The sequence below is a fragment of the Pleurodeles waltl genome, chromosome 2_2 (genome assembly GCF_031143425.1).
Source record: "Pleurodeles waltl isolate 20211129_DDA chromosome 2_2, aPleWal1.hap1.20221129, whole genome shotgun sequence".
Lineage (NCBI taxonomy): Eukaryota > Metazoa > Chordata > Amphibia > Caudata > Salamandridae > Pleurodeles > Pleurodeles waltl.
Genome location: NC_090439.1, coordinates 87,510,944 through 87,583,032, shown reverse-complemented (window position 1 = coordinate 87,583,032; position 72,089 = coordinate 87,510,944).

The window sequence follows — 72,089 nt, the reverse complement described above, 5'->3', positions numbered from 1 at the left end:
ACAGAGGTAGTGGATGTAAATCTTCACTGGTTCTGGAGGGGGCTTTGTGCCCAGAATGCTTCATCCTGCTCGTGGCGGACACAGTAGCGTCAGTGCCCTTGGCGCTCATGGGTCAGCGGTGCTTGTGGCGGCGGTGTCGTGTTCAGCTGTGTTTGTTGCGGCCGGTTCCTTGGCAGCGACTCAGCTGCTGGCGGTCCTGTCTGGCCCAGCGGGGCTGGTGCTGGCAGTCCTTTCTGGCCCAGTGGGGCTGGTGCTGGCGGTCCTTTCTGGCCCAGCAGGGCTGGTGCTGGAGTTCCTTTCTGGCCCAGAGGGGCTGGAGGCGGTCCTTTCTGGCCCAGCGGGGCTGATGGCGGTGGCCTCCTGGGCAGCGGGGATGATTGCGGTGGCCTCCTGGGCAGCGGGGATGATGGCAGTGGCCTCCTTGGCAGCGGGGATGATGGCGGTGTGATGGCGGTGGCCTCCTGGGCAGCGGGGATGATGGCGGTGGCCTCCTGGGCAGCGGGGCTGATGGCGGTTTTCTCTGCCGTGCTGCTCTTCCCAGACTTGCTGAGTTTCTTGTTCCCTTTCCCCAACTTGGAAGGTGTCGCAGCTGACTCCACACTCCCACCTGTACCCCTGGGAGCGGCTTTTGGTGGCTGGAGTCTTCCCCCTCTCCCGCCGGGCACTGGCCAACTTTTGATGCTTGACAAGTGGGGGATTGTCCGTGCTGTGGCTCCTTGCCACACTGGCTGCCCTGCTGCCTGGTGCACTCCAGAATCCGGTGACTACTGGCACCATTGGTCCCGGAGATGTTGCGGCTGAGGTGCTAGGTTGGAACCTGGAGAGTCTGGCCCTAGGAGACTGACGGGGTGGGGGAGGTGAGGGACAGAGGTCAAGGGTGGACAGGAAAAGTTTCTTGGGAACACTGGGATTGGTAGCTGGAGGAGGCTTGGGAGTGGAGGAAGAGGTTGTGGTTGTAGGAGGTGCTCGTTTGGTGACTTTGGGTGAAGGTGCATGCGCTGGAGGCTGTCGTGAGGTGGATGGCTGATGGGTGGGTGTGTGCCTGCGTTTGTGTATCTTGGGAGGTGGCGTCACAGACACACTGGGAGAGGACACAGGGGACGTGTGAATGGTAGTGGGGGTGGTGACTGCACGTGAGCGGGGTGTGGTGGTGTGTGTGCTGGTGATGGAAGTGGTGGCTGTAGATGTAGTGCATGCAGGTGTGAGTGTAGACGAGACTGGGAGGGAGGAGGGAGACGAGGAGGAGGGGGACACAGTAGAGGCAGTGGATGTTGATGTGTCTGCATGTGTGTGATGCTTGCGTGAGTGCCTGCGGGATGGGTGGTGCTTATGTTTGCCAGAGCTTCCCTGGTGTGTTGATGTGTGTGCATGCTGGTCTGATGGTGTGCTTGGGGTAGGCCCTGAGGTACAGGGGTGTGGGTCCGGGTGGAGGAAGTTGGAGGGGGGAGGCTAGAGACAGGGACAATTGCTGCCATCAGTGCTGAGGCCAGAGTCTGAAAAGCTCGCTGAAGGGCTGCCTGACCACAATGAATGCCCTCCAGGAATGCATTTGTTTGTTGCAACTGCCTCTCTACACCCTGGACGGCATTCAAAATGGTAGACTGCCCAACAGTGAGGGACCTGAGGAGGTCAATGGCCTCCTCACTGAGGGCAGCAGGGGTGACTGGGGCAGGGCCTGAGGTGCCTGGGTTGAAGGTGATGCCCACCCTCCTGGGTGAGTGGGCACGGGGCAAAGGCTGAGGGGCTGCTGGGAGGGCAGTGCTGGTAGGGGGGGTGGCGGCTGTACCTGTAGATGCGGGGGATACAGATGTGGCCGCCACCACAAGGGAGCTCCCATCAGAGGACGAGTCCGTATCACTGGTCTCAGCTCCTGTTCCTGCTGTGGAGCTCCCCTCGACCTCCGTATCACTGGTGAATTCGGAGTCCGTAGTCTCGACCTCCAGGGCCATGTGGGATGCAGATCTCTCCTGCTCCGGTGCTACTGCTCCTCCGTCTGATGATGCTAATGGACACAAGAACAGGGAGACCACAAAAAGGGGATGACAAAAGAAAGACATGTTGAGTGCATGCATTACCGCTACCGTTGGTGGACACGACAGACACAGAAGCCCCCTGCACTACGCTGCGCACTTGGGTGCCACTGTCAATCCCTGGGACATGGCCTACATGACTATGGCTGACATCTGCACACATGGATGTCACAGGAGCCTGACTAGGTGCACTGTACACAGATGGGGTGGGGTGGCACAGGGTCTGCCAGAAGAAGGGGACCTAACTAGCACACTCGCCCTGGCCTAGGGAAACCCTCAGCCCACCTCCCCCACCCAGACACCTCCACTGCGCACTGAATCAGCTGAATGAGAGTGTACCTACCCCCTTGTGGCTGGTGCGACGCCCTCAAGTGCCCATCCAACTCCGGGTACGCCACTGCCAGGATCCTGAACATCAGGAGGGTCATGGTGCGACGGGCACCCCTCCCACGTTGGGAGGCCACCCCCAGCTGGGCCTCCGCCGTCTTCTTGCTCCAGCGGCGAATGTCCTCCCATCTCTTACGGCAGTGGGTGCTCCGTCTGTGATAGACCCCCAGGGTCCGGACGTCCTTGGCGATGGCATGCCAAACATCCTTCTTCTGGTGGGGCAGGAATTGTACAGGGGAAAAAGAAAAGTTATTACCAACTGCTCCGTTACAGTCATTGTCCCCCATCCCTACCCTTGCCATGTGGTACATGCACATACCGTCGTTTCATGCATGCCTCAATCTCCTCCCCCCCATCTTTCATCCACCACACTCCACACAGGTATAGCCCATACAGCATGCTCCCAGTGTACTTACCTGTTTGTCTGGAGGACCGTAGAGTGGCGTGTACTGGGGGAGGACCCCATCCACGTGTTTCTCCAACTCCTCTGATGTGAAGGCAGGGGCCCTTTCCCCAGACGCACGAGCCATTGTCTCTTCCAGTCTGAGGTCACAGCAGCACTTGCAGTGTAGGTCCTCTCCTGTCAAAGATCAGGTATAGAGTGATTGAACAGATAGAAAATGGCAGTCACGTCCGCGGCGGTGCGTACCGTCACCGCCTGCGTACATCGTCATTGGCTCCTGGGACCCATAGGGTCCAATGTTAACCAATGCGGAATTGCGCCGCGGTCTTCGACCGCCCACCACGACGGTGTACAACGCTAGCACAGTTACCTCACATCCCACTGTCCCACTTTAAAGGTCAGGTAGCCACCATTTCAGGGGCCCACATGGCTTAATTTTTAATTGCGTCACACATACCTAGGCCTTGCCTCAACACTCATACATACAAATTTCGGATTATGAATCGTGTTCTGTGTAAGCTGTGGGTACGTACCTCTGAGTTGGTTGACTCTGTGCTCGCTGTTGTCCTTCATGGGCACTGTCCGCTGGGACATGTGAGGAGATGGCGGCATCCTCCGGTGTACAGACTGCTGGTGGACCTGTAGACAATGGAGGAAAGACATGTGATCATCACCTACAGGCTTGATCGTGCCTCAATCCTGAACTGTGTGCCTAGTTGGAGCCAGACCTGATGTCAGCTATCTGCCATCCCACAGAAATCCCCCCTCTAGTGCAGGTGCTGTCAGTACTCCATTTCCTTGCAAGTGAGTCATTTCAAACAACAGTGGCCATAGCATCAGGGATGTCCCAGCCTATGTTTTCCAACGTGTTGTCCAGAGTGTTGTCTGCCCTGCTGAAACACATGCGGTGCTACATCGTTTTCCCTCAGGTGGAGGATTTGCCTACAGTGAAAGGTGATTTCTATGCCCTGGGACATATCCCCAACATCACAGGTGCCATTGATGGGACACATGTGGCTTTGGTACCCCCCCGCAGGAGTGAACAGGTGTACAGAAACCGGAATAGTTATAATTCGATGAATGTGCAGATGGTGTGTTTGGCCGACCAGTACATCTCCCATGTTAATGCCAAATTCTCTGGCTCAGTGCATGACGCTTACATCCTGTGGAATAGCAGCATCCCTTATGTGATGGGGCAACTCCAGAGGCACCGTGTGTGGCTATTAGGTGAGCACCTGGAAGCAAGTAAGTGGGAATGGTTGTCTGGGTCTGGGGATATCCCTACAGGTTAGTGTGTGTCCCTCACCATTTGCAGGTGACTCTGGTTACCCCAACCTGTCATGGCTACTGACCCCAGTGAGGAATCCCAGGACAAGGGCAGAGGAACGCTACAATGAGGTCCATGGGCGAACTCGGAGGATTATAGAGCGGACCTTCGGCCTCCTGAAGGCCAGGTTCAGGTGCCTCCATATGACAGGTGGATCCCTATTCTACTCACCAAAGAAGGTGTGCCAGATCATCGTGGCCTGCTGTATGCTTCACAACTTAGCTTTGCGACGACAGGTGCCTTTTCTGCAGGAGGATGGTCCAGATGTCGGTGTTGTGGCAGCTGTGGAGCCTGTGGACAGTGAAGACAAGGAAGCAGAAGAAGAGGACATCGACAACAGGAACTGGGTGATCCTGCAATACTTCCAGTGAGACACAGGTAAGAATACAAACCTGCCTACTACATGTACTTTAAGACTACTAGCTCTCTACTGTCTGTCGTTTTTACCCAGCGTATGGTCACTGAGTTGTCACTTTCCCTTACGATTTCACAGATGTGGGTCCCACTGTGTGACATATGCTTTGTTTCCTCATGGACTAAAGCTGTGTGACATAGGTATGTTGACATTACAATTGAAAGAGCATTTTGACACTGTTATTGCTAATACACTATTTCGAAATCACAGACAGACTCCAGATTGTTTTGTGCTTTAATGGTGTTTATTTAAGTGCTAAATATTGGAGGGTGCTGTAAAAGGGTGAGGGGTGATGGTGGAGGAATGTCCATGGCAGAGTCCTGTCTATAAGTCTCATAGGTGCATTGCCCAAATGGGCATAGGAAGTGGAGCTGGGGCAGTTTGAGGATGGACAGGGTGACAAGGTGGGACAAAAGGATGACAATCAGGGTGGTCTCATTTCTTGGCAGGGGTCTTGGTATCGTTCTCTGTCTTTGTCCTGGATCTCAGGGACCGTTTGCAGGGTGGTTCTCCCTCTGCAGGGGGTGGGGTGCTGGTGTGGTGGTCCTGTGGCGGTGCCTCCTGTCCACTGGCGCCGGCGGAGGTGGTGGGCAGTTCATCGTCCAGGCTAGTGTCAGAGGCCCCTTGTTGTGCCACAGTGTCCCTCCTGGTGTTGAGGACTTCCTTTAGCACCCCTACGATGCTGCAGCAGCTGGGTCTCCTGAAACTTGGTCAGTACCTTTGCCATTGTCTCCTGGGAATGGTGGTAGGCTCCCATGATGTTGGAGAGGGCCTCGTGGGGAGTGGGTTCCCTGGGCCTTTCCTCCCCTCTGTCCCCTGGACTGTGTGCCCACTGCCACTGCCCCCAGGTCCCTGTTGTTGTTGGGGTGGTGGGTTAGCCTGGGTTCCCTGTAGTGGTGGACACACTGCTGATTGACGTGTCCTTGGGACAGAGGTATGGGCCTGCTGGGTGGGTGCTGTGCTGGTGTTCCAGAGTGGGGAAGCTCTGTGGTGGCCTCTGCCAGTGTGAGGGGAACCGACTGTCCCGAGGTCCCAGATGGGCTGGGCTGGTCATCTAGATCCAGTTGGATAGAGCTGCTGTCATCACTGTGGGCCTCTTCTGTTGGTGGTGTGGACATGCGTGGACCCTCCTGTCTGGTGATGTTGGGTAGGGGTCCTGCAGGGGTATAAAAGGATGTTTATTGCATCTGTGTGTGCCATGGTGTGCAATGGATGGATGACCGTGTAACCCAGTGCTTGCATTCCTGTGTGGGACCTTGTGTGATGGTGGTTTAAGGGGGTGTATGGGTATGTGCAGTGGCCATGCTTTGGTGATGGGTGTCCATGCTTTGATGTTACATGCAGGGCTTGGTGTTGGGATGTGTGGTTTGTGATATTGGGACATTTGTGAGGAGTTGGAGTGATGGGGGTGAGGGCGAGGGTGGGGGTAAGTGATGGCATGCAGGTAGGGTGGGGTATATAGTAGTAACGCATTGCCTTACCAGAGTCTATTCCTCCATCTACTCCTGCGAGGCCCTCTGGATGCAGAATCGCCAAGACTTGCTCCTCCCATGATGTTAGTTGTGGGGGAGGAGGTGGGGGTCCGCCGCCAGTCCGCTGAACCGCAAGGTGGTGTCTTGAGACCACGGAACGCACCTTCCCCCGTAGGTCGTTCCACCTCTTCCTGATGTCGTCCCTATTTCTTGGGTGTTGTCCCACTGCGTTGACCATGTCTAAGATTCTGCGCCATAGCTCCATCTTCCTTTCTATGGTGGTGTGCTGCACCTGTGATCCGAATAGCTGTGGCTCTACCCGGACGATTTTCTCCACCATGACCATGAGCTCCTTCTCAGAGAACCTGGGGTGTCTTTGCCATGCCATGGGGTGGTGTAGGTGATGTGTGGGGTGGTGTGTGTAGTGATAAGTGGGGTAATATTTAGTGGTGTGTTGTGTGAGGTGCGTGGAAGTTATGTGGGTGATGGTATTGTGTGCCTGTGGATGCTTGGTAGTAGTTTGTAGTGTCTCTCTCTGGCCTTCTTTCGGTATTTTGGTTGTAGGGGCTTGTGGGTGATGTGGGTGTGAGATTTATATTGTAATGGGTGTGTGGGAGTGCTGTGTGTATGTGTATCAGGTGTGTGTATTTTGAATTGTCCAATGTGGCAGTGTTTTGCCAATGTGTGTGTATTTTGAGTGCAGCGGTGTGTATCGCCAATGGACTACCTTGGTTGAAAGACCGCCGCGTGGATTCGTGGGTCGTGATAGTGTGGGTGTATTTCTGTTGGCGTGACGGTAGAGGTTTTGTTTTCGCCAGTTTATCACTGACCTTTGGTGTGGCGGACTTGTGTGGGTGTCTCAATTTTGGCGGATTCCGAGCAGTGGGTCGTAATAGCTGTGGCGGAATTCCGCGGCGGTGTGTTGGCGGTCTTCTGCATGACGGTAAGCGGCTTTTACCGCCAATGTTGTAATGAGGGCCTTAGTGTCTTCACATTTCATATTCAATAGTTAATGAGAAGATCATCTCTTTATTTATCCCTTTCTGCCATTTTCGTTGATTTTGACATTCCATGCCTGATAGCACAGGGCTGTGACTGCTCCGTTATAGCAGGGAATGCCAGTTCCCTCTAGCTACTTTCTAACTTACTACGTGCTGAGGGTGCAGCTGATGGTCAAGTATTAGCAAGTTCTAAAGGCCAGTGGGGTTTCTGGTTGTACCCCGTGGCTTCCCAGGTACAAGAGGAGGGTAAATGGGGTGGCTAGGGTTTTGGTTCGGCTAACGGTGATCCAGAGCTCAATGCATGCATATGGTTGGTTTTGCTGAGGCTACTGAGTCCCAGGGTATAATGCCTGATGGTTCAGTGATGGTTGAGCGTCTCACCACGTACTTAGGAGTCGGCCTCCACTTCAGTGTTTAACTGCATACTGAGGGTATGAAATACTATGTGTTGATGATTCTTTTTGGTACCGCTTATTATCTTTGGCACTGATATAGTTTGCATTATCACATATGTTGTAGTGTGTCACATTATCCTTCAGCGCCCACTGTTGTAATAAGTTTTTTTGTTTTTTCTTGTATTGTTACAAAGGTTCATTTCCACGCTGTCATTGATTATGTCTTCCCACACCTCAGATATCAAATACATTTTAGCATTTTGAGTATCGTCACATGGTACATAGGGACATATTTATGAAAAGTGGTGCTGCACATAGTGCAGCACCCTTTTTCTTGTGCCCCTTAGCCCCCCCCAAAGAATGCCACCATGGCAGTAGTTAGTGTGACTTGTGTCATAATTTGTGAAGCTAATCTGAAGCTTTGCAGGATTACTGTCACAAATTATAACACTAATTCTGCAAAGAACCCAGAGGCCCACTGTAATCAACCCAAGCCTCTTTTTAACACCTGCACAAAAAAATGCTAATAAAAATGGCGTAAAGGAATCTCATAGATTCCTTTGCACCATTTCTGCGCCCCCTTAGTGCCAGAACGCCCCTCCTTGCATACATTATGCCTGGCATAGGCATAATGTGGCATAAGGGGTTACAAAGTGGTGCAATGCAAGCATTGCGCTACTTTGTAAATATGGTGCCACATTTTGGTCGTAATGAATGCTGCATATGTGGCACAAGGTACGCTCGGGTCTCATAAGTATGCCACATAGTGTTTATTTATTTTCTGGTGCTTGTGTATTGCCCTCTTGGTAGGCTGTGACTGTGCCCCTTCCCCATTACTTCCCGGAACAGCCCACTTGGGATGCTCCAGTGTGTGGGTAGGACATCCCTATGCTGGTCGGGTCACTCCCTGCTTCCTTGTGTATGAATGCACATATGAATAAAAGGGGGTTCACCACTGTCTACAAGTATTTTGTATGCCTATCCAATGGTGGATTCCAAAGGTGAAGGTTTTCCACACAGACTCAGTCGCACCTGTTGGGCTCCATCTGAGAGCACCATCAGAAATTAAGAGAGTTTGTGCACAAATGTTTCCTGTCCCTTTTACCTCAGTGGCAAGGACATTAAGGAACAGGCACCTATAGCACCTTTTGCCTCTCAAGGCACTTCCAGCTTTGTGTCGAGTGTGCATGCTTTATGGTTAACAAGTAACGTATGATTTCTTCCCTGCAGTGCTGGTTCAGTTGCGCACGCCTCTCTTTCTTACTAATAGTGCCACACAAGGGCAGAGTTCAGAAAGATCTGGTGTATGTGCCGATGTGATTTCACCTTGTCCTTCATGAATATGAAGTCAGGGAACTAGTCCCAGGGACACCCTACTGTATCTTTGTTTGGTGTGAGTGGAAGTACCCCTTTTGCATTAAGGACAGTCAATATCTGAGACAATGGGCCAGCCAATGAGTAAAAGGGAGTTGAATAACAGAAAACCTGCCTCACCTAAAACATCTCCTGCTTATCAAGTGGCTATACGCTATGGTCTTACTATATGTTTGCTTTTGGAAAGGTTGCACAAGTTGACTGGTAGGAATAAGGATTTGCAGTTTCCTTTGGATGGCACATTTGACATGCAGAAGCTGGGATACTTGAGACAAGTATTATTATTGGAGGGAAACAAAATATGTCCGACTGAGTGGGACTCATTCTGGATGTGGGTCTTAAGTGATTTTAGAATGACTGGCGATGTCAAGGCAAAGGTTCATAAGGAACTGTTGGCACTATGGAAGAATCCATAGATGTCAGCCTGAAATAAAAAAACTGGTGTGAATTTCACCTTGATGTTAATGGAGTGTATCCCTGTCTTTCCCAGCCTAGCATGCTGGTAGAGGGGAGGACACATATTCTCTCCTGGAAGACATTATTACAGGGTGAAAGTGAAACCCCCCTCCCTATGCACCAGTTACAGAGGTCCCCAAAGGGGAGAGTAGTGCTACAGGTGACAAACACACTGAGCTGTCCCAGGCAGACAGGGTTGGGGCCAACGAGCAGCTGCACCTCTTGCTAAAAGAGGAAGTTAGCAAGGTCGATCTTGACATCTCAGACCTCCCATTTCTCTTTATTCTAAAGCAGGAATCTGTGCTTGTGGCAAGGCACATGGGGAAAGAAAATGACCAGCTGTCTAAGAAGTGTAAAAATAGAACACTAGCAGCGCCAAAAGTTATTGACTGTGCTTGGCATGCAGAATTTCGATGATGAATCCCTTGATCATGCTACGTTTGCGGCTGATGTACAGGCCTTAATATGGGATGTTGCACTTATATAAGAAACACCCTGTATGATATCAGGCTATTAAAGGCAGTATGCAAAGGGCCTGCTTAGGTACAGTTACTGGGAGACAGTGGTGCACTGGCACCCCCGCCACCCAATATCCCGGTGACACACTTGTTAATATTGGGAAAGTCGATGTCGATGTGCACCATGACATGATCACGTATACCAACAAAGGCACATCACTATTAGCTAACCCACTCCAACATGAATTCTCCTTCAACCCCATCTGAGACTTAGGCTGGACATTACTGACTGAGAGGTCACAGGTGGGGCAGCACATAGCCAACAAATAAATGCACAAACAGGAAACTCATATCACAGATAGGGAGCAGCACCACAATGGTCCCAGAAGATTGGCCCCATAGAAAACACATGGCCAGAGGGGTGCGTGCATCCCCAAAACACCATAAAGTCAAATGCCACATGAAGTTAGGAACACACAGGCAGTCAGAACACAGAGCACACAGTAGCACACAACAATCATGTGCCCCTCAGACTGGACATCTGGACACGTTAGCAGCTGGCCCACTTTGTGTTCATGCAAGGTCGAGACCCACCTTTATTTGTTAACAGGACTTTATTTATTACTCCATGACACCTGTTCATGTTCTTCACATCAAAAGGAATGTTATAAGCATTTATTGTACCCAAAGAAATGTATAAAACACGACGCAGAAGCCATGTACTTTGAGACAGTCCCCCATCTCCGGTTCTGTAACTGTTCTCCCGGCCGTAATGTTTAATTAAACAAATTGTTCCTGTTTTGCCAGACACCTCTTGTCTTTTGTTTTTTCAAGGAAAATTCACATTTGAGCAACAGACTGCCATCCCTGCTTGGCAGACATTTATTCAGTAACTACACCGTTGTAAGGTACTTTAAAACAGGCATAATTCCTTAAGGAAGATGCCACAAAATGCACCACACTGTTGGCTGATTTGGTGGGAGGGAAGTTGCAGATTTCCCAGGTGCCGGAGGATTATAACCAACCATACCATGAAACAGTGCTGAGGTTAGCAAAGGGAAGCTTGCTTGAGGCAATCCCAAAGATTTGATCCACTTATGTACAGCCTGCAAAGGACACTGACACTGCTTCTTTCCCGTCCCTTCTCTCACAGAATGAATGGTAAGTGGGCAAATTTAGTTTTCAGGATGCTGATTTGCCCCCCTGGATGGATGCCCAAATAATAGACACTATTCAGTATGCGTTTGACAAGCTGCGCCAGTTGGTGGACTTGTCATCCTTCTTCTCAACTATAGGTGTTAAGCTGCAGCCGGCTGCCACTTCCCCATTGGTGGCCCACCCCAACCTCATGATGCTTCTGTGGAAGGTGCCCTCAGAAACCACGAGTGGCAAGCCGAGACCACCGATCCACATACACATCCCATGGTCCAAATATGATCTTATACACTTCACCAAGGATTTCCCCAAGTTATCCGAGCAGCCCCACAAACAGTACACAGAACTAAATCACCTGGGAGCAATGGGGTCTTCTGTGGAAGGAGTTAGATATATCCTTTAATATCATTGTACCCAAAGACCTGTGGAAACAATAGAATCCAAGTGTGCAGGGATTTGGCCAGTGACAAAACCCGTGCGAAAGGAGGGTGGTGAACCTAATGATCTGGTAGTGGATAAGCTTGAGGACATGATAAAAGACCCCAAAGACAAACATTCAAGACAATAGAACAGATTGGTTGAAGATAGTGAACACCACACAATAGAAGGATGAGACAGTAAGGGCCAGATGTATAAAAATATTTTGCACTCACAAACGGTGAAATCGGCCGTTTGCGAGTGCAAAATCGTGGTCTGCAATGCATCAAAGGCATTCGCAGACCATAAAATGAAAATTGCAAAAATTGCGATTTTCTGCGTTGCGACCAGGATTTTGCGAATCGCAATTTGCGATTCGCAAAATCCAGGTCGCAAGGCAATTCTGCAAAAAATCGCAAATTGAGATTTTTCGCAGAATGGTATTTTGCACATGCAAAATACCCTTGTCTGCAACCAGGTGGTAACCTGGTGCAAAATTTAAAAATGCAGTAAAACTGCATTTTTAAATTTAATTTGTAAAGCACACATGCCCTTTTGGCATGTGTGTGCTTTACATGGTAAAAAAAAAAAAATTGGGGTGCAGGATAGCACCCTGGCCTTTTGCATTTCCCAAATTGCGATTTCTGGTTCAGAAATCACAATTTAGGAAATGCAAAAAATTTGCAGATATGGGCCAACAGGCCCATAGCTGCGAATGGGGCCAGTATCGCAATTTGCGATTCGGTAATTGCATTTGTGATTTTTAAGAAATCGCAATTACTGAATCGCAAATGTGATACATGGCCCTTTGCGAGTCGGTAATTGCGATTTCTTAACAATCGCAATTACCGAATCGCAATGGGCCAGATTCATACATCTGGCCCTAAATGCCTATTATGACCGTCTAATAAAAAATTTATCAGCAAAACAGAAGCAGGTGCAATCCTTTGGGGGAAGGTCTTACAGCTTTTGTGACAACTTTGTGCAGGGCCTGCATCCGCCAATATGGACACACCTATAAACATCCTTCATCTGCTGGCAGCAAGAGCCTGTGGAGAAGGTGCTGGCAGCAGCAACACAGTGCACAGATTACCAAACACATATGCAAGCAATGAACGAAGTGAAGGCAAAGAACGATAAGGTGAGGTAAATGGTTGCATTGTATCAATATCAACAGAAAAATTGTCAACGAGGCAGAGGATGGGGAAGGAGCAGAAGTAGAGATAGACTAAGGGGAGACAGGGCAGCATTGCAGAACCCTGCAAAGATCAATTGCTTTCACTGTAACCAGCCCAGCCATTGGCGGGCCAACTGCCCCTTACTGAATACTTCAGGGTCTGGAAGTGGAGAGCCAGTCACTTAGAATACTAGGAATGCCCAAGCAGCCCCAGACCCCAAATATCTTTGAAACCCCATATACTAAGCTACCTCAAAGCACATAAATGGTGATCCCATATCAGCACACAATTGCACCTGTCCCTACTGCTCCAGCCACACCTACCAGCAATAACTCACAGTGGACATCAGGTATGGATATGGACAGTCCTGGCTGACACTGGAGCTTCTAGATCTATGCTGGGGACCTCGCAGGTGCCTGACACACCCCTTTCAGGAACACAAATACCAGCAGCTGGTCTAACAGGGACACTGATTAAACGATTAAAGCTTGTCATAGGCTTCTACCATGCACTAGTAGTTTATTTTCAGCAGGTCTTGCCCTGTAAATTTGTTCGGGGGGATTTTGCTCTGTAAACTACAGTGCACCATCCGTTGCAGCACTGACAGTATCTTCTTGGATATTAAGGACTATGGGTTACTGCTTCAAGCTTTCATGACAAGCTGATCCTGTAATTCCACCCAAACTGAAGGATATAGTCCTGCATCATGGATAGGCGCACCATCAGAATGACGTCGGGCATTTTTTAGACTATCCACCAGTACATATCAGAGTTGACCAGAAGCACTATTATCACCCATTCCCCAGTGGAAGAGATCCAAGGAAGGTGAAGAGTGCATTGCACCAATATTTTATGATCTCTTATAGCAGGGCATAATAAGATAAACAGAATATAGTACTTGTAACACCCCTATTCTCCCCATGAAAAAGGCTTCCAGGGGCCCAGAATGTAAATATAAGAATATAAATATAAAGCTTCACTCAGGGCCTCTGTGCATTGAAAAAAATAGTGATCCCTTCATTTCCTGTGGTACTTAATCCAGCAACGATACTATCTAATATCACTCCAACTGTCAAATACTTCAGCGTTAGACCTCAGCTCTGCATTCTTCACCATACCTCTGCATCCCAATAGTTAGTACCTGTTCTTCTTTACATTCAGCAAAAGAGCCTGGGGAACCCCTGCCAAAGGGTATACAGAATCACCATCCATCTTCAGCCAGGCACCTTACACTTTCGGGAGGTTCCTCCCTCATCCAGTGCATAGATGATCTCCTGAGCTTCGCCATCATAGGCAGCATACAACACTTGAGTCATGAGCTATCAGAAGGAACATGGAAATTGCTGCCTGATAGGATCTCCATGATCACATACTTTCATAGACCCTGCACACAGAAGGAGATAATGGTCATTTTAGGTATGGCAGGGTACTCCAGTCACTGGATACCAAATTTCTCTTTGATTGCTCGTCTCCTTCAAGTTCTAATGCACAAAAGCGTGTCTGACCCAGTGCCGTGGTCCCATGAATGCCAAATTGCTTTCCTCACTTTGAAGCATGATCTATGTGTTGCCCTGGTACTGGGCCTTCGAGATTACACCAAAGGCTTTCATCTTTTCTGTCGTGAAAAAGGGGCAATCCCCTGGCAATGCTCACACAAAAGCATGGAACAATCTATCACCCAGTAGCTTACTATTCTGCCACACTAGACCTTGTAGCTGCAGCCCTCCTGACATCCTATCAGTAGAGCAATCTGAGAACATTATGTTAGCACAAACCTTGATTTTACAAGTTCCACATGCTAATGACACACTGTTGACAACAACTAAGATGCAGCACCTCACCAATGCACGACTTGCCAGGTACAAATTGACACTATTGGAACCACAAATTGCAATCAAGAGGCGCACCACTCAAAATCCTGCCTGTCTCTTGCCAACTAATTATGATGAACATGAATTGACCACTGATGAGTGTTTCCATGATTCTATGCTTGCTGTGAATAGACACACCAAGGTGCAACCAGACTGCGAGACATTCCTCTTTTCGATGCTGATGGAGATCTCTTTGTGAATGGTTCATATCTGAGGGATGATAAGTGAGTTCTGGAAGCATCCTATGCTGTCGCCACCACCTGCAACTTGGTGGCAGGAGCTGGTTGCCTGCGGCAAGAAGCGCAGAAAGTATGCTTTTGGGATTACCCATGATTTTGGCCAGCTATGGGAATTCCTCACTTCAGCAGGGAACCAGGTCCAGCATTCACAAGTGATAGGCCAACTCTTGTAGGAACTAACAGGGATATTGCGTTGTCTTCACCGTGAGGTTCTGCAGGCCCTTCCTGACTCCATGGCACCTGCTAGACACAATAGGAAATTGGGTCAAGGCCCACACTAGACATTATTCCCTACAGCCTTGGTGGAAAGGGCCATTTCAGGTGCTGCTGACTACGGACATAGCTGTCAAGTGTGAGGGGTTGATTTCTTGGACACACAGCTCCCAAGAAGATGCATTCCACGGGGACAGGAGTTTTGAAGTAATACAAGGATTCATTTTGAAATTCTTCATGTTGCAATGCATGACACCTCTCAGATAACAGAGAAACTTTGGCCCAGGGTGCTAATTGTGGTTTGTACCTCTTTCCTGCCAATATTAATAGTTACACTGGTAATAGTATTTGCGAACAATACTGCCATACCCTTCATGGAAGGGCAGATACCAACTTCTAATGCAACTTAGACTTTACATTCAATGTCCGATGTTGACCATGTAATAAGGAGAACCAATGCAATAGAAAATGACAGTGAAAGTGATGAAGGAAAGGAGATGGGGAAGGAATATGAGGGAAACAAATATGTTGAAATGATCAAAATGTATTTGAAAATAATGAAAGTTTCAGGCTGTTATTCCTGCACACACCTGCCTACAGATGCTGAAGACAAAATGAAATATGATGCATTACCAATATCAAAGTATGTGGGTTGCATTATGGTAAAGGAAATGTTGTTCCTCAAGCATAAAATAACAGTGAGTGTAGGGTGCCCCCTGCCTGGTAGGAATGTATCTTCTAGAAGAGCTACCTCTTATCCTTACAGCACTAAAGTCTACATGTCTATCTGGCCCACTCCACGGAACGGTCACTATTAGCACATTTTGACAATATCCTACAAGAGGGAATTGAGGGACAGCATGGCTCTGACACATGGCACTCCCTGGGGTTTAAGGGTGCAGGTAAAAAAGGGGTACTGCAGCTAAGAATACCGCAGAGAATGATGGCACCCTTCTGTCTTAGAAGTGCCCGTGATGATGGCCAGAGGAATAGAAACATTCATGTTGGTGACAGCAAGTGCACACACTACGACAATGTCATTAAACCAGAAGGTGGGGCTATACAATTATCCCCACATCTAGTTGGATATAAAGGCTTGTTCTTTGTGGAAAATTAGCCTATTTTTACCTATCTGTCAGGTGTAATTGACGTTGCTACCTATCGTTTGTGCTAGCAAATATGGCTCAAGTCACCACCTATCATAAGTACCAAGATCAGTAAGGTAGGGAAACAGCAGCAAAAAGAGGCTGGTAAAATGGGTGGACAACATATTTGCAGGCGTCGGTGTGATGGCACCACCAATAGGGACTGTTCATAACACTTATCGAATAAATGAGTTAGCTAGGATGATCCAAGTTATGGCTTATTCAAATGCTGCTGCCCTGGGGAATATCACTGAATAACTATGTTAACAGCAAATGTTATACAAAATCACATTGCCCTGGACATCATCCTGGCCAGGGAGGGAGGAGTGTGCCAGGTCATACACCAGTGGTATTATTTCTATATCCCACACAGTAGCAATAACATAAAGGAGGCAATAGGAAATATACAGGAGGTAGAGCAAAAGGCACATGACATATAGGGGAAGACATATGGGTTTTTGTGTTATCCTGGTTGAGGGGTGTGGCTGGTGGAAGCTTTGCTAGTTGGTGTGCCGATATTGGTAACATTACCTGTCCTCGTCCAGGAGGTGCCATTATTTCTCTCCTCTGTTGCAAGGGGCTATTTTCCAGGGGTGGGTAAGGCCTCAGCAGTGCAGCAATATGTAGAAATAAGGGAGATATACCAGAAACCACGTCCACTAAAGCCAAACATATTGGCCCAGGAAAGGGCGGTAATCATACAGGACCAGGTGCGGATAGGAGTCATCATTGATTGTCAGAGTAGAGGATGTGGAAGTCATTTTATCTTTCCTAGGATCAGTTTGGTCCCTTGCTCTGTCCTGTGATAGTCAATGATGACAAGGCCTGCAAGATGTGTCCAAGGTCAAATGATCTCAGATAAACTAATCTACTCTGCTAAACAGCTTGTAAGGCAAGGCTTAAATAGCATGGTATGCATTGCCTCCCTTTCCCAGAAATAGCAATAGTTAGACATATCTATGACCATAGATAGCCAAAGACCTAGGGACCTGCCTCTTGATTTGGTAGGAATTGTGCAGGATCATCGAAATTACGCATGTACCAGGCCCCCCTTTGGGGCATGTAAGCAATTTCTGTATCACACTTTTATCACAAGTTACCATCTCATTTTGATGTGCTGGATAATTTGATGAATTTGTAATTTCTATACTTTTAGATCAGCGTCATGCTATGTATTCGGTTATAATGCTGAAGTAATCTTTATTTCTGTTTGATGGTTGGCTGTGCATTTTCACACCTTTGTGGTTTTCATGAATAAAACATCAAGTGGAAGCTCCGTAAATTGGGTATGCAGCTGTCAAGCATTTGTGCCCATGAATTCATGTATAAATCTTTGGCTATGAAACTTGACAGTTGTGTGTGTTTCTTTTTTTGAGATGCTACAGTCAGAAGAAAGCAGGGTAGGAAAGGTCTAATACGATTACTAGCAGTAGGTGGCAACAAAGAAACAGCTTTGCCTACTGTACCTCAAAGGCAATCTGAGTTTCTGATTGAAAAAGAACTATTATGACATAGTTATATATTAACAAGATACAGCAACCGCATGAAAAAGGAATTTTAGTGTGTATGGCAAAGGAAAGGCTACGTGACTAATAGTGTTTATTTTATATTTGAAATGGTCATGAGGGCCAAACATGAAAATTAACTGCATGGACTACAGCGAAACAGGGTTAAACAGGTAAGTGGGTTGTGGATGCAAAGGCATGTTTTGTAGAATGGTAGCTAGGATCCTAATTTGGTAGTTGCTTAAATGGGGTGATCAACTACTTTTAGTTTGTTGGGGGAGCTGGAAAAGCCATGGATTCCCCTCCCCTTTTATAGAGGAGGCAGGTTGGTAGGGATGCTAGTGGATTGTAATAGGAGACATTGTGGTATGAGACTTAGGCATAGACCAGGTAATAAGTGAGACAGAAATTATTGGAGTTAGCAGGGGAGAGGAGCCTTACAACTGGAATGGGTTTAGGGCCACAAGATAAATGGCATTTGAGGACAAGCAGGCTTCATGGCTAGATGCTAGGGACGATGACCTAGGATCAGAGGAATGATTTGAAGGGACTTTAAGTTAGGGAGCCCAGAAAAGATCGAGGTAGTAATAGGAAATGTCTCTGAAAAAGGACAGAGGATACGGTGTTAGAGGCAAACGGGGTGAGTTGATTTATTTGGTGGTTCGGTGGTTGCACTTACCTCAATGTATTACTTTACTTTAAGGGACATAACTAGTTTGTACGGTTAAATGACATAATATGTAGAATATAAGGTTTATCCTGCCTCTTTAATAAAGTGATCATTTATACAAACTCCAATTGAGACTGTGTGGTGTGTCCCTCTTTAAGAGTTGTAATTAGGAATATGATAAAGGTTTTAAATAGGTAGACATTTGGAGAAGTTTCACAAAGCAGAAAGAGAAGGCATATTCTACTCAAACAAATATAGAGAGTCTTTCAAAGTACAGTATGCATGGCTTGAGGTATATTTACTAGTAGAATTTACTCAAAATCCTTCCTGATGATACAGCTATTTAGAACAAGACATAGTAACAGCATGTTAGGGCAGATTAATATCCCAATAGACATTACATATAGCATTCCTTCTTCAGGAGTGAAACATCCAGAGACCTGAAAGGAAAGATCGAAAGCTAATAAGATACACAATCATTAAAGTAATTTGGGATACTTGAAATTAGATTGGACAAGATTTATTATTCACATCTGTAGGAGGAGTGAAAAGGAAAAAAGAGATTGGTAATAACTAAATCTACATTACAATTTGAGAAAATGTTTCTCAGAAACAAAGTATTTGAACAGTTCAACAAGACACGAAATCAAAAGAACCCAAAAAAATGCTCAGATTACCTATAAGTATGATTCATTAATATCACCAAATAGCTAGTCAAATCTGTGGGAAAATATGGGGCAGTTTTGAAATTGCAAGCTAAGCAAAATAGGTCCAGAAATAATAGTGACGGCATGGATTATTCAAAGTTGAAAAGAACTTAGGCCCTCATTATGAACTCGGTGGGAAAATCCGCAGAGTTCGGCGCTAACGGTCGACAGAAGAATGCAGAACCTCCCGCTGGCCACATAAAGAACATTCAGCTGAGCTGGCGGGTGAAAGCAGTGTTTCCACCAGGCGGCTCAGCTGAATGCAGGGCCTGAACACGGCAATGTAGTAATGCGGCGGGTGCAGAAGCACCTGTTGCGCATTTCATTGCCTGTAAATTGGGCAATGAAATGAGCGACGGAGCTGTACATGGGGGCCCCTGCACTGCACCTGCCAAATGCATGGACAGTGCAGGGGTCCCCAGGAGGGCCCGAGTTACCCATTCTGCCAGCCTTGTCCTGGCGGTATAAACCACCAGGGAAAGGCTGGTGGAACCTGACTCATTATCCGGCGGGCAGCGCTGCCCTATCGGATATGAAACTCCACCACCGCCAGACTGGCTGGTAGCAGAAGCCTGGCGGTGGGGGAGTTTCAAAAGTGGTGTTTCTGCCACGTTTATTACATGGCGGTCTGGACCGCCATGCCTGTGGTGGTAATTACCGCCACCGCCGGCGTGGCGGCCCAGACTGCTATGTTGAGAATGAGGGCCGTACTGTAAATGAAATGCATTGAACAATATTTTTTTCACAGTTATGGAAGGCAGTCACACAACTGTTAAGTGGATCATGTAGATGATTATTGTAATATTTTTGTTGATAGGCTCAAATGATTACAGAAGAAACTTGAACCAAAAGAGCTTTTGGAGAATACCATATACATTGGGGACATTTAGGCCCATATTTCTACTTTTTGACGCAAAAATATTACCACCAGCTAATGCCATTTCTTTGCGCCGTGCGGGCATCAATTTTATACTTTGACGCACGGCAGCCCAAACCACAGGTGTGAGTCATTTTTTTTTTTACTCAAACCACTGCGTCACGTTGTAAAGGAAAACGACGTTAACGCAGCGAAAATGACTGTGAGCCGGTTTACGACAACGCAAACCGGATACGCGCCATTTTTGATGCAATTGCGGCAAAAAGCACTGCAAACACTGCAAAATGTGCAAAGGAGAGCCAAATTGGATCCCAGATGCTTGCAAAGACCCCAGGAAGATGACAACATACCAGGAACCAGCCAGGAGGACCCACATAAGACCCAGGACAGGGAGAAAAAGAAAAGAAAGTGTCGCTTCAGTGCAGAGGAGCAGGAAATTCTGGTTAAAGAGGTGACAGAACACCAGCACCAACTGTTTGTCACCTCAAAGTTGCCAATCAGTAGGAGAGAGGCAATATGACAAAAAATTGTTGACAAGATCAACAGTGTGGCAAAAGTACGGAGAACAGTCATCGAGTGCAAGAAACGCTGGCATGACTGCAAGCGCAGGACCAAGGGAAAGATGGCCAGGAACAGGAAGGCAGCACTGCAGACTGGAGGTGGGAGTCCAGCACAGCAGGAGGGCCTAGACCACATGGAGGAGATGGTGGCAGCCGTCATCCTTGAGGAGATCATCACAGGGATTCAAGGTCAGGACAGCGCAGACTACCAGGAGACAACACACATGCAGGGTAAGTCGCATGGGTAATTAAAATGCACAAATGTTAACTGTAAACAGGGGGGTTGGACATACCTACTACACACTGCATGTAAGTCATGATATTCATGGAGTGGAATGGGTAAAGGGGCACAGCACGGGGGCATGGCCCATTCTGAGGAAACCTGGGGCACACTACTACACAACACCAACCATGCCAAGAATGTTGCAAAGGTAAAGCCAGGCCAGGAGGGCACGGTACAACGTAAAACTGGCAGCCCGTCACACGTCAGCCAGTATTCTACCTACAGTAACTCGGGCCCAATTAACAACCTCTGGCCATACCTGCAAGTGTAATATTGACAACAGTTGCCACTACCACCTCTGCTGTGTGCAGGTCAAGTTGCTAATGGTAGTAACGTCCCCATGGCTCAAACACACCCAAATTAGAGGGTTCAGGATGACAACGTTATCAATCCCCTGAAATCAAGACAAATGTTCCAATCCAGTCAAATGTGATTGTCCAAAGTTGCTACAAACATCAGCCATTGTCATTAACATTAGGAGGTACACAGCACTAATGTCATACTCATACTGCATATGTCAGGGTCCACCCTGTGCCTGGGTCACAATAGCTCCAAAGACACCATGCAACATCCTAAATGTCATTCTGCTCAGACAACAGCACTGAGGGGGAGGACACATGTAACTGGTTACAGAAATACACCTGCACAGTCAGAGGTGGAAATAGAACACCTGCTTTGACTATCAGTGCAATCCAATGTACCACACATTCCCCAACATCAGCAGTACACATTACCAATGCTGACATCCCTATTGTGCCATAACAAAGCTAGACATAGTATATGCTACATCTCAACTACATATAGGTGGATGTGAAAGATCAGAGACTGGGGCAGGTCCAGATTGTTAAGTGTGGTGCTAGTGCCATCAGAGCACCCACAGCCAGTGAAAGGCCTCACCATGAGAATGAAAGTAGACAGAAGGTTGAGTAGGACAAGAAGGTGGCAATTCACAATTTGGCCTGAACCAACACCTAGAGGATGTGATGCTGACAAGTCCACAAACTGACCACAATGCATGTGACATACAAGTGGGGCATAGGCCTGGGAGAATGCTAATATGAAAGACAGGAACAATGAACAGGAACCAAGATCACAATGTTAAAATAATCGGAAGGCAGGCATGTCACATTACAAAGCCCACAACTAAAACATACTAATTGTACCGTATCTCATTGCAGAGGACGATGGCTCTCCTACGGATATGCCTGTCCTGGACTTCCCTGCTGACATGGATGACGAGCTGACAAACATCAGCCAGCAGACCCTCCAAGATGTCCTTGGAACCCTCCAGGACCCCACCTTCAGTCACAAGGAGGAGCACAGATACAGCAGCCATCACAGAGGGGCCCACCCACCACCCCAATTGTACTACCTGCCAGCTCCAATACAGCTGAGGACTCTGATGACCCTGGCACTAGCTTTGAGCGAACTGTAGTTGGAGTACAGCGGGAGCTGGCCAAGGAGATGCGGGTAGGGATGCACACTATGGCAGCCAGCCTAGAGGGGGTGCGTTAGTGCATGATGTCAACTGAAGAACAGGCAGCAGCTATGCAAGGGCGAACAACAATCTTGCATGAAGTTGAAAAAAGGTTGAAGGAAATCAGCACAGCTGTAATAGAGTTGACCCAACACCTACAACAACAATCCTGTTAACGTGTGCACAAATGCAATATTGAACCCCTCAGGGCCGACCTGGCTGCCTACCACCGTGATGTGGCTGCTGTTCTTAAGAACCAGCAGCTCCTCCTTGCTGCAGTACTGCCCTTAAGACCCCCACAGATAGCAGCTACCGGGATGTCTGACTCCATGTCTTCAAACACTGAGGTGCGTGTTGCCCCTTCACAACCACCACCACCAAGGGCAGAGGAGACTACACACACATCAGAAGATGAAGACGTGGAGCAGATCACCTTCACCCGTAAGAGTACCCAGTAGCACTAGTCCCTGCCACATGGCCACCTATTACCAAGGTCCTGTGTTTTGTGACATGCCAGTCTTGCAACAACTGTATGTACTCAAGCACTGTTATTCAGCCCACTGTTTATCTTGTCAGCCGGCCCTGTGATTGTCTCTCACTAACTGATTGGCAAACCCTGCCCTCTGCACTGTCTGACACTTCACCCCAGCATGTCCAATGACATGTCCTTTTGCACTTGTGTAGGATCACAATGGAAGATGTCACACTAATGGACTCACAATCATGGACAATGTACATATAGCACTACAGCACTTTTAAATAAATAGTACTTACCCAACAACTTTGTCTCTGTGTAGTGTGACACATCAACCGTGATGGCCATCAGTGATGTTAACCTCAGGTCAAGGATCATTGATTGTCTATATACCTGACCTGAACGAATCTTGGCTGATAACTATGCACAGTGGCCTGGATTGTACCATCATCTGCCCTCCCTTTGGGTTATTTCTGAGGAAAATATAAACTATACACCAAAATGCTGTGTTGTACAGAATAACACCTCCTCAAGGGATGTCTAAGCCAGAAAATAGTGCCTTCGATTGTTACTGAAAGTCAAAACTTACGTATGTGATATTTTCGCCAATTTTTACCTAACACACACCAAACAGCATGAAGAGATGTGTATGAGTTTCCATAATAATAATTAACTGTGCTGAACATTTTAACAAATGATATCTGTGAGTTATGTATACCATACTACATGAGAGCATACTACCACTCACCTTATAAGGATTTGCTTGGACATCAGGCTGCAGGCTGCAGGCAGACTTAACACAGTGTCCCCAATACCAAATCTGGTAGCAAAGTATGTGACATTGAAAACGTACAGCACAAAATAACCACACTTTGGGATCCATAGTAACCATGAGTGGTGGGTGCAATGGATGGCCGAATCTTAGCTAAGTAGCTTTGGTGTAGCTGCCAATGTAACAGCTCAGTTGGGATATGGTTGCAGCATGGGACACAAAAGCTAATACAAAAGAGACACTGTTCACTCATGGCAAGGCCCTGATCTACTAGCATTTGACACATACTGTAAAGGGTTACCTAGATATTTATTAAACTGTAAAAACAGAAGATAAAACCAGGGGAAACACCTAACCTAATCTACTCTAACTACACATTACCCACAACTGTCCCTAACTAACCTAAGCTAAACTTAATTATCACATTTAACGAAATGATCTAAACATCAGCCTCCTACCCCCCTTATAAGATGGGACACATGGAGGAGAACAGATACTAACCTAAACACATAATATCTATTACTAAAACAATATATATTTTTTGTAATTTTTTTATTTTTTATTATTTATTTTATTCATTTTTTCATTTTTTAAAACACCAAAACCCCAACATTGCCCCCAACCCACCCACCCTCACACATAATAAAAAACTGTTGAAAAAAGAATGAAACCCCCACCCCTCACCCATCCCCCACCCACTACTACTAACTAAACTAACAGCCTATACTAACCTAACACTGAGCCGCCTAAACCCACTAAGTTAAAGAACCAGGAAAGTGGAGGGAGGGGAGGGAATCATCTCTGAAAATAAGCCTACAAGTTGACCCTCCTCAGGGTTTTTTTGATGGCACGCACCCTCCGGTTAACTTTTGCCACCTCCTGCTGCAGTCTGGTCTTTTTCCGTAGGACACGGTCCAAGTTCCTTTGCATCTGGACAAAAGCTGCAGGGTCTATGGCTGCAGCAGGGGTGGTCTGGGTGCCAGGGATGAAGTATGGGCCCTTGTTGGTGCCATGTCTGTAGGCTGAGGTGCAGGTGGTGCTGTGATTGGTCCTGTCGATGGCCAGCAAAGGTCCCAGCTACTGTTGGTGCCACCTGGGTGGTAGTGGTGGTGCTGGCTGTGGTGGACTTGGTCAAATGCCCTCCAAATGGCTCAAGAAGACAATACATCTAATGTACCTGTAGCAGCCCATATCATCATACAGATCACTGATAGTCCCGGAGTAAGTACATGGCAAGCCAGCCTACACATGTCCTATCATCAAATAGCACATCCAAACCCTACAAGATGGGTAACAACTGGAATGACTTTGGCATCATTGTTCTGGCACTTGTCAGGTAAAAATCATGCTGCATATCCTCCACCACTGACAGGCCAACAAATTTCTATGTTCTGGATGGCAATCTAGGGCCACAAGATCTGTGAGTTGTAAATGGAATTGCCAGTATAGAATGCATGTGCTAATCATGAGTGGGTATCCTAGGTTTGGACAAGTGATTTACTGATTTACATGTCTGTGTACCAAACTTGGATCATCAGTCATAGGTACACTATTCACAACCCTACGCCTGTGCCGGGGGGGGGGGGAACAAGCAACTAATAATTTCTAACAACAAGGACACCCAGGAAGCTTTAGAAAGCTGTACATGGGTTTGGCCAGCACACCACTGATAAGGAGGAACTCCAAATAGGATACACCTAAACCTTGGACAATCCCATCAACACTTATCTTTGGAAATGCAGACCAGTGTCAAAATCATTTCCGACCAGTAAGCCTTGACTTACAACAAACAGATAGATGCAATCACACCTCTGGCCATGAGCTACATGCACACCTAGGCCATTGTACTCAAGTGCCTCATACTCGTAGCACAACATGTGGAGCTACATGCTGCTAGGAAGTTAAACATACAGTCAAACATGTTCATTAGTGAATAGGGAAGCTGAAGTCTGTGGGTAAGACTTTGGCATCCCTAGTCTGGGAGAATCAGGGTCTGACTGGCTGACTAAATCACTAATATGGTCCACTGCTACATTTTCTGATTTCAAGTTTTATCCACATAACTCATCCCACAGACCTAGAATCCCAAAATATGAAATACGACAAGGAGTGGACAACTCAAAGATGCTGAAAAAATCATACTCCACTCAAGGAACAAAACAGATGATTGACCAGCGCATCACACAGGAGTCAATCACACATCATCAGCAAACACAACACAGAACAGAAATATCAACACTTACTGGAAATGTCTGGGTCCGCAAATCGAGCCACCTTTCCAATAGTGTGGGGTGCGGGTCCACCTGTAAGACATGAAAGGGAGAAATGTGCTCAATGTCTGTGCACAGTAAAACACTTCAAAATACAAATACTATGTGTAATAATAACTCAGAAAGTAAAGCCTCTCAGACATGATGATACTGCATCCTACATACCACTACAAACATGTACAGACCCGGGGACTCCAGTGAGTGATACACACAGATCCGCACACATGCAGTGGCCCTAACTATCATGTGGTGGCAAACATGCTCCTTCATTAGTGAGCAGACAAAATGATGGAGTGTATTCCTCTCATCATGTGTATCCATGAGAGACATGCAAAGCCCCTTTCCGTGAGGACTGCAACACCAGTCACCCAGACATTGTGACTAAGACCAATTTTAGACACACAGGTACAATGTGCAGAGGGCCAGGGATAGTTGTTAGCCCTCAATTTATATCACTTTCTTCATTTGATGTGCCACAGCTATGGTGGGTTGCACCAACCATAGAGTTATGAACCCGTGTGCATACCTTTTGCCAGCCATCCCTAATTTAAATGTGGCACTACAAACTCAAAATATCAGTCTAAGATGTTACCTGAGGTAAGCTATAACTTGTCACGTATGTGTCAGAATCCAGTTGAGACATGTATTCGAAAACAATTGAGGGACACAATATTTCTTGAAAATTTCTGGATTTCCAAGATATGTTTCCTGATACACTCACCGACCACATATGAAACATATGTTTGAGCCATATTGCCATCATCAATTGACGTGAAGCCAGCACTAATTTTCAGGCTCCTGTTGTGACGGTAATGTGTAAGAAATTTGTATACCTCACAGGCAACTGAGGCCCATATCTATAATATTTTGCACCGCATTTGTGTTGCTGTTTGAGACAAAGGCGGTGCAAACTTACAAAATACAATTGTATTTTGTAAGTTTGGGCCGCTCTTGCTTCAAAGCAGGTTGCAATTGCGGTGCTAACAACGTAGAAATATGGCCCTGTATGTTTCACTAGCATTCCACATGTTCAAAAACATTGCCGGCTGAATATGAAAAAATCAGCTACTGTCACTACAGAGCATTTAAACGTGCACATTACTCTGATTTGACTCACCAACAGGGCCACCAATCACAATCCCCAGGTGGTCCAGCAGGTCTTGCTCCCTGGCAACAAGGTCAGCCCAGCGGTGCTTCAGCTGGTGGTCATTTTGCAGTGTGTTTTATATTCTCTGCAGATGGTACAACACCTTTGCCCACCAGAGCCTCCTTGCCTCTGTGTGATAGCCTTGGATCACACGACCACCTGCCTCTATCATCATGGGTAGGAAGTGGCACACCAGCCAAATAAACCCACCTAGCTCCTCCTCTCCCATCCTGCCACGACGAGGCCTACCCAACATTATTGCACCAAAAATGAAAGAGGGAATAAAGGGGCACAAAGGAGACTAGAGGGCAAGTAGGACAGGAAAATGCAAAATAACTAAGAACACAGCCCAACTGTACCCAAACTACCACCTCCCACAACAGACTCCCAACACAACAAAGACAAATGTTGACAACACAAATGACCAAAACAACACTCAGACGGGATACCACAGACAGTTATTATACACAAAAAGACAATTTAAAGACCATACTGGAGACAAAATCACAAAATGCACAAAGAGACAAGTCTAAACACAGCCACACAGTCAGGAAATATCACAGACTGCAAAGTGAAAGTGAAAGTACACCCACTGTACCAAATCTGTAAACAGGATATCCTATTACATCACTTCCTGCCTCAAATGGGGTGCGTTTTTCTTGTTATGAGTAAAAATATTATGACGCTTACAGTCTGTGCATCATTTTTTTTTACGCACATGATTTCAAATAACCCCTCATCCATATTGTTAAATATGTTTCATTTTTTTATTTTTTTAAATCTGTTTGTTTTTAAACACCAAATACATACAGATACAATTTTGAACTTAATTGACAAGTTGCACTCTTATTGTATTTCTGTAGTTGATATTCACTTACACATCAATATTCTTGTGCGATATTTAAATGTTGTCATTGCATGAGATTTAATATATATATGATATTAAAGTGAACAAATTAAATATAAAAGAAAGGAAGAGATATAGAAAAACAATTAAATTAAATAGAGTACCTGCTCAGAGGTTGTCGCACCCCGGGAGAGGAAATCTTTCCCCAAACGGGTAGCGACGTATATTATCAGTCGTTCCAATGATTCAAACGTGATCAACCAGAGGGAAAAAGAGAGAGATCGGATATTATGGGGATCTCCGTGGTGTTTGTATAACATAGTGTGGATCCTATGATCAGACGGTCAGAGCATGTGTAGCATAAGTATATGGTGTCTGTATTGCCGAACAAATGTCAATGGGAGAAAGACTTGCTGCATTGGGCTCGAGCCGAAGCACAGGTGCTACAGTCCCTCCAAGAAAAACGGGTTCTGATCAAGGGGTTGGACACATGGAACACCTTCATTGTCAAAATGGAAACTAAAGATGACGCAAGACCTCCTTGAGACACTGGCAGACAAGCAAACATAAGGTTAGGGGGATGACCGGGGACGAGCCCAAGAGCAGGCGTTAGCCACGCGGCTCGGGAGCAACAACATTGCGTAATAACCAAGACTAAATTGAACCCATGTAAATTGCGCGCAGCACGGGGGTCACTGCGGGACCTGGACACAGACACACCTTGCCCACCACCGATGAGTAATAGGCAACAGACATTACAGGGGAAATCAGAATATGTTTCATACTTAACCAATTTAATGGGGGTACAGTGTGGGAATTACCGCTCAGGGCCAATGGATGTTTCTGGGCATTGTGCGTCATATTTCGACTCATATGCGTCATTTTTAGACGCATGTGCATCTTTTTTTGACGCATGCGCCAAATTTCAGTCATTAACTGGGTTTGGGTCATTTCTCATTTTTAATGGGACATGACAGTTGTGACAATACAGAGATATGCTGATTGCACCCACATTGGGCATAACTGTGTATGGGCACATGTGACAGCTCATACCACTGCGGACCATGATCCTCTACTTGGTATACCACATTTTCACTCTTCACTGACGCAATAGATGGCTAAACGTGTGGGATACAATCATGTGTTACCCAGTTTGGGCATGTTTTGTGTCAAGAGAGGATAGCAAGGCGACACAACTCACTACAATAAATCAATGCCTATGGGTCAATGTGCGTGATTTGGCTACTACTATTGTTGACCCACTGTGTGAGCATCACAAAATGCATTTTTGCTAATCTGCTTGTATGCATGTTGAGTCAAAGTGTCCAACCCTCAGATGCCAGTCAGTGTGGAAATGAGAGAGGACATGTGTTAGTCATACACATAGCAACAACTGCTCTGTGCACTTCCTAGGTGTTTTGGAACATAAACACCACCAATGACAAAGCATGCACTGGATAGATAGCAGACGGTTGTTCATGTCAATTTCCCAAAACTTAGCCATCACATGTCTTGGAATGTTGGATACTACTTCCTAGGCACTTGTTTGTTAACCCACCATGAGTCAGGCATGGAATCATACTAGGTGGTACCGTGTTGTGACACGGAGTCCCAAATATAATACACAATTGTAATGTTACACCACGTTGGAGTCATATAACTGAGCCATATCTCTCCTGTGGCAGTGGAGAACCAGCAGACCAAGCAGCACTTGTTCACATATTTCCAGTGGTAAAATGCACAGATGTGTCTGGTTCATGTGTGTGGGCCAATGTTTAGCCTGTTTAATTATTGTGGTCTATGTTGTCACAGTTACGTGCAGGTCTAGTCATGAGTCTGTGGAGCCATTTCCTGTATCTACAAAGTATCCTTCACAGATAAATAGAAGGAAAGGCAATGAGGATTTGAGAACACACATGGGGATGGTCCAACCCTGTCACTGCAGCCGTGTTATGAGACTGTCAACAGGGCAACCCTGGTGTGCTGACAAAGTTAATGTCTCAGGATTCTTATACCGGCAGATGTCCTCACATAATTGGTACACAGGTTGGCCTCTAAAATTCCCACTGCATCTGGGAACATCAGTGCCTCTGTGCTGATTAATCTCACAGCTATTCACCACACACGCCCCATCAATATGTTGGGAGCAATGTGAATCAGCGTGTGGACTGTCTGGGTCCTAACATGTGTGGACATTTCGTGCACATTATCTGACATTGTTTGTTGTGCTGGAGGCACCATACAAAATCCAATCATACAGCCATGGTACACTGTCACAATTTGTCAATCATGCATACATGAGACCCAGGCAAGGGATAGGCCATGATTCGGCTATTTGGAGACAAGTTCACCCCCAGGGTACAATAAATAAACTGATTATGCTATACAATGTATTTGAGTATGCATTGTAGACCCACCTGACACAATACCCCAGGATGAATATGAGGGTTGGGAAAGCAGCTATGATACAAATGTAGGCCCAAGGAACCTTTAGGGTAACGCAAAGACAGGAGCCAGTCAGGCTAACAGGACACAGGGTCAATCAGGATCCAAACAGTTCACAAGGTAAATGCACAGTGGTCAGACTGAGACTGGTCAAAGGAGGAACAGACAGTGGAAACTGAAAACTGTGTTTGTCCTGTGTGTTGGAACGTAATACATTAACCTAAGAGCTGTGTTACACAGCTGATTTATACGACAAGGCATAACAGTGTTATAGATAACATGGCTGCTTCTATGCTGTTCCAGTTAGCTGCAAGGGCAGTGCATGTTCAAATGGCTGGTCTCCCTGGAGGTGCTCACAGGTGTGTGCAGCATCAGTCTCTCACAAGTCCTGTAGGTGAGATTCAAGTTCAAAGGGCAAACAGTACCTTTCACATAGGAAGCAATGTACAGGTGATAACAGGTCCTAGAGACTACAAGCCAGTGCATTATTTAACCTGACATCCATGCATACAGAAGTACAATGACTATGGCATACCATACTAAAGAGGGAAGCACACTGGATTTACATTGTGAGTCTAGGAGTGTGTAGAGGAGGGATTATCTGGGGACACATATTCCCCATATTCCCATTCCAGGGACCTCTGAAGAACGGTGGGGTCAGACCAGGAACATGGGTGTGTCTGGACTTAGGACATGGGCTGCCATGTGCAGGGGATGTCATGTGAGCAATGCTAGTCATACCTGGGGCACTTGTGCTATGAATTTGCTGCTTATATGGAAATCTAGTCACACATAGTCCTTGCAAAGATAGGTGATGTAAGACTTACTGCTGTTAAGGGTCTGGTCATACATTCCTGTTACCAATGCAATAGCACATCCACTGCCTCATGTATGAGGCATTTTTTTACCTTATTGACTGATGGTGTCTTAGTTGAGTGCCATATGCTGTAATGAACCATGTTGCCAACATGTATGTGTGAAATAGGTGTGGTCCTCGGCTATTGTCCTTCAAATGTGAAATGTACAGGATATATGTTATTTACAGTGTTAGTGAAGGTGGCTGTACATTCATACGCATCAAACTAATTTAGGAATGTTCTGTGTCATAATCGGTATTTCAGCAATGCTCCATGAGGCTACACTCTAATTCTGATAGTTAGAGATAATATTATGCAGAAATGATTATCCAGACCATGATATAGTGATTAGTATAGGTGCTTATTTACATATGGTAAGACAGTGGTGATGGGTGAGTAGAGTTAAAAGAAGTTTTGGGCAATATGTTGTCTCCGACGCAATCCTGCAGCTGTCTTTGGATGGTCCCCCTCATGTTGATGGACAGCATCCTCCTCTTCCTCCTCTTCAGACGTTTGTGGGTCGGATTCATATAGGGGAATGTTCCTTCTTACACATATGTTGTGCAGGATGGCACAGGTCAAAATTATTTTGCACACCATTTTTGGTGAGTATAGGAGTCTGCCTCCGGTGATGTCGAGGCACCTGAATCTTGACTTCAGGATGCCAAAGGTCCTCTCGACTATGGTGTGTGTCCTCCTATGTGCCTCATTATAGGCACGCTCTGATGTTGTGCTTGGGTTTGCAAATGGGGTAATGATCCATGGCTGGATCCCATACCCCTGATCAACTGAAAGAGAAAATGAGTGAGAATATGTTGATGTACCTTGCACCATAAATATCACTTTGCATGGCAGTTGTTCTCTTGTGTTGTCTGTGACTCATTGGTGTTTGTGTTATTGTGTGGATTCCTAGGCTTCTAGGATGTACCATCAGCACTGGGTTGTTTCCTTATCTGAACGGGTGTTTGGCTGTTGACCGGATGTCAGCAGTATTCTTGTAGAGTTGCAGTACACTGTGTACTCCCTTGCATTGTGACTTGTGAAATAGGTGTCCCTGTGTCTTAACTGGGGGTGAGATGATACTTCCATACACAGAATCAATTTGACAGTGGTGGTAACACGGTTGCATCTATATACCCTGGACATCCCATGCAATTTCACATATGCAATAGAATTATTTAACCATCAGTGAGACCCTTAGATATTGCAAGGTGACAATGTGCAAAACATCTCTGTACGTTGTGAGCACTGACGTGTTAACAATTGACTATGCTCTAATAACACATGTGTGACAAGTTCACTGCAGACCTATTTCTCTGCCCTTGCCAAGTCGACTCAGGTTGTAACGTGTACCTATACTACTGAACATGTTCTAGTTCAGATGGCTAACTTGGTTTTGAGGTTGTCATTTAGAGTTTCAGAAGGTCTGTATGCCAGTACATTTGTTGTGTGTTTGTTAATTTGTCACAATGCGTATGTGTAGGAATGTGCACTTACAATATTGTCCCTTCAATACGTGTTCTTCGCACAGTCCACTTGCTTCTTGGTAGTGGGCAATGTGAGAGCAGGAGTGATGTGAGATATTGGTACAGCCTCAATGATTGCACGTGACCTTCATTGGAGTCATCATCATGCTATGTGTGTCATGGTGTTTGACCTGCAGCAAAACACATTACACACCCCTTACACAGTACATATTGGTTTGAAGGGTTTTGGATTGAGTGTTATTGATGTGATATTGAAAGATGAATCTTCCCAAATGTACTGCCAGTTGGGTCCATGTCTTTGTGATTGTGTTGTTTGAAATGTTTCCCTTGTGTCTGTGGAGTGGCATCTGTTGTTATTTAGAAGTGTCATTTGCCCCTAGGTGTGTATGTGTTGGGTGTCCTAGAGGGTTGCTGGGCAGTGTGTATGTAAGTAAGTTTCTGTACTTACCAACAAGTAGGCCATTTCCATATCGTCCATCCTGGAAGTGTTGATTGATGGTGCAGTGACAGAAGATGAATAAATCATGTACACTCCCAGGATACTTTGCCACGATGTTGGTGATCAAACCCCGGTGATCGACAATGGCTTGCACATTAACGGAGTGTGTGTGCTTCCTGTTGCGGTATAGATGTTCGGTTGCAGCAGGTGGCACAATGCGTACATGTGTGCAGTCAATGGCACCAAGGACGTGTGGGAAGCCATTAATTTGGTAAAACCCCTGTTGTGTCTCCTGCTGCTTTTGCTGTGTGTTGGGGAAGCTGATGTGGCGGGGTGTGAGGGAGATGATGGCATCCAGTACCTTGGGTAGGAAAGCGGAGAATGATGGCTGTGAGATCCCAGCAGAGTATAAATATCCCCCTTATTGTGCCATAGATAAGTGAAATAGCAGAATGTCACTTGACAGACCATCATGATTGTAGGAAATTGTGTCGGGCCATTTGTGCTGGGTGTAAGTAAAACAAATTGGGTGTATTGCATTGGCTTCCTCAATAGACAATGATCTTCTGCTAATTACATTCTGCCTAAAATTCTTGATTGACTATAAGAACATATGAAACCTGTTGAATGTATTCCCATGTTGCAACATTGCCTTTGAATATAGCTTCTTAGTTAATATCCAAACATGATTTTCTTTCATTAATAAAGCCATTTGAATTATGCAACAATGGATAATTAAACTGTACATCATGGTTGAGTGAATTATGCATTTAGAATAAACTAATTATGAGGCATAACACAGCACATTCTATTTTAAGGTTGTTTCACTATTTTTGTATTTCGGAGTGGGTAAGATTTACAAACTCTAAAATAGATTTAGAAATGGCTTATGAATCATTCTTTGGAAGGGAGTTCTGTTGGAGTCCCTTCTAAATAGTGACTCATTACCCCATAAATCAATGGTTTGTTGCCGAAATTCTGATTTCAAACCACTGATTTATTAAAAGCTTCAAAGATGGACCAGTGACAACTGCCACTGAAACTTTAAAAATGTTTACATTTTTTTGCAAGCAGCCCTGTTTCCTATAAGGTAACTGGACTGCATTAAAACATGCTCTCTCTTATGGCAAGCAATCACAGGGATGGAGGAATGCTGCCTCTTTAAGGCCACAAATCATTAGTTGCGATTCATTATAGTAAATCACAAATTTGGACCTGCCTAAAAAACATTCTTTAAGATGGGCAGTCTGTGACTCACCTCAATTCCTTATGCTGAAAAGTGACCTATTAGTACATAGGTTGGTTAAAAAACATAAATTTCTGTTTGCAAAAAGTAGAGTCACTTAATTCAACTGCTTTTTCTGTCCAGAATGTTAATACATCCATCCAAAAATACTTGGGGCCTGATTAAGAGTTTAATGGCCTTGTCACCGCTGTCATGGCGACGGTGGAAACTCTAACTGCCGACTAGGTGGTCTGCCAACCAAAGTACATGTTGGCATTTAGGTTAACCAGAGACCGCCGAAGTCTCGCCGACACTGCCAGCCATTCACTGACCGCCTGACGGCGGTATAGACAAGGGTACCACTGTCCACATTACGATGTGCCCTTCCATTGAGCCGACTGTGGGAGGAGGCTGCCTGCTTCGAGGATGGTGGAATCAAAGGAAATGTGATGCTAGCTTCCCCATTTCCTTCTTTTTCATCAGTCTCTCATGTGGACCTCTTCATCCAGGACTCCTCTTCACAGCATCAACTTCACCCACAAAAAAAAAAAAAACACAGGTATGTACTTTTTATATTTTTCTGCCATTGACTGGACTGGGCATATTTGGCTCAGTCTCCAACAATGGAATGTTACATGTAAAAAGTATTTTTACACATATGTCATGCATATGTGTACATTGTTGTCAAAATGTACACACCTGCATGAACACAGATGGAAAAATATAACTTGTATTAATGACTGCATCCCCTGTTAGTCTACTACCATCAGGAACACCGCTGCTGGCCAGCAGTAACACTGTAATATGGCAGGTTGCATACCGTCGACTCTGTGGTCTTTTTGGGACCGCCGCCTTGGTGGTATGGTGGTCATACCGCCAAACTCGTAATCAGGCCCTTTGTCTGGGAAAGCAAATCAGAGATTGGAGGCAGGATCCTATGAATGTCACTTGACATAAAGTCTTATATCATGCTTAACCAAACTGAAGAAATGGTGATGCCTACCTGTAGATATCATAGGCAGAATATTTATCTTTAAGATGTTTGGATTTCCCAGATATACATTGCCCAAGACCTTTAAAAACACAAGTGCAAAGGATGTTTCATGAAAGAGAACAAGAAGCTTTGAATAAACTATAAAATCTTAAAGGACATACATTGGAAAGGTGAATCCCCACTTTGTATTGAATCCTATCTTATTTTAATAGGAGCAGGAGTTAGCTTAGCCTTCCGGCTTGCAGACTTGTGCCCCCGTCACCCAGTGACTTTCACACTACTTGGTTTGTTCTGTTTTAGCACAGTTATTTAATTATATCGTCCCAAGATGGCTGCATTGTTTCTAGTTAGGAAAATGTTTTAGTTTTAAGTTATCAGTGCCACACTGCAAAGGCGTCACTATCAGCGTCAAAGATAAATAAGATGTGGGTATTCACATTAGGAACCTTCCCACTTTGTGCTTTCCAGGGAATTGCCTATGTAAATGCCACCCCAAGCATGTCTTCTAATCTATTGTTTGGGAACATACCTACTCAGGGGTCCGATCAGATCTGTATAAATACATCTCACACAGACAGTTAGAAGGATTCCTACCAGATGCCAGCAACACTATTGATGCTACACGTCGCCTTGATGCTGATCCAGCCTCCGTGTCCCCACGGAGTCTGATCTAGAGACCTCATTCCAAGGTAACGAGGATTGGGGATCTTCTCATGGACAGGGCATTGGCAGATTAGGTTTAACATATCTAGCTTTCTTCAGGTTAGAGAGTAGGTTCATCATATTAGGGTATTTGGACATATTTTACATCTCGTCATTTCATGGTGTTGCAAGATGGTGGGGGTCTGTGTATTAATGACTTTCGTCTTTACATTTCTATTTCTTGCACTGTTCATTATCCTAATCATTGCAGTCCATGCAACTTATGGTAGATTGCAGGCTTGTTAATAAAACCTATTGAAAACGTTACTGCATCTCCTTCATTGCCTGTGTATCTGACTGAGACATGTTGTTCATGTGAGAAAGGAGTAATCTCCGTTTAACCTCTACCTCCCTGAGATGTCACACTTTTGAGTCCATGCGTAAAGACTTCTACAAATCACCTTTTACTGCTTAGGTTTCTGGTGAGGTACTGCTTGTGAGCTGGAAGGGTTGGGACAACAGTTGCGACTTGTTGTAAGATTGGCTAAATCGCCTACAAACATAAGTATTGTCCTCCTTAAACCAGCAGTCTTGCCTAGAGCAATCTATGACATGGCACCACCAGCGATGATGTTTAGGCCGTAATTTACAGATCCCCTGACTATCACTGTCTCACATACAGCAGGCACCCTAAGTACCATTACACAGATACATCCATGGTCTTGGGGAAGATCCTCCTCAGCTGAATGGGGGGGCACCTAATTAGGCTGTAGGTTGTTCGAGCTCAAACTTTTAAAATGATTTTACTCCCCCCTCGGTGTTCCACCTCTTTATCCAAAAGACAATATGGCCATCGCCATAGATATTCCTGAGGATGCTACACAAGCATTAACATTACACCTGGTAGCGCATGGTTTCACAGATGAGGGCGGGGATGTCACATTCATAGTAGAAGCTAGTGAAGCCTACCAAACAAAAACATTCTACTCTTGGGTCACTTTTCCTGGGGAAGACCAAAGATCATTCACCTTCCACACATATAGAAATGCATACATACCTCAACGGTACCAAGCATACCAGTATCTTGAAATTCCGATTACTTATCAGGAACATCAAAACTGGTTTAATGATGATCTACCACATGTAATACAACCTGTGAGATTAGGTCCCTTAGGTAATGAAGGACCGACGTGGCCTATGTTTGCCACATATAACCCACACCCTGGTGTACTGAACATGCAAGCAGCAGATCTACGCAATCTATACCTCGAGCTAGTAATATTATACAGACGACTTATTCAGTTCGTAATGCAAACTCTGAACACAACACCAGCAAGTCCAGCACCACCAGCACCTGCTGGTTACCAATTAGCTATTACTGGGATTAATCCACAAACAGTACATTCTATCATGGGCAAAGTGCCCACAGAATGAGAGAAAATCTTGTTCGGGATAGCCCAGAAAACAAATCAGGTGGAAGCTGTGTTTCCCCATAGAGGACCACAGGAAAAACCGAATTCTCACAATGTTTTTGCCCTTCGAGATGGTTCCCTTGGTGGATGACTGCACCATATGGGGTACAGTCATTGCTGCTATATTTACTACTACACATGGTACCCTGACACTTGCCAATTTACCGGAAGTGTTAAAACAGATTCAGAATGATCATGGGGCTGCTCCAGCCCAAGATTTGGGGATTAAGTTAATGTGTAACTTCGAGGCAGTCTCCTCAATAATACTCAGCAACATTAAAGGGGAAGCTGTAGCTTTGGCCATACGCCAGTGGCTCCGAGAGTGTTCTCTCACCCGACAGGGTTAATGACTTAAACATACAAATTGAGGGAGATGTAGAGTTCACCATTGGTGTGATATTTTGGGATGAATTTAGTTATGATATCCTACTGGCTAAAAAGGACTGGCTACCTGAGCACGTTTGCAAGCTCCCATATTGGAGCCTTCTTTCTCTGATCTTGTTCCAGAGGCGGTAAAACAAGCCTATGCTATCCGTTGGGCTTTAGCGCAGGCACCTGCACTATACCGCAATCAGGTAGGTTGGGACAAGGATTCTCCTTGTCATGTAAAACCAGTCAGGTCTACCAGCCTCAGCCACAATATCCTGTTAAACATGAAGCTAAAGCTCTGCTGAGGGAGATCCTCACTCAGCTTGAGTACCAGGGTGTAATTGAACGCTGTGTCTCTGCAATGAATAATCCATTATTCCCTGTTGCAAATCCAGACCATTCGTACAGAATAGTCTTAGATTACAGATACTTAAACAGTCATAGTTGCACATAAGCAATACAAAATTCACACAGCACCACACTAATTAACAACATAGTGCATAAAAAATACAAAACAACATTGGATATTTCAAATGTTTTTTTTCTGCCAGAATTCAGCGCACAAAAGTTGGGACCTGAATGCATTCTCGTTTGGCTCGCAAAAAAACGTTTGTCATTTGTCCCAAGGATACAAGAACAGCCAAGGGCTGTTCTCAGCCCATGTAACATCAATATTGCATGATATTGACCCAGAGGCGATGTCCTATGTGGATGACATCTATCTCACAGATGACGACTTCAACATTCATCTTGCCAGGCTCGACTAGATTGTTTTAGGATTGGCAGCCCTTGGCTACAAATTCAATTCCAGAAAAACGAAAATGGCCTTTCTCAGTGAGTTCCTTGGATATGAGCTATCAAATGAGTGCAAGAGCCTGTCCCCGCACTTCTTAAAGAAATGTGCTGAACTTCATGCACCAAATACACTCAAGAAGCTACAGTCTATACTAGGTTTCTTTATTTTTTGCAGAACCTACATTCCTGATTATGCATCAAGCCACTTTATGACCTAATATGCCCTAATTTCCCTAAGAATCACTAGACAACAGAACATACACACATCCTTAGAGGATTGCAACAAGACATGCTAGAAGCTAAACACTTACACACACATGATAATAAAATAAACTTGGTCATCAGAATAATTCCTGGTGCCATTGGGTTTACCGATGTCACCTTTAACGGAGGGGATGCAGTACCCATAGGATATAAATCACATTTATACTCCTATGCAGAACAGCGTTTTGCACCCACAGAAAAAATTCTAACAGCAGTACAAATGGCTGTCATTAAGGAGAGGGTACTTGCCCAAGGGAAACGCATTATTGTTTTTACCCCGGAGCCACACCTAGAAGCTGTCACCAATACTAGCGTTCCCAATGCTAACGCATTGTGTCCACGCTGGTTTCAGTGGGAAACTTCCCTGACTGCATGGATTTTGATTACATCTTTCATGCAAAACTTCAGACACAAGAATTTCGCCAGTACGAATAGGAGTACCCTGCACCTCTAGACAACTTGCTGCTTGACAGATATCACACTGTCATTTACACTGATGGTTCAGCACAATCAGCCGTAGGTACTAAGCATCAATACTCAGCCGCATGTACAAACATAAGCGGAGTGATGAAAGATGGTGATTTCCACCCTAAAAATACCTGCACGCAGACCCTGGGAGACTGCACAGCCCGGCTTGCTGAACTCAAAGCCCCTATACTGGTGCTAGAACACACAGAGTTAGGACTACTCACTCTCATTGTCTGTGACTCATACTACTGCGTCCAGTCTTAAAATGATTTTGTTAATCATTGGAAGTTGAACAGGTTTAGAGATTCAAAAGTGAACACCCTAAAACACAGAATTCCTTAGGGAAAGGTGGCTGATCTTAAGAATAAGTTATCCTGTGTCCATGCAATACATACATTGGGCCACCAACGTGTGGAAGTACACATTATTGGCAACACTTTGGCTGATGAAGAGGTCAAATCTGCAGTAGCTATGGCTTCTGTGGCTGCAGTGATTCATTCTCAGATGAGAATGGATAATGACATTCTGACTGCTGTTAAAACTTCGGCTAAAGGCAAACCTCTCCCAAAAGCATACCCTACAAAATACTCATACCATATCAGTGCACAGAATGTTGCTTATACAACAATTCCTGGGGTTGGCGACCTATCAATTCCCAACCAAGTCCAGAGATTAGATCTCATCAAAGCAGCTCATGAGGGTGTTGCATCTGCTCATGCTGGTGTCTTGGGCACAATATCACTCTTACAGGAACGCTTCTGCTGGCCAGGTCTATACAAACAGACGAAGCAATGCGTCCTTTGTTGTGACATTTGCCAACAAATTAAAGACTCCAACATCAAACGTCCTCCGCAGACATCCCTCTTAGTGTCCAAAAGGCTACTACAATGTGTGTACCTGGACCATTGTTGTCCCCTTCAACCTGATAGTACAGACAAATACATCCTATTTGCTCTAGATTATTGTTCTAGATTCCTGTAGGTGTGGTCACAGCGGTCAGCTGATGCTTGAACTGTTGTAAAATTCTTGCTGATATTTACCAGTACATATGCGGTTGCAGCATTCCACTTGGACCAGTGCCCTGCCTTTGCCTCTAAGGCATTCAGGGACACCCTGGGCATGATGTGTGTTGAACTTCATTACTCATCACCATACCATCCCAAGTAAAATTCAGTTGTGGAGAGAAGAAATCAAGATCTAAAGCAGTCCTTAACAGCTAGAGTATTAGGTTCAGGTTGCAGTTGGCTTCATCACCAATATGGTTGCCAGAGAGCACTGAATAACCTGCCAAGACGGTCCTTGGGGGGACGCACTCCTTATGAGGTTTTCTTATGGATACCTATGTATGTCCCATATCTTGAGGGCCCTAGTTTGGCGGCAGCAGATGCACCATTTGACATAAATGAACATCTCACTGTCTTACAGGAGCTTCAGCAATTTCGTGATGATAACTCATCCACCAGTGCTGCCACTTTAGGAATAAGGGATTAACCAACATCTTCAACTGGCTGGATTCCTAAAGTTGGGGATCTGGTTTGTGAAAAGATTGCTGTGAAGAAGGAATATAGCCCATCTTACAGAGGACCGGCCCCAGTCCTAGGAATACACAGAACCAAAACTGTCATCTTACCACTGCTTCCAGGTTTCAAAGCTAACAGATTTATTTCCATTGACGATATCACACCTCATCATGTGGCCGATCCTGCACAGTAGACCCAGAGGTCCCTTGGGTAGTTCCCGGTCCTCTCTTAGTACCCAACCGGACATACCTGTTCAAAGAAGAACTTACAACACTTCTGACTATAGAAGCATGTCCAAAAATGATACAGTTACCTCCTCGACCATGGGGAGGGCAGAAAATAAGCTTTTGCTGATTCCTGTTACCACTTTAACTACATCACCTGTCCAAGACGTGGCTGTTTTCTCTTCGAACAAAACACAAATTGACAACATTGTCTACTATGAGCCGCCACGTGAAGTGGATCCATTCACCAGCAATGCACCAGCCACTGTGTTTGCAGCGACCGCTTCTGGTTACTTCATCGACATTGATGACTTTTCTTCAACTTCATCTACTCGTGCGATTGAAACTGTTTCAAAGACACGTAAGATGTACATATAGTTTAAAAATAACTATTTAATCCATCCATGGAACTCTCAATGGCTATGTTTGACATTGTTAGCATTTTTTCTATGGATTGGTTTTGTGACTGTTTTCTTCCTGCTTATAAATGGTCATTACCTTCCTGAGCTTTCCTCTGTTGAGCCTGTCTTAACTCCGTATCATACCTCACATAAGGTCCGAAGAGAGTTGTCCCTTGTGAACATTTCAGCAGTACCTATTCCTGATGGGATAGTGTGGGATAAAGTTCCATTTGATATATATGGACCGACCAAGATCATTCAAATTCAATATGTATTTAACATTTCTATGATTAACGTAATTACACCTGGTGTTGTATCTGATACGGGGATATCCAGACAGTTGATTCTATGTTAACTGAAATTAAAGACTACGCTGTATTTGAAAGTGATGATGTATATACCAAAATAAGAATTATGGGGAAATAGTCTGTGATAATAACTGGGGACATTACTACCTGCACTGTGCAACTAGACATAAACCAGTTTTCAATTACACACAGTGGAACCACTGTTCAACTCCACCCGTGGGGAGCCAAAATATTGGTCAGATAAATTCACTTATTTTTCTGGGCATGATGTAAAAAATGCAGAGTCATATTATTTCAAATTGCAACCTTTGAAAATTAGGACAATTTTGCTCACTAATACAAAGCTGATTTATTCAAATTCCTTTGTTTCTGGTCTTGCAGTCGAAGGTTTCGAATACTGGAAGAACACAAATGATGTAAAGAGTGTATGGGGAACACAAGTTTGGCAAATACAGGGTAGGGAAGCTTTATTTAGAGCATGCCTTGTTCTTATACAAATGGTCTTTTAAAATGACACTATTCAGGAGACATTCTGTCTGGGTTTAGCAAAAATAAAGGAAATAATGCACCCAGCATCCCCACACACGGACAAAATTCGCTAATTAGTAATCCTTCCTGAATGTCACAGTGGAAGAACTAGATGCAAAGTTACAGGCTGGTGCCTGTAACTCCTCACTTTCTAATCCCAGAGGGTGGTTATTATGGCCACTAGACACAAATAGGTGTGAGGCACGTTTTGTGAATTCCTCAGGGGGTTTCAAGATTAGCCGGCCGGACCCTCGATTTGTATCAGGTCAACAAACGGGTATAGTTTCAACATACAGTGTGGTTACAGACTAACATGTTAGCCACAGTTAAGGAATATCTTAACATTCTTTCTGAAGATACAGGCTTACAGGACTTCTTGTTAGGTCCAAGAAAGCCATTCTCTAAAAGATTTATCTATGTCATATATAATGAGATCTGGAAGCTTTCTCAAATAGAAGCTCCTCACGTTTAAGGCAGATAGGTAAGGCTTTAGCTGTTGTCGACAACAGCATGAAAACTCTTTCCAACAGAATTTATTCCTTTAACAGTATGGTGTCATCTGCGAATGACATTATTCAGACAGACATGTCCCTTTTAGACCATGGACTAGCTCAGCTAAATTACATCATGTAGTTAGGTTCAACACTACAGATTCTGAAAAATTGCTGTGTTCCATGGAAGTACATAAACGATAGTGACTTCTTTGCTGCTTTTAATTTGTCCAGGGAACACTAGACAATGGCTAATAGGGAATTGAGTTTCACCATGATTCGGATAAAAAAGCTAGAGAAATTGCCTTTCACAGTTGTGGAGAGTCCATTGACAGTATGGATCTTACATGGCATTATTAATCAGCCCATTTCCACCTTTTCTTTCACGGAATGCTTGAAACATCTTGCCTGGGCAGATATAGGTGGCTAGGCGATAGCTATATTAAAGAAGAGTGGGAGTTGCCCTTTGAATACAAGTGTCTGAACAACAAAACAAAGGTCTTTCTTAGCAGGAGCGAATGTGAGACTACTGTTAGTCATTTAATGATCTGCAAACAGGTGTCCCTTCATGGCCTTTGCAATGCAGGGGTCGCAAACTTGGCCTGTTTTCTGTATGGTACTCCCATCCCTTTGATTCGACCAGCATTTCATGTACTTTGGAATGGAAGTTATGTGGTGCTGAGTGACCAAAGCTGTTGCGGTATGCGACCAGGAAGTGCCTACGCAATTTTGGTCTCTAAGGTTGTTACGTGTTACGTACATGTTTTGTTCCCCCCCACAAAAGAGGTAAGAGTAGCAGAAATGTGGCCTCACATTGATACTATTAATGTAAATTATGTCAAGCTGAGCAAACTAAAGGCGCTACTGTTCCAGGAACAAGTTGCATTAACATTGGCTAGCGAGATATATGATCTCCAGATAGCAAAATCATCAGCCAAGATACCATCCCTATCAAAAACCAACTTCCCGAAGCACTTTGGAGAGCTGGTATCCAGAATATTCAACGCCTTGAGCACTACATAGATTGTCCATTTCTTTAAGGTTGCTGGATCTGGATTTGTGTCCATCTTCCAGACTGTTTTCGGAGTCTTTCCTTCGGCTATCCATTCACTCTTTTCCGGTGTGTTTGGCGGCTTTCCTTTGACTTTGGCGTTAATAGGTGGGATACTACTGCTATTGCTTCTGATTCACAGTGGTTGTGCCCTTCCAGCCAAGCGGAGTGATGGAGCTACTGCCACCAGCCCAGCTATGCCGTGACGCATGGTTCAGTTTTTCAATGCTCCGTTGCTGGAGGAGTTGGAGCATGACTGTTCATTGTCATTCAGACCAGTCATATGGTGCATGCAGCCAGTCTTTCCCTGCGTGTGGTGCCTCTTCAAACATTTACCCACAGTGTGCCTTGCTGTTTCACCAATGCCTCCTCTGGACCAAGAACTGTTGATGTTCCCAATGAGGGCTCATTCACGTTCGGTTCCTTCAGACTAAGGCTGATTCGCGAGACCACTCATAAGCTGCCCTTGGTGAATGATATGGCTCTTTTTGGCGCTGTATAGAGTGCCACCCCTGCAGGCGGACCTACACAAGAGACTGACACACACTACTGCTCTGTGGATCCACCTGCCTTTCCTGTCATCGATCTAACAGCTGATGATGTGGCCTCTTTCTTGAGGGCCTTTCCAATTAATGGCTTTGAAGACGCTCTTCAAGATTATGGGGGTCATTACGACTTTGGCGGGCGGCGGAGGCCGCCCGCCAAAGTACTGCAGTCAGAATACCGCTGCGCGGTCAAAAGACCGCCGCAGTAATTCTGAGTTTCTCGCTGGGCTGGCGGGCGACCGCCAGACGGCCGCCCACCAGCCCAGCGGGAAACCCCCTTCCACGAGGATGCCGGCTCCGAATGGAGCCGGCGGAGTGGAAAGGGTGCGACGGGTGCAGTTGCACCCGTCGCGATTTTCAGTGTCTGCTATGCAGACACTGAAAATCTTGGTGGGGCCCTGTTAGGGGGCCCCTGCAGTGCTCATGCCATTGGCATGGGCACTGCAGGGGCCCCCAGGGGCCCCACGACACCCGTTACCGCCAACCAGGTTCTGGCGGTCAAAACCGCCAGAACCAGGCTGGCGGTAAGGGGGTCGGAATCCCCATGGCGGCGCTGCCTGCAGCGCCGCCATGGAGGATTCCTCAGGCCAGGGGAAAACCGGCGGGAAACCGCCGGTTTCCCTTTTCTGACCGCGGCTTTACCGCCGCGGTCAGAATAGGCCTGGATGCACCGCAAGCCTGTTGGCGGTGCATCCGCGGTCCCCGGCCCTGGCGGTCCATGACCGCCAGGGTCGTAATGACCCCCTATGACTATTGTTAAATAAATTTGATGATTGGCCTATTATACCAATTTTGAAACTGCATACATTGCCTTACTTTATTTTGACCTGCTGTGCTTGTCAAGGTTGACATTGTAGCTCTTCATATGTTTTAGCTATTTTAACACATTTTTAGATACAATTTCAGCTATTTTTTATGGTTTTAGCTGGTTTTTAGTCCAGAGCATTTTTAGCTTGGATTCATTCACCTTCTATGGCATCCTCCTATGGTGTCATACTTATTCCGGCAATGGGAAGGGTCTAGTGAAACCTATCTTGTTTTAATGGGAGCAGAAGTTAGCTTAGACTTTCGACTTGCAGACTTGTTCCCCAGTCACACAGTGACTTTAACCCTACTTAGTTTGCTCTGTTTCAGCACTATTATTTAATTATATCTTTTCAAGATGGCTGCGTTTCTAGTTATGAAGATGTTTTAGTTTTACGTTATCAGTGCCGCTCTGCAAAGGTGTCACTATCAGCGTCAAAGATAAATAAGATGTAGGTATTCACATTAGGTTCTTTCCCACTTTGTGCTTTCCAGGGAATTGTTTATGTAATTGCCTCCCAAGCATGTCTTCTTATCTATTTTATGGGAACATACCTACATCAGGGGTCCAATCAGATCTGCATAAATACGTCTCACACAGACAGATAGTTAGAGGGATTCCTACCAGATGCCATCAACGTTATCAATGCTACACATCGCTTTGATGCTGACCCAGTCTTCGTGTCCCCACGGAGTCTGATCTAGAGACCTCATTCCAAGATAATGAGGGTTGGGGGCTCGTCTCATGGACAGGGCATTGGCAGATTAGGTTTAACATACCTAGCTCTCTTCAGGTTAGAGGATAGGTTCATCATATTAGGGTATTAGGACATATTTTACATCTTATCTCATTTCATGCTGTTGCAAGATGGTGGGGGTATTTGTATCAATGACTCTCGTCTTTACAATTCTGTTTCTTGCACTGTTCATTATCCTAATCATTGCAGCCCATGCAACTTATCATAGATTGCAATCTTGTTAATAAAACCTATATAAAACTTTACTGCAACTCCTTCATTGCCTGTGTGTCTGACTGAGACATGTTCATGTGAGAAAGGAGTAATCTCCGTTTAACCTCGACCTTTCTGAAATGTCACACTTTTTAGTCCATGGGTAAAGACTACCACAAATCACCTTTTACTGTTTAGGTTTCTGGTGAGGCACTGCTTGTGAGCTGGAAGGGTTAGGACGACAGTTGCGACTTGTTCTAGGATTAGCTAAATTGCCTTCAAACATAAGTACTGTCATCCTTAAACCAGCAGTCTTGCCTGGAACAAGAATCAAACTATGACAATTTACTGGTGTTCAATTGCACTATGGTACAATACTGCTATGGTGAGGGGTGGCATGTTGTTGAAGAAGAATAAAGAAGACACCCCTTTATATTCAGAAATTAGTATTACTCAATATTTATTACTGCAGTGCAAAAGTCACATTCAATGCAGTAAACGCAGCACAGCTTAAAAAGACTTGAAAAGATTATGCATAGATTCTCAAAACATCCATTCTAAAATCAAGGCACAAGGCATAATTAGTGCAATTTTACCTTGCTGCAAGGACTTAACACTCTGTAGTTAGGGTTACATCGTGTTTAACTGTACTGCATATGAAATAAATGGTTGCATGACAGAATATTGTGTAAAAACTATAGGCAACAAAAATGGAAAAAATATCAAGGACCCAAATATCAGCTTTATGTGCATTACATTAAAAGTCAAAAATACTGATAACAAAAATATAGAAGACCATATTATCTTCAGAAAATAAGTACGCATATTGAATTCTAACTATTACAGCTATATTTTCTTTAAAACATATCACTTTAAAATAAAAATACAATTTGAGAAACATACTCATACTATAAAATTAGGAATTTTTTTAAAATTACAAATTTAAAATACAAATATATACTATAAAACACAAAATAATTAACATTTAAACATGAATAATAATTACTGATACCTAATTATGACCACCCACACTAGATATAAAAATATTAACAACTATACAGAATGACAAGGTTAAACTAAAAAAGTAAATACAAATGTATTATTATTACACACTATGAATAGCAAGAAATGGAATTAATCTTACGTTTATATATATTAAAAAAAAATTAAAACATTTTGTATAAAATAAAATACACTTTAGGGTTTCAAATTCACTACTCCCGCTCCCCCAACAGGATGATAAGTGTTGGACTTTGAAGGGGTCCGATTTTCTATACCCACTCCAACTAACCAAAAGTAGGGAAAAGGTTAGACTTTGGGGGGTTCAGATTGATGATTTCTACTCCAATGTAAGCAAAAGTTTGGAAAGTGTTGGACCTGGGAGGGGTCCGAATTACTATTCTGCCTTCAAGCTAAGCACCAAAAGTTATTTTGTGGGGCTCAATTTTATTATTCATACTCTACCATAAAAAAATTAGGAAAGTTGTTGGACTTTATCGGACTCAGATTTACTATTCCCACTCCAATGGTAGCAACTAAAATAACTAAAAATGTATCAAACTGTTTAAAAACAGATATTGTACACAACTATACTAAAACATTATTTAAAATTTTTATTAAATACCCAAAACATGGGAGGTGTGGCCAACTGTCCAAGATCTCTTTGGCCATGCCATCGGCATCAGGGACATCAAACGGCATCTCCCACTAACCACTGTCAACTTGGGCTGTGGAGGCGATCTTTGATTGGGCCAACAAATGGCCCGTACTTCACCCACACGAAGAACCCAAGATTGCAGCTGGAGAAGAGAGGCCCATGTGATTAATGGGCTCTGTAAACCCTAACTCCAACTGCGCTGCACTTTCTGCCACAATACAGTGGGCCCCTTCTCGATAGTGTGGCGGCAGGGGTCGTCTGGATTCTCAGCGATGCAAGTACCTGGTACGACTGGGAGTGGTGCCACTGCTCAATTGGGCCAGAGCTAGGCTTTCATATGTAAAGATGCTGTGTGGCGCTGAAGTTGTGCTGTGACCCACATGTTAGTCAAGCGAGACGACTGGGGCCATGCTGCTTTTCTAACACCTGGCACAAACAAGGAAGGTGGCCCAGGACCAGCAATGTGGAGCCCATGGTGTTGGTGTATTCTGGTGCCCTAGGCTGGGGCTCTACCTGATCATAGCCTCACTTGACCATGCAGACTGCTGTGCAAGGGGGCGCATGATGCAGCACAGACTGATGACAAAGGTGTAACATGCTTGCCTTACTATGGTGAGTCCTGCTACCTGGACAGATTTACAACTGACTGACAAATGTGCCTGGGTCCCTAAATATAGTCCTTATCTAGTTCATTCTACTAGCAACACCTAATAGCATATGGCACAGAAAAGGCATTGGGGCGCAAATTCTACCTGACCTTAACTCGCAGGCCTAGGCCTTAGACCTGATGGAGGTCTCCCCTCCTGCGCCATCCTCATGGGGGCAAGACTGTAAGAGAGCCTCTGGCCAGCGCCCTCAAGAATGCAGCACATGGGGCCCCCGGGGCCCTCACCTGTTGTCCCCTATGAGAGTTGGATTGTCGCCTGGTGTCTGGGGAGAATGATGTGCCCCGTCTACTAATCTGCAGATCTGACATTACGACATTGCACACCTGACACTGCGCTCGGTGCCACTGTCAATTGCAGCACCCGTAAACCTTTCTCAGCCCATAATTTTGAGGGGCTGCAGCTGTTGTAAACTGTCCCACAGATATCAGATACATCACGGCAGGCACGGCGGTCTAATGTACTAACCACATTGCTGCAATAAAGGGTACCTGGCACGCGCAGATACTGGTGGAGTCACCTTCCCTCCCCTAATCCAAAGTACTACAAGGCAGTCGCAAAAACGCAATGGGGCGTATCATAGCCAAGACTGTTGGTTCCACTGCCAAACAACTAAAGATTAAGGTCTAAACCATTGGAGGGCTCCCTTGTCCAAATGCCAGATGACTGTATACCTTCCACAGCCTCAACACCCCAATGGGCAAATTGGAAATATACTCCAGAAAATCTGTGAATAACAGTCGGCCATCAAACAGCGACTTGGGGGCTTCACCACAGATATCAGCTTGATGAAGAATGAGTACTGTAAACTAGCGGATAGGGTCAAAACTAACAAAATGGCACAAACTGCTCTGTCACAGGGTCACAGAGACCACCCTACACAAATCATCCAACTGTGGTGACAGGTGGACCAGCTGCAGGAACGGAGCAAAGATGCAGAAGGAAAAGCCCGCAGAAATAACATTTGAATAGTCGGAATGGTGGAGGGGATGTAGGGCTCCAGTGCAACCTAATATTTAGAGGACGGTCTTTGTAAGGTGGTGACGCTGACTGAACTATCTGAGCTCTTTACAGTGCAAAGGCCGCATTTGGTCCCTACAAGAAATCCTATTCTGGGAGTCCCGCCAAAGCCCACAGTGGTCAAAATCAGGAACTTCAGAGATCGAGAGACATTGCTTCGGGGGCTTGTGAAAAGGCGCCAATACTTATTGATAACACAAATATCTCCCTGTTCCCAGACTACACAATTGCAGGTCAATGGAAACCCGCCACCTTCCAAGAAATGGAAAAAAAAAAAACTTATGTGCAACCAGCCTCCTCATCCTCTGCTCTTTCTGGCCAAACTTAAGGTAATAGATGACCAGCGTACCAACTTTTTTGAGAGCCCAGAATAGGCTTGGGCATGGCTTGTACAAAACTTTCCCAACAGTCAATGCCGGAAAACGGATGGATCACCTCTGCCCAAAGTACAAAGGACTCTGAGACAACGACACCAAGGGAATGGTGCAGGAGAAATGCTTTCTCTACAACAAGCCCTGAAAGTCCAATTGGCGGTGATCTGAGCTGTGTCCACCCTGCAAGCTGATAAGCCAATTATTAGTTCCTGCTCATCACAGGACAATGTCCCAAAATTTCTGACTTCATCGTCATTATGACCTACTGGGGTGCTAGTTGTGAGTACTAGGGGCCGTATTTATACTTTTTTAGCACCGCATTTGCGCCGCTTTGTGACATAAAAGTGGCGCAAACTTACAAAATACAATTGTATTTTGTAAGTTTGTGCTGCTTTTGCGTCAAAAAATGATGCACATGCGGCGCTAAAAAAGTGTAAATACAGGCCTAGGTATCTCATGTCCAGATATGTGAATGTTAGTAAATTACATGTTACTAATGGATTATCTGACCTGACAGCAAGTGTCTCCTAGGTAAATTTATTGGTTTATAAATGTCTTTCTCACTACTCTTGGAAAAGATTGGTACTATGTTAAATTTTCCCTTTTTGTACCGAGACAAGGCTAAACAGTAAAACTATTAATATGGCCCCGAGTCCTGATAGCTCCTAGTTGGAGATATACACATTTTGATAGTGTCACTCGCCTTTGCAGGGTCGACCAGGTAGGCCCCACATTCGTAAGCAAACAGTTTTCTATGTTTACCATGTTTTCAGTTGTTTTCAGGTTTAGTCTAACGATGGAGTATCGATGGAATGCCTGTTTGTGACATGTTTCTTATATTTTAATAGAGTCACCTAATGTACTGAGGGTAGCAATGGCATGGGGTGGGGGGATTCACAATTGTATCATTGTTTTATTATACTAAAGTGTCAACTATGATTTAAGAGTACAATATTGTCACTTGTAATGTGTGGGTATGGGTTCCGTACATAAGAGGGATAGAATACTAGTACAACTGTATGAGTGTCATCTTCAGATTACATTCTTGCAAGAAACACACCTTGCGACCTCTGAAGCCTAGAAACTCTGGAAAAGTTGGGGAGGTCAGTAATTACACACTTCCTATTCGGTATTCTCAAGAGGAGCTGTGACCTGATTCTGGGCTGGGGTCCCATTTTCGAAACATGACTAAAAGAATGACACACAGGGCAGCTATGTATTACTTAGGAGCCCACTAGACGGTGAACCAGAGGTACTGGGATGCATTTGTACCACCAATACTGAATAGGACACCTTTCTGGCCGATCCGACAACCTTATTGGCGGATGGGGTCCACTATCCATGGATACTGGGAGGAGACTTTAATGCAGTACTAGACACATCACTGGAACGCTCAAACCCGCCCTGGCCTGGGACATTTGCTGAGCGACAAGTCTGAAAGTGAAACAATGGCTAGATGCATAGGGCCTCTCTAGGAGGCTGGCCCTTTATGTAGTGTGCAAAACTGGATACACTGTGCAGGGGGACCAGGCAACCACACATTGGTTCCCAGAGGTAAAAATTAGACCACCAAATGCTCCAATTTTTTAGGTAGCTGGTCGAGCAGTTCGGCTAATTCAGGAGATGTGCTAAGCATTTGTTGTACTCACAATGTCAATCATGCACCATACACACTCAATGAATAACTCGAGACCAGAGTTTATCAAAATACTTCAGATTGTATATTTTTTTAAGACCAAAATGGTTAAGAAATGTTGAGTACTTTTTGAGTTATGATTTTTCAAAGTTTTAATAATGTTAGTCTTTCTGTGCGTAATTAGGCATCATAGGAATCAATGGAAGGCCACCTATAAAAATGCATATAAAATCACACAGCTGTGTTACCAGTCTCTTCTTTTGCAGGATGGTTGATGAGGTTGGTGGGCACACTGTGCCAGCTGGAGAGTCTCGGGCGGCTCCCTGTTCTGGCAGGAGCAGTGTTGGAAAGTCTTTTGACACAGGACCACTTAGAGGGGCCACCTGGAAAAGGAGTTGGTTTGCAGGTTGAAAGGTGGTGCCTTTGGGTCTCCTTGGGCTGTTGAGGTCACAAGGGGTTAGGGACCTGTGGCACACAGCAGGTTCCATGATGCAGGAGCTGGAGGTCAGTCTTCTTCAGGGAGCCTTGCAGGATGATGAGGGCACTCTGGTGGGAGGTCCAGGGTGTTTCTGAAGTACCTTGACTGGGGCTCCCTCCTTGTCCAGTTGTAGCTCTAGGTGAACTGTTTTTGCTGTTGTACGATGTGCACTGACAAGTACCTGGGGCATTGCACATCTCAGCTACGGGAGGCGCATTGCCACCAATATTGGCACACTTGTAGGACTCATCTGGGCTGTTATTGGTTTGTTGTCAGGTCCAGCTGAAACTTCGTGTTGCTGAGATATCGTCCAGTCAGTGAAGTGACCCTCATCGGTTTGCTGGTTCTTTGCAGGTTTCTTTAGTTTCCTGAGTGGTGCCTCCACTCAGGAGGGAGATCATGGGGTATTTGCAAGGACCTCTGGGTCTTTTGAGAACGTCAACACAAAGGTTTTTCTCATAAATCATTCTTAAAGTGAGTAATTGTCAACCCTTGATGCATCAAAATTGTCCCAGTATAAATACTTATGCTGTAAGGTGAAAGAATGCAATAAAGTTTGTGTCATAAAAATACCTAGAACACAGTATTCTTACTATCTATATTCTGTCCCATAGTATTGTGGACATCACAATTTTTAGACACAATATTTGTGTCTCACAATATTTTTACAATATATTTGTTAAAATATAAAAAAAAAACCAGCATGGCACAAATCATACATGTAGATGCACAGAACTAAGGCTCATATTTATACTTTTTAGCACTGCATATGATGCAAAATCAGCGCAAACTTACAAAATACAATTGTATTTTGTAAGTTTAGGCTGCTTTTGTGTATAAAAATGATGCAAATGCAGTGCAAAAAAGTATAAATATGGGCCTAAGTATGCTACTTATTATCGTTGTTGAGGCGAACATTATGCAGCAAGAAAAAGCAAACTGTTTACTATTATGCAGCACATTTTCTGGCAATATTATTTTATTGAATGTGCGGTTTATATAACAGTTTGTTAAAATTCCCAGATGATCCAGCAAATTCTGTTATAATGGTGGTAAGTCTATTGTTGTGCAATAAACACTGAGTTCAGAGAATCATATCATGCACTGACCTTAACTCTCGTTCACTATTTAATCAGCAATCTATTCATGAAATGTAATCAAATTCTAGTTTATGATTCTGTCCATTGTTATCTTCACCTTCAAGTGAACTGCTCTGTAATCTTGTGACATCGAGAAAGTGATTTTAATAATGCAAAAAGTGTTTTTTTAAATAATACATTCTTAACTATATAATGAAATACTTTCCCTCTTCTTTCAACTATAGACTCCAAAATGGTATAGTTCCATATATCATTTAACATTTTCCAGAAACAATTTCCTGTTTAAAAAAAACACTGGCTAATTACTGAAAATAAAGATATATTATTAAAAACATAGGGGGTCATTCTGACCCCGGCGGGCGGCGGTCGCCGCCCGCCTGGCGGGAACCGCCATTTGACCGCTCTGCGGTCAAAAGACCGCTGGTGGCATTCCGACCTTCCCGCTGGGCCAGCGGGCGCTAACAATGTTAGCGCCCGCCGGCCCAGCGGGAAGGGGGTCTGCAACATTGAAGCCGGCTCCGAATGGAGCCGGCGGTGTTGCAGGTGTGCGACGGGTGCAGTTGCACCCGTCGCGCTTTTCACTGTCTGCTAGGCAGACAGTGAAAAGCAGGCTGGGGCCCTGTTAGGGGGCCCCAGGACACCCGTTCCCGCCAGCCTCTTCCTGGCAGTGTAAACCGCCAGAAACAGGCTGGCGGGAAGGGGGTCAGAATCCCCTGGGCAGCGCTGCTTGCAGCGCTGCCCTGGCGGATTTGCCCAGCCGGGGGAAATCCGGCGGGAAACCGCCGGACCCGGTTTTCTGACTGCGGCTTTACCGCTGCGGTCAGAATGGACAGGGAAGCACCTCCAGCCTGTTGGCGGTGCTTTCTCCATTCGCGGCCCTGGCGGTCTTGGACTGCCAGGGTCGGATTGACCCCCATAATGTTGCCCAATATCACGGTCTCAGTTCTTGTGTGATTGACAAACTATTTAGAGTTCAGCCTTGGAATCACGAGAACTTCTCAATTTCTAGTAATTTCAGAAATATTTTTCAGATTTCAATAAAAAAAAAATTTTCAGCTAAAATTGATTGTTAATACTTCCAGAAGAGAAGCAGAAGAATACTGATTATTTTTCTTGTCTCACGACTTCGGTAATCCTGCTTCATATTCCCAGTGTCCCCTACAATGGTAAAGGTCTTCAGTCTTACTTTGCATAACATCTGTACGAGCTTAGGTCTGTTCTACTCATCCAAATGCCATTGAATTGTCAACTTTCTTATTGCACTCACCATACTCAATGTACGATATTTTTTAATGTGTTCACTAAAGAACACTTTGATCAAATATTATTAAATGGAGATTACAGAATTGGATGATTTACATAATGCATTGTGCTAAGGAAAAATAGGTTCAAAGCTATGCTAACAAGAAATTTCTTAATAATCTGTATTACATTTTGTACTTCTTTAGAGTCAAGCTTCAACTAAACGTCAACACTGATTAAACTATGGTGGTCCTATCCCTGGAATGAATTGACTCAATCATTAAAGCCTAAAACTAAAAAAGTTATTACTTCAAAGTAATTTTTGGTCTTTATTATAGGTCTTTTAAACCTAAAATTGTGCCCACCAACATGGCTCTAGTTGTCTGAGATGTGCTACATAAAAACATAGTAACCTACAACAGATGGAACATTTGAGGATGTTATAGTGCTGAGTTATGATCATTTTGTGTTTCTCTCTGAGAGAAGTAAATTAAATCATAACCAGGATACATGTATTTTTTTAATTATATTTGCTAGATTTCAACTGATTAAGGTGTCTAAATGTGATAAGCCTCCAAGGACATATTTACAAGCAGGCTGTACCGCCAGTGCTTCTCTTTTTGTGACGCACTGGTGGTGCAGGCTCCTGACTCATATCTACAAGGTCAATGAAAGCCACTTTGCATGGCTTTTCATGGCCTTGTAGATATGGAGTAAGGCAACGCAGCGCAAGTCACTGCGTTGGCTTACTTTGCATCAGGGAGGCGTTTCCATGGGTGTTGCATGACTGTTCCCAGGTGTCCCTTCCTGTACAAAAACAATCATCTCCGCAACGCAGTCAAAGTGATGCATGGTGAAACACCCTTGCAACAAGTGAACTCACTTCCTATAACTACTGACTATACTTATAGGATTAACATGGTAAAACGCATCAATCAGGAAACCTAGACCCTGAATTTTCAATTGTGGCCTCCGGCACACAGATTGTTGGAAGATATACAACAGAGGAAACAGAGAAAAACCCAAAGACCATTTTGGGTGCAAGTCAATTAATATATCAATCTGGTATTTATAAAGCGTGGCTTATCACCCGGCAGGTCTTAAGGTACTGGGGAAAGGATGCTGATCAGTCAAAGATCCAGTTCTTGAAGTACTTCCTGAATTGGATCAGTGAGGGGGAATGCCAGAGGTGAAGAGGCAGCGTGTTCTAGGTCTGTGCCATGAGGTCTTCCTCCAGTTGAGTTCTTGCAGATCCTAGGGGTGGAGGCGAGGGCCAGCTAGGTGGAGTGGAGCTGTCTGGAGGGAGTGTAGAAGAAGAGGCGGTTGTTGAGGTAAGTTGACCTAATGTTGTGTAAGGCCTTTTAGGCATCTGTGAGGAGTTTGAAGGTGATTCTCTAGTTGATCGGTAGACAGTGGAGGTCTCTCAGGTGTGGAGTGATGGGGTTATGCAGTGAATGTCCATGATGACCCTGACCGCAGCGTTCTGGATTCTCTGGAGTCTTGTTTGGAGTTTCTTGGTGATGCCGGCATAGAGTGCGTTGCCATGACTAAGTTTACTGCTGACGAGTGCCTGGGTCACCGTTCTTCTTGCCTCGATGGGGATCCATTTGAAGATCTTTCGGAGCAGGTGAAGCAGGTGGAAGCACAATGATGAAATGGCATTGACTTGGCAGGCCATAGAGAGTGAGAAGTCGCGGATGATGCCGAGGTTGTGTGCGTGGTCGGTGGTGAGGGGGGCCCCCAATGGCTGCGGGCCACCAAGAGTCATCCCAGATCTCAGTCTTGTCAGAGTTGGGCTTGAGACAGCTGTCTTTCGTCCAGGCTGCAACTGCCTTCATTCAATTGTGGAAGTTGTTCTTGGCCATTGTTGGTTTGTCGGTGAAGGAGAGAATCAGCTGGGTGTCGTTGATATAGGAGATGATGTTGAGACCACGGTGTCTGACTATGTTAGCAAGTGGGGGCATGTATATATTGAAGAGAATAGGGCTCAGGGAGAAGCCCTGGGGTACACTGCAGCTGGTATCCATTGGTTTGAGGGTGAATGGTGGAAGCCAGACTCTCAGGGTTCAGCTGGTGAGGAAGAAGCATATCCACTCAAGGGCCTTGCTGCAGATGCCAGCATCATGTAGACTTGTGCAGAGAGTGGTGTGGGAGACTATGTCCAAGGCGGTGTAGAGGTCAAGAAGGATGAGGGCTGCTGTTTCTCCATGGTCAAGGAGGGTGCGGATGTCATCTGTGGCTGCAAGGAGTGCGGTCTCTGGACTGTGGTTGCTCCTGAATTCGGATTGGGAGGGGTCCAGGATGTGGCTGGTCTTTGAATTCAGCAAGCTGAGTGTTGATGGCCTTCTTGATGACTTTCGCTGGGTAGGGGAGCAGAGAGATGGGTCAGTAGTTTTTCAGGTCCGTCGGGTCAGCAGAGGTTTTCTTTAAATCTTTGTGTGTTTCCAGTCTTAGAGGAAGGTGGCGGCCTTGATGGAGCAGTATTATGTCCCAACAAAGAGGAGCAATCCAAATAAAAGGACCTTGCCTAAAATATCAAAATTTAGAGACAGAAAATGCTAGGCATGCCATATGTAAAGAGACTTTGCAATTACCACCATAATGTACCGTGTATGTGATTGTGCTAGAAGATGTACCACCAGTAACCTCTAAGTTAAACAAGGATGGCCTGGCTCTAAAATGTAAGACTGTACAATTGTTAAGCTCTAAAACGGGTACTACAATGACCTACATAATGAGATTCTCTTAACTTGCCGAGTCAGATAGGTCAGCCAATGCTGCAAGAAATCAAAAGTGGTCTGTGTTGTGATAAATTTTATGCATCCTTGCTTATCAAACATCTTTTTTCAATATCTTAATTATTTGTCAAAAAAACAAGAAGGAATACAGGTACACCCTCTCTGCTTTTTTTACAGACCCATTCGCCACTCGATAAATACCTGGATTAATTATGGGATGGATGCTAGATTGCAAATTGAAATCAAAAACTGTTATGATGGTTCTGTTGGAAACCATTTCTAGCCAATTGCATCACTGAATATGAATGACTTGCTCTTACAACACATATAAATGGACAAGCAAATTCTCAAGTTGAAAACTGAATCTGATAAATGGATCCAACACACTGTTATATCTATATTTGAAATAGAGAGCTCTCTTTATAAAAAAAAAGTAATTTCACCTAATAGGGATTTAAGTCTTATTACTTTGAATCGAATGGAATCGGTGCTCCCACGCATACACTTATGGATTCAGGAACATTTTCTAATTTAAAGAGGAAAAGGCTCGGAGGATTGTTTTTGTGCAGGAAGTTGTACCTTTCTGCACAAAAACAACCCTGTCTGCAAGGTAGGTGTGCCTGCGTTGGTGCTAGGCAGCCCATTGTGTGCCAGCACAAAGTAAGACAAGAATGTTCCATATAATGTAAAATATACACATTCCTGCCCTTCCCCTTTCGCACCGGGCAGCAAGGTGGCTTGCTGCATTGCATGATTTCTTGATAAAGAAGCCTCTCAATCTGAGGGTATTTCGTGAAGCTGTGGTAATGCTTCTGCAATCATGAGCTACAAGACTGTCACTTTTAGCAGACTTGGCCATGTGAAGTGACTTTATGTCACAAGCCAGCCCTGAATAAATAAACAAAATAAAACAATATCACCTAAATTTGAAGTTCAGCCACAAACATGATTAAAAGATGTACATTTTAATACCCTTGTGTTATCTGTTGATTGACACCCAGATTCTCTTACTTGGGTGTAGTCTTTGACTCAAAGGGGAACAGGGGACCTTGTATTTCCACTGTGCGGTGTAAATTTGCCTGTTGTATCGAGTTCATTGTTAATTTGGCTCAGCGCTTTGGGGAAAAAAAACGTGGTTCCCCTGCTGGAGATCTATAAGAGAAAGCGCCTGTCCATCTTATTATATGGTGCTGGTTTGTGGGGCATTACAAATTCTAAGCCCCTTCAAGGTGAGCAAAAGAGGCTGTTAAGAAGACCCCTGGGGGTTCCTCCAACTTCTGCCACACATATAATCCATTGTGAGCTTGGGGTGGATTACATAGATAATGCCATTAAATTGCCCATCCTGTTACTGTGGTGCTCTGTACGGACAAACCTGCACGCCGCATTTAACAGGGAAATAGAGAGAAACTGCCTTAAATGTGACAGGATGATGTAATTTCCCTGACTGCAATAAGTGAAGTCCAGGCGATGTGATTTGGGGGAATCCCACCTCTTTTTTCAAGCTGATAGGATGGTAAAACAAGATGTGGCCAGGATTAAGAAATCGTTCAAACAAAATTGACAAAATAGCAGAGAGATGACTGAACTCTCCAAAACCACATTTAGGGAGCATGCATACTTGGGTTGAATTGACTCCTAATGGAACAGAATGCTTTTGATACCATTCCTGCTAGGATTTGTGAGGTGGCACCTGTGCTTTACCCTTCGGTCAATATGAATCAGCTAGCATTCAAATCTGTCCCTGTGACTGAGTGTTGATTCAAAACCTACTACACTTCATCTTTTTTGTAAATTCTACCAGGAATTTAGCAGGTTATACCTGCTCCCCATTGAGAGAACTCGGGGCCTAAGGACCTCTCTGGCCACCCTAGAATATTTAAAATTGTTGGGCTCCCCTTCTAATTATTTTAAAATCTGATACTTTTTAAAATGTTAAAACGGAAGGAGAAATGTGATGCTGTTTTAGTAGGTTTTTTTTTAATGCCTGCTTTTATCTTTGATGTACTTTTTCAACTTGATATGCTCTGCAATGTTCCTATTTATTGTACTTTTATGGCCACTTTCATGACCAAAATAAAGGAATTCTGATGTGATTTGACTGACTTTAATCTTTTGCTAATAGTAATAATAATAATGGGTTATGTTACACTACCGTATTACCCTTAAACCAGTGATGTGTGGTGTGATGTGTGGAAGTTAGTGGCCATTTCAGTTATTCCCAGAGTCTAAATGAACCCATTAAACTGAAAAGAACAAAAAAAATGCTCTCTGTGTATGTTTAAATAAAGCATTACAAAATAGGCCTCTGGAGTCTTGATTGTTGTTCTTATACTCCGTATAGTGCGTTATTAAATTACAATACCAAACACTCAGAGGTGAGCACTGTTATTGAACATTCCAAGAAAATCCACACTGTCTCATGCTATTTGGTAACACAGGCTTTATTGTTATTTGTAATAAGAACACGCATAAGGCGCAATCTACCATTAGTTTGCCGCCAGAAAGAGTACACTTCACCCGCTTTAGGTATGGAACATAATCTGCTCACGCTGACACAAGTGGCGCCTTGACACCAGTGAACCGCATTCACAGGCACTCGCAGTGACAGTCATGCCATTGCCTGGCAGTGAACGAACGTTTCTATTTCCCGGGGCTTACTAAACAATTCCTTCTGCGGTCTGTCAGTAATGGACGGGAAATGCCCTCTCTACTACCGCGTTTATGAACTCTTTTTATCTTCTCATATTAAAACTGAGCAGTACATTTGTTTCAATAAGAAAGACTAAGCTTTGTAATTACTGCTAGCGGCTGCTGCTTTTAGTGATCACCATAGCAGCAGCAATGTGTATTTGCTAACATTTCCTCTTCTCAGTAATCAACTGTCAGCCCAAACGTGATTCTGTGCGAGGTATGACACGAAAAAACACGCATAGAACCCCCAGCATTCAGGTTTGATTTTTTACAGACCAATCATTCAGTTGCCAAATAGCATATTCATGTTTTTGATGGTGGTAAATGCCTCTTCTCCCCCTCTTTCGCCGCAAACACAGTTTAGTGTTTTTCTTTCTCACTTGAGGGCATATTTCTGGTGTGTATTGTATAACGCCTTGAACGTGCTAATAAATGTAATTAAAACAAATTTCTGAATTCATATCAGAAGAAAGGATGCAAAACCTTCTTATAGTGATGCATAGGAAATGTTTAAAATGAGTAATATAACAACGTTCATGTTAATGAATAATCCATAAGGCGGGTTGCAACGCAATACAGATTTCTGACACCCTCAGTATTGTTAATACTGAGGAATGTATTGCCATATGCAGCAATTCTACAGGCCTAGGGCCACTCAAAATAAGGAACGGAGAACAGTGCTCTTTAATCCGAAAGAGATTTCATAAAATTCATAAATTAGTAAATTTGATTATTTCTGTTTGAGGGTGTTTGTTTCGAATGAAAAACGGTAAATCGTACTCATTTTACAACTTCAAGTTCTCCCCCACATCATGAATGTGTAGCAAAAACGGAGTAAGTGGGCAGCTTGAGAATTTGCGCAAAAAACGAAACATCTATGTCCACAGGCATTGGACACTTAACAGGAACTTTGGTTGGGGCAGCGTCAGATGTGCTCTAACTGAAGTGAAAGTGTGCATTCCCATTTCTTACAGTAGATGTGTACATGCAGGTTACGGGACAGCTAATGTGCATGTAATGGGATCAGAGGCAAATATTCCTTATGCAAAGCCTCCAATCGCTCATAAGTACCTTCTGGACTTCCCTCCTAGGTGCAAATATAAAAATCAAGGCTTGTGCAACGTTCGCGTGGTGCACACAGGCCCAATTACTGAGAAGTTGTGGGATACATGCCCGACTCTGGCTGTATCAATAGGATGGTGGCAGAAAAACGCATGTGCCTTTGCACAACACTTACATGAATGACATTTTTAATGTCTTGTTATCAATGAATATACCCCAAGGTTAAAAGCTCTAAGTAGGCTCTAAGATCCATTTAAAGAAACGATAGGCCTCCCTGGAGGAACTAGGCTAACTGAGTCAGAGATGTGACATCAGGCGTTAAATTCTCATTCTGAGTTCCCTGGATGTAGATGCGGACATAGTGTGCCAGAATCTCTAATTCTGTCTTGTATACCTGCTCTCAAATCCAGGATTACAGATTCTTTTCTTTGGAATGGGAAATGGCACAGGGAATATCAGACCCATTTTTTCCTCCCCCTGGAGGAAATAGCAGTTTTAAATCCGAACACATTAACTAACTGCCTGAAGCAAGAGTGTGCATGGGCTATACTGAGGCACTTGGTGCAGTCGGAAGCCCGACAATTGAGATGGAATAGCAGGGTGGAGTGTTTTCGGCTCCAACTATTATGCATGGGGAGGATGGGTGGGGCTGGTTGCAATAGCTGCTGCTCTTGGTGCATCACGCAAGGCTATGGTGAGCGGATGCCTACCCACTACTTGCAGTTTTGCTACCATGGCCCACTAACTTCATTGAGTCAGTGCACTGTACTAGCATGGCAATGTGGTCCTTTGCAAAGCATGCTGGACTGCCTTGTACCCGACTTTGCCACTCCTTGAAAATCCTTCCCTAACCCAAACTATGGACAGGCCTACCTTGTGCAGTGCTTTAACATTTGTGTATTTACACAGCTAGCCAGCTGGTTGGTGATGGTCTTTTTCTCACACTAGATCAAGTTAAGGAATTTGGTGAGACTAATGTGCTGGACATCTTTATATACTTTGGACTTCGTCATGCTGCGGCCGCACAATTATCCAAGTTCCCTCAGGAACCCTGTGAGTTCCTCCCACTCACTCAAATGCACCTCTTGACTAATACAAGGGGCTGGATCACTCATGTGTACAGGATGACGGAGGAGCTAGTTACCTATGCAGCAAATTATCCCACTAAAAGCTGAGTAGCTCATTTGGGTTCCCTATTTCCCAAAAAGTGTGGAGACAATGCCGTGAACAGAAAAAAACAAGTCAAAGACATAGGCTTGTACACTTTCACTTTATTAATCAGGTATGTTACACCAGATATTGGCTGGACCAGATGGACCCTATGCACTCTATGCACCCTTAGAGCTGTGCTTGATGCTCAACTGACCCTGTGAACTTTCTGCACCTTTCTTGGGCCTACCCCCATGTTGGACCAAGGTGGCTGAAACACTGAGTGAGGTGATTGACTTCAGACTCTTGTGCATGCCCCTGACCATGGTTCTAGATTATGATTCAATATCTTTGCTTCTGGAAAAATCTGATGGCAGAGCTGTTTGCACAGCAAAGGGTGGCCAAGGCATGGATAAGGGTTCAGCTTCCTTGGCTCTGAGACTGGCTAAGGGATGTTATATATTGTAATGAGCAGGGGGAGGTGTATGCAACATTGTGCTGCCCAAGGTTAGGGCTTGCGATATATGGGGGCCCTTCTGAGATTACATGCAAGGATTGACTGCATCCCCTACATTAACCCCATCCCGTAATATACCCTCAACACCACTCTGGAATATTCCTTGTTCTATGAATGATGTCACTACACATTTTCCCTTCAGATGTCAACAGAAACCTTATTGAGTTTTCTGACTATCATTAGTCAGTTCTTACTGATTCTAGTTTGGTATTATGTTTCCCTTTTGGGTTCTGCTAGTATATTGAAACTCTGTTCTTTGTGGTACTGCCATATTTACATATGTCTGGTCAGATTATTATTATTTTCTATTACTTTGTATTCTCTTACGGTATGTTTCAGTATGTTTACTTTTTAAAAGTAATAAAACGATTTAAAAATCAAATTAAAATACATTGTTTCTAGTAAGTAGACACCTTTGGGAATGTGGCCTAGGGTTGAGTGGCATACAGAGAAATCTACTAAGCTCTGATGTTTCTGGAAAGTAGACACCCACTGGAGTCTTGATTTGCCCATAAATCTTTTTTGTTTTTAAATGTGCATTTTAATGCATTCTGACTTACATTTAATAGCCAAAATATACAAAAAATGACCATAATAAGAAATGTCCTACCATTCTCTATTTTCACACTTCTCCTAATAAAAACTGTACCGCTTCTTTTTGACTGGGTTCTTCACATGGGCCAAGAACGACCTAGAATCTCAAACGTGAAGAGATGAAATGCTGTTTGTTAGATATGGTATTCCCTCATATCTATAGACTTTACCCTTCTGTTTTTCTGAGTTCGTTTTTGTTGACATTAGGACTCTGTGCCATTTAACACTGCTAACCAGTGTTAAAATGTGTGTGCTCTCTCTCTAAAACAAGGTAAGATTAGCATAAATCTGATTGGCATGTTTATTTTAATGACAGTTTCCTAGTATTTGAAACTACATATACCCATGGCATGAAAATTAAATGTTACTAGTGGCCCTGCATCACTCATTGTGCCATCCATTTAAAGTAACTCTTTAAATCATGTCTCAGGACTCGACTGAAGCCTGCAGTGCAGTTTTAAACTGCCATATTGACTTCCTTTTTAATACATATGTCACCCCTAATCTAGGTCCAAAGGCTTGTAGGTCAGGGTGCCTTGTATTTAAAAAGTAGCAAGGATATGTGCTGTTAGGTTTTCCATGTCTTAATAGTGGAAATGTCCTAAATTTGTTTTTCACTACTGTAATGGCTATTTCTCACATTGATTAACACTAGGTTAACATTTTACTTTTAATAAGTGCTAACTTTTCATTGAGAGGACATAGAGTTGTCATGTTTAGACTCAAATTAACTGGGTGTTCCCCCACTCAAAAGGCAGGCACCAGGTATTCATAGTGGTATTCATGGTAGTTCAAACCAACACTTTTGAATCCTGGACCTGTAGAAGACTTTTGAAGGACTGCCCCACATACAGAGGACTGCCCTGCTACTACCAGAGGACTGCCCTGCTGTTTAATAGACTGCTTTGCTGCATGAAGGAGAACAAGACCATCTTTGTGAACCAAGGACCTCAAGAAGTGACTCAAAGGGCTAGTTGGATGGCCTCCTGAGTAAGCTACAGCGACTTATGCAGCATGCAGCAAAGCAGTAAGTTTGTTTGGTCTTGAAGCATGCTGATAGTGTCTGCTACAGCGAGTTCTAACACCCCAGATGGTGCCCACCCGAGCCCTGAACCTTTAGTTGTGGTGTTGATGGTACTTTGCCAAAGGCTGGGGCTTAGAATATTATTCTACAAAATCCTCCTGGAGAACCAACAGAAGACCAGGACCAACCTACCAGCCGATCAGTCCAAGGTGCACTGCCTGTCCTTCTCCGTAGCAGCTTACCCTATTCAGGGTGGCTTCTTGGAGAAAGGTATCCGATCTCACGAAGTCCTCCTTGGCTACAGCCTCTAGATTTTTCCTGATGGAGATTTTCAATCTCCAAAGAGCTGTCTAAGTCTGAAGGTGAAATTCTACGCCAGGCTCACCAACAACCAGTCCCTTCTAAACAGCAACAACCTCCCTGGCCTGGATGTTCAAGTTTTCCTACTCTGAGCATTTTCCCCACCATCATCAACAGCTTCACTATGACTTCATCCTGTGGCTTCTGCGTATGGATGACTCCTTATCGGACACATCCTGCTGCCTTGCCCCATTGAACTCAAACTGCTCAGGAACATTTCTTCAGAAATGTTTCTAATTTCTAATGTATGGTCAGACGAGGCCCAAATCACCCCTGTATCTGAACCACCCTCCATCGCAGTCAACTTTAAATTTTGACTTTGACCTAGTCTCATGCGGCCGCATACCTGCAGTTGGTGTTTTAATCCTATAGGAGCCAAATTTTGCTAAAAACCTTTAAAAATCATAAGTCTGGTTATACTGATTTGATTAAATGTTTTATAGTGTTATTTTATTACTCAAAAGTTTGCTATTTTTCCAAATTGCTTTGTGATTTTTCTTTATTTTCACTTTATTACTGTTTTGTGTACTGCATAAACACTTTACACATTGCCTCTAAGCTACGCCTGACTGCTTTTGAGATGGTCTACCAGAGGGTTAAGCACAGGTTATTTTAGTGAGTTTTGTGGTTCACCTCGACACAGATTGCGGTTGTTGTCTGAGGGGGCTTCTATCCCCTCAACCAATAACCAATTTTCTTGCAATGTTTGAATAAGGGGGAATCCTGTAGTTGTGGTTGCCTGTGATATATAGGCCACTGGGTCTGCCTGCGCCCATTCAAACATAGCAATCTCAGACATTTCATAAAATATGAGAACTGGAGAAGTCCATTGTGGAGTTGCTGGCATCGATCCCATTACTGTTTCTGATTGGGAATGCAGAGCAAATAACAAACAGTCAATGAAATCATAGATCACAGAATTTCCTCACATCTCTATGAGAGAGAACTCTGGAAAATGACAAAGGTCTTACAGCCCAGCCTTCCCAGATGTATCCAATTAAAACCTATACTCCACTTCTGAGGGTTGTCTACAGCCTGAAACAGGAAAGGCATAGAAACAAGCCATTGAAATATAAATGACTTTGCTTTGAAAATTCATGGTTTCTTGTTTAGTGGGTACATTCGGTATTGCTGCTCAGGGTCAGCTGCCATAGAGGTAAATCTACTAACCTCTGATCTTTCTTGAAAGCAGACAACCACTGGAGTTGTGGAATTACTCATAATTCTCCATTTAGAAATGTGCTTTTTGTGCTCACTGACACTTTTAGAAGCCAAATTATAGAACTTCCAAAAGATAACAAGAAATGTTCTACCATTCTGTATTTTCACACTTCACCTGATAAAAACTTCACCCGCAGATGTGTAGCTGGTATTTTCACATGGGACTGGAGAGGCCTACAAATTCAGGAATTTGAAGAGAGGAAATTATGTTTGGATAACAGAGATGTTTGTAGTGATGATTGTTTTTGAGAGAGCGTAGCTTATATCATCTATATTAACATGAAATGTTTATGAATTAAGGTGTGATGATGCCGCATAGAAACTGTAGTAATAGCAATTTTGCTTAAACGTGCACTTGAATTGTGACCATGAAGAGTGGCCACTAATGTATACGCGAACTAATAATGATGACCAAAATGTTTATGTTATGTTTAAATGAGCTTATATTAACATTTGTGCTATTAAATCTGTATTGAAAACCCCATAGGCCTTAAGTTAGCATGAGCCGGAGTTTAGCTGCCTGGCTCTCATATTAAATGCATTTTTCCATCTTTCAGTGTGCTGACTCACAAGGGGCCATGACCCTGCTCGTTCTTTTCCTTCGAACTTGGAAGATGAATGTAGCCATGTAGATCAGTTTCTCCCTGTTTCCCATCGTCTTGAAAACTAGAATGTTATAAATGAATAGAAACAGTGTAGATTAATGTAATGTACAAGGTCATTCAAACCGAGGAAGACAATGGAAATGCTGACCAAAAAATGTGCAAAGAAATTACAAGGGGATGAAGTCACCGGACATGCCACCTCTGAAGACGTCAATAATAAAGACCAATCAAAGACTTGTAAACCAATATGGGGTGAATATTAGGATTACCTAATGTCTAATTTGATAGGTTAAAGATAGTGGGGTATAGTAAATGTCCAATAGAATTTTGGGGGAATGTACTACGAAAAAGGGATAAAAACCCATGACACAGAGAGGTCATTTAGGTGGGTTAGGGAATGCTATTGATTTTATCCAGAAACTCTGTCACTCTGTTTGGTGACTTGAGATTTTATTAAAACCATCTTTGCCCTTAGTTTGCCCTTTTACACTTTCCTCCTTATGAGGGAAGTGCCCTTTTTTCCCTTAACCGAGTTCTGACTGATGGCGATTTGACTGATGTCCTGAAGACGAAGACTGAACCTGTGCGCTGACCTAATCCTTGGAGGGTAATTATGACAATGCATTTGTAATTTGTCTGTTTGCTTTTCCTTTCTAGGTACCAATTGCTTACTTTTGACAGAGACCTTAGCTTATTGTTTTCCAAATTGATGTTCTAAATTGTTTTGCATGAAGCCCAAAATGCTAATGCTAATCAGTGGTTAGGACAGGTGTTCACCTAATCTGACGCAAATAGACACATGACCGTGACTATGCTTTGTTGAACTGACGCAATATTGACACTCTGCAAACTTGATCTATGTTCACACCGTGTTATGTTCTGATGTTTGTGATTCTCGCCTTAATTAAATCTTATCAAAGTTGCCATATCGTGACTATGCTATTATGTTTCTTGGTGTTGAGATTAACGCATATGCTACTAGATTGTAATTAATAGGGAATAAAATTCATAAAATTCTACTAAATTGGTGTGGTTATTCATGGCTGAAAGGTCATGGTAGCATTTTGAATTGATTAATGACTTTGACTAAAGTGAAATGCATTGTTGTGATAAATATTGATGACGTCATTGATGTATTGATTGATATATTGATTAGCTATCTCGTCCTACGGTGTCTCTCAACTGGGTCAAAAGACTCATGATGTGAAATAAATTATCATAAAGGGACGTGTTAACACTTTCATATTCAGGGCTTAAGGTCTGTCTGCACCCAAGAAAACATACAAATCCCAGACATTTCTGAAAACCAGAGAATTACAGTGCTTGTCTTTTTTTTACCTAGAATAGTGAGCTAATGGCAAACATTTGATAACAACACAGAATTTCCTCACATTTCTGTGAGAAAAAATGGCTGAATATGTGGAAAAAGACAACATTCTTAAAACCCTGCATTCCCAAACATCTCCAAATAAAACTGTACACCACTTTTGTGACTTGTCTAAAACAGGACATAGAAATATCAGGAGCTTTGCTTTGATGAAGTAGATACCTTTAGTGTATTGGCCCAGGTTCAGATGATATACAAGGAGAGGTACTAATCTCATAAGTTTCTGGAAAGTAGGCATCAACTGCAGTCTCGATTACCCATAATAGACATCCACTGGAGTCTTAGGTTGTGTGCCTTGTGGGTATCTAACTGTTGTGACTGACCCAGAGCACCTTGTAAGCATCGCATTTTCAATGAAATCGCATTTCTTCACATTTCAGTGACAAAATGTTCAGGACTTAGTAGAAATATCAAATGTCCTACCATCCAGTGTCCCCACACTTTCCCAGATAGAGCCAGTAACCTATTTGACCAGTTATAAAGCCACCAACAAAAGGAAAGGGCCAAAAATATGCTTTTAAATATCAGGAAGTTTGCTTTGAAATTGATCAATTCCTGGGATGTAGGGAGCAATGGCCATTGAAGTACTACTGGCACCCAGAGAAACCTACCAAATCCTGACGTTTCTAACAACAAGAGACTTACATGAACGCAGGATGGTGTGGCATGCATGTGCCACACTACATTTGTGTACACAAAATGCCCTGCAAACACAAACGTTTGGGTGAATTTATAGAATTTTCTCACATTCTAGTGAGGAAAAGTTCTGTAATCTGCAGAGAAGAACAAAAGTCCTACTAAGTAGCATTACCTTACTTCTCCCAATACAAATGGTACCTCATGTGTGTGGGTTATTGCTTAGGACAATAAAATTACAGAAATGAAATGTGGAAATGTCAAAAGTTTAGGCCCATATTTATGGATGGTTAGGATCACTTTAGTGCCATTTATTTTGGCACTAAAGCGGCGCTAATCTAACTCCATATTTATATTTTACATCTAGACCCACCTAGTGTCAAAATCTTGGAGTTAGCGCCATATTTAGGATGTGTGAAACCACCTTGTGTCAATGAAATGCAAGGTAGGCATTCCTGTACTAAACAAAACGCTAACCTCCTAGTGCCATATTTATCTCCAGGCACAGAAATGAAGCACAAGTAGAAGGTGGACCTAAAGAAAGGTGCTAAGTCTGCTTAGCGCCATTTTTTAATGGTTGGGCCAGATCAGGTGTTAGGGTGTAGGTAGGCCCATTTCCATGGTGGAACACCATGGAATGGGCACAAAGATGCCCACCACAAACCCCAGTACCACCATCACCCACACCACAGGGACACTACAGGAGAGGGATCCCACTCCCGGTAAGTTAAGGTAAGTATGATTTTTTTTTTTGTAAGTGCCATTGGGGGGCCCTTACATGGGGCCCCTGCCTGGCACTGGGTATGGTGGGCTTGCCCAAGGGACACTAGTCCCCTGTGGTGGGCATTGGGGTGGTGGTAATGACTCCTGTCTACACTAAGACAGGAGTCATTTTTTGGCTGCTTGGGCTTCAAAAAATTACGCTAGGCTGGTTGGCTCCATATTTTTTGCCACTAACCAGCCTAACGTCATTTCAGACCCAGTAGCGCCATTTTCTCTAACGCCATCCCTGACTGGCTAGCATCTTTTAGACAATAGCCATTCCTTAGCACCATCTTGTGCCATTTAATAAATATAGCACAAAAGTGGCTCTAAGGAATGGGCATTCAGAAAAATTATGCAAAACTGCATTAAATAAATATGGGCCTAACTTTGAGCATTCAATGATTCTTGGGATTCTTGAAATGTGTGTAGGTGCTATATTGAACCCAAGTCTGGAGGACTTCTAGGGAAACCTCTCAGTATCAGACATTTTTGAAAATGAGATAACCATGCAAACACCTAATGGTGTTGTTTGCATTTCTCCCAGTACATTTTTGCACCAGAAGGCAGACAGGAAACCTATGCCTAATGACACCCAGCTCTCCTCTCACTTTCTATGCAGGATAGCTGCAGTATTTGGCCTAGGGTTGCCTAGAACCAATAGAACTGTATCGACCCTAGACTTTTCTGAGAACAAGAGAATCAGTAAAATCTTGGGAGGAGATGCTTGTGTGGATCCCAGTACTTTCTCCTACCCAGAATGTACTGCAGGTGTCATATACATGCATAAAACCATTCCTTTCATGTTCGAGGGTGGATGGATGTAGTATCACCCTACGGTCATCAGGCAGCCAGAAAATTCAGATTTGTGTGTGTTAACGCTGAATTTATTAATGAGTTTATCAATGAATATTCATGTATTCTGAGTGTTGGATTTGCGTAGGAAATGTATTAACTTAGAGAAAAATAATGCGCGCATTTGATGCTGTGCCCAATTGAGTGGCCATCAATGTTCACAAAGTGTAGTTATAATGGCTTATTAATATGAAATGTTGAGCTTATGTTTTATTACTGTAGTAATATGTCATATTAAGGGTTATGTATTATGTATTAGCTTTATTAATCATAGGCCTTAACTTAACAAGGTCTTGGCCTAGTTGCACGGCCTCATGTCAAGCTGCATTTCTTAGGCATATTATGAAATGGATGCTTAGAGAATTAAATTGTGATCTACTGTACTGGCCATGTGCTCATAGCTGAAGTTAGTTCTCATGAGAAACTGCTTGCTAGAATATGCTGTACCAGCTAGTGAAACAATGTATACTGTAATGTGTGTAAGACTGACCTTCCTAGGTGAGGAGAATGGATGCACTGACTGGAGTATAAACTGCAACAATATTGATACCTGATGAGCTGAATAACGGGAGCGAGAGAAGAGGAGCTATTCATCTACATGTGAAACATTTAGTAGTAGAATTAGTAGATTAAGGGTTTTAGTTTCATTGGACTAAATGAAAACATGGGATTCCCGGACCAAAGAGGGTGTGGGAAGTAGTTTTAGGAAATTTAACTTAGCTGGACTGAACGGGGAGGAGAGAGGCCATTCTCCCCATTCTTCTTGAGAGTTTAGATCATTTTTCAGTTTTGCCACCAGGCTATTATTTTTCTTGACCGTCCTGAGAAGAGACGTCTTTAACTTTACTACTTAAAGAGACTTTGCTTATTCTGATCTTTAATGCTGTACCCTAATGTCTTGCTGACCGAACTGATGTCCTATTGATGAAGACTGTCACATCTTACTGAGGACAGGTATACTGACAATGTTACTGATTGTTATGTCTATTTGCTTTTTTTTCTAGGAACCAACCGTTATTTCGACAGAGCCATAGTTAGATGTTTTTTTTAAATTTGTGTTGACTATATTGTTTTGCATGAAGCCCAAACATGCTATACTAATTTGAAGTTAGTTAGGGTTCTCACTGATGCAGTTCGCTACATGTAATATCCGTTGACGTCTTTTCTTTGCTGAATCTAGATGAAAATGTATGTCATCTTGTTTGCGCAGATATTCTTGCTATTAATTTGTACTGTAATTTTCGAATGTGTGTTAGCTCAAGCTTTGATTAGATTGCCATTCAGCCAGTATTGTTTCTGTATGTTTATCATTTGATTCTGAGACTAAGTTAAGTGACATTAGACTTGTAAATATATGGAAATAAACATTCTAACTTTTACATAAAGGTGTGGTTATTCATGGCAGAGAGGTCATGGTGAGTTGAAATTACTGACTCCTACTGATTATTGAGGTTATTGATTGTTGATGTTATTTGTCTGTATTGATACAGAATATATGGTGGGAAAAACTCGAAGCGCAGTCAAAAGGTCCATCGGCCTATTCGTGTTTCCATTGTAAGTTTTTTAAAAAGGTCTGACGCACTTGCATGAATCTCACCATTTCTTTGAGCCCCAAATGCCCTGCTAATGTCAATGAGTGTTTGATCACACTTAATTTCCTCATATTTATGTGACCGAAAATTCTGGACCTTGCCACCAGGAGCATAATTCCTACTAGTCTGGCTCCCCACCCTCCTCCCAATAAAAATTGGACATTTCATTAGTGGGTGGGCAGATCATGATGGAAAGAAGCCAGTCAAAACTGAGACCATGGAAAGATAAAAGAATATCAATGTGGTCTTCACATGGTTATGGTTTTGGTCAGATCATTTTGCATGCATACATGTAAAATACCCACACATATGTGGGCATTTTTTTGAGAGAAATATGAACAGGCGCGGTGATAAGGCTTAAGACCTTGACTGAAAGGTAGTGATGTTTATTATACATACATAAAGTGTGATTGCCTTTTTAATGTATACTTCAATGTTTTTAGGGTATTCTGAGCAGGACAGTCTTGTGGGCTGCATATAAACATCCCCACCCTGGATTTCACTGGTCTGTAGTTTTCATAAATGTCTAGGGATTTCAGGATTCTCTGGGTTCCAGCCGAGCCTCTGCCTGAATATTCATGCCATCTCTATTAGAAAGTGAGAGGAAATTGAGGGGTATATTTATCAAAGAGTTGCACCGCTCTTGCACCATACAATGGGGTTCAAGAGCGAGGCAACTTTTAAGGTAGATTTATCAAGCTACCAAGATCACTTTGTGTGGCCTTGTCTGGCTTGGTAAATCTAGAGTAATGCAGCACAGCACACATGGGTGTGTTGCATTACTCTGCCCTGGGAAGGCATTCCATGGGCGGAGCACAGGTGTTCCCACACATCCACCCATAGTTTTTGGCACATTCCCATGTCTACCATTTCTGGTAGACCTGGAAATGCGTCAAAATCCTATGCCTGCCCAGGT